The sequence below is a fragment of the Bombina bombina genome, chromosome 8 (genome assembly GCF_027579735.1).
Source record: "Bombina bombina isolate aBomBom1 chromosome 8, aBomBom1.pri, whole genome shotgun sequence".
NCBI classification, from domain to species: Eukaryota; Metazoa; Chordata; class Amphibia; order Anura; family Bombinatoridae; genus Bombina; species Bombina bombina.
Window position 1 is genome coordinate 186,611,658 of NC_069506.1, and position 72,089 is coordinate 186,683,746.

Consider the following 72,089-nt stretch of genomic DNA (forward strand, 5'->3'; position numbering starts at 1 on the left):
ATTTGAGGAATTTCTGTTTCAGAGAGAAAGTGGTCTGGGAGTTTCCAGGAGGGCCTACTGTCGGGGGGGCGCAACTCCAAGCATCCAACACTTACCAAATCATGGTCAGACCATGGGCACGGTCGTATACGTGGGGTGCAGAATTGGTCTAACGTCCAGGAGTCACAAAGCAAGTAATCAATCCTGGAGTAGGAGTTGTGTGGTTTAGAGTGATGGGTGTAGTCCCTGTCAGTTGGGGCGAGGCAGCGCCAGATGTCGTAGAGACCATGTTGGTACATAAGCTTGCGCAGTGCATTGGATTGAGTATTAAGGTTGCGGTCAGTAGGATAAGCTTTAGGAGTCTTTTTGTCTAAGATGGGGTCCCAAACCAAATTCAGGTCCCCTCCTATCAACAGGTGGCCTCTCCTAACTTCACTCAATCTCCTTAGAAACTTTCTCAGAAAGGGTATCTGCTTAACGTTTGGGGTATAGATTGAAGCCAGGGTATATAAGATACCATTTAGGGTACAAATCAAAATCAGATATCTACCTTCGGGGTCGCGTTCTATGTACTCCGTAGTACAGCAGACATCTCTGTGAAGTAGGATCGCTACTCCTCTTTTTTTTTCCGTGAAAGATGCAGTTTCACATATGGGATAGTGAGCTGGGTTTCGATAAGGTCTAAGTTCTTTATTCCAGTGTGTCTCTTGGAGAAAAACAATGTGTAATCTATGGGCATTCAAAAAATTGGACAGGAGACTTCGCTTAGTAGGGGAATTTAAGCCCTGGACATTCAGGGTGGCTATAGTGATAGGAGCCATAGGGTTCGCAGAGTAGAGATCTCTTTTGGGTAAAGGGGAAGGGAGGGGGGGTAAGGAGGGAAAAGCAGGTTGCAGGAGGGGGAGTAGTTGTGGGGAAGGAGATAGATAAGGTGTTGAAAGGAAGATAAGCTTCGCTCTCCTACTTAAGGGTAATGTATAGTGTCAAAAAGACTGTCAAGATTTAGTGTGATGTGTATATTACACTATCTCAATGAGTGCTCTTGCTAGTGATAGCAAGGAAACACAACTATCAAGGTGGGGGGGAGGCCAAGTGTGAGGCCTAACCCCAGTCAGCCATTTGTGGCTCGTGCTTCTGATCTAAACTAGCATTGGGGTTCTTCTACCGGTGTCTAATAAATCTTATTACTTGGAGTGTGTGATGGTTCAAGCATAGTAAATACATAACTCAAGATAGGTCGAGCATTGGTGAAATTCAATATACCTAAACATGGCAATCAAACTATAAACAAATAACAATCATTGGTAAAGGTAATATGATAAGAATGGAGCTCATGCAAGACCCTATAACGTGGTGAAGGGAGGGCGGGGAGGACGAAGTCAGATAGTAACAAACGGTGGATCGAAGTCCAATTTCGTCTGATCACCCCCCGCATTCCCCACCACCCATAGTGTGTGGCAGCCCTCAGATGACAAGAGCAAAATTCCTAGAGAAAGGAAACATAAAATGACAAAAAAAGAAAAACAAACAATAGTGACGTTACAAAGTTCTCAGGACCTCTGAATATGCATTTGGGAATGGCGAAAAAGCCATAAACAGTGGCGGTAAAGACATCCTGAATAATAGCAAATTACGTTACTGTTGAACCGGTTGGTAAAACTGTAAATACATAACAATCAACGCAGGGGTAGTATCCCAACAGATCAACACTTGGGTGACACTTCAGCGTGGCGAGGGGAGCATGGGGAGGACGAAGTTAGGTGGTGATACGACTAAATTATAGTCAAGCTTCGTCTAATTACACCCCAGGCCCCACATCGCCTACGATGCGTGGCAGTCAACTTGCGGATAGAGCAAAGCTTAGGGAAAGCAAACTCTCTAAAATGTCAGTATGTTTGAATATATTATCAGAATAGGGAACAATCCACAATCAATAGCAATGATATCATTTTGACACTCTAAGGTAGTAATTGAAATATGAAGGTAGAGAAACCTGATAAACAAAATTTTGCTGAAATTATCCATGAGCAGTCGTGAAGGTGGCTTTAGAGGGGGAAGATAGCCCCTAGAGGGGATATCTAAACTCTCAAAGGAAAGTGCAGTAACTCCCTACACAGGGTGCGGGAGGAAGAGCTTAGTAAAGGGGATCTTAAGTTATGTGAGGCTCATCAGTGGCACTACTGGTAAATGGGGTCTGGCCCGATCGCTGTTGATGTTTCTTCTGGGTGTTGTTTAGTCTCTGGGGAAGGGGCCGCCACTCAGGGGCCGAGGCTCTCAGTCCTCTGGTGGGATCTTTGTCGTGATGATCTCCAGGCGGATCTGGTGGTAACAATTCCCATCTCTGCATGAGTTCTCTAGCTTGTTGTGGAGTGGATACTGTATATTGGTGGCCATCCTTAGTGACGTGAAGCTTAACAGGAAATCCCCATCTATATTTTATGGCTTTGTCTCTCAACAATCTAGTGTAGGGCTGATAGTGGCGCCTTAGTTGGAGAGTGTGTGGGGAGAGGTCTTGATAGACTTGTAGGTCAGAGTACTGTTCTGGGAGGTTTCTGCCACCTACTAATGCTCGGAGTAGTTTATCTCTAAAGGTGTAATAGTGTAGCCGCGCTACAACGTCTCTCGGCTTATCTCCTTCTGCTGACCTGGGTCTCAGTGCCCTGTGTGCCCTATCAATCAGCATTTCCTGACCTTCCTCTGGGCCAACAATAGTGGTGAAAAACTCTCGTAGGTATTTGTCTAGGTCCTGAGGGAGGACAGACTCCGGAATACCCTTCACTCGGATGTTATTGCGTCGGGTGCGGTCTTCGAGGTCAGCTAGCTTGACCTCTAGATCGGAAATTTGTTCAGCTAGGCACTGAGAGTAGCCAAGCAGGTTGGTATGGTCAATCATTAAATCTTCTTGCTTACGTTCAATGGTGTCAGTGCGTTCTCCAATAGAAGCTATATCACGTTTCAGATCTGCATGGCTCTTCTCGAATTTCTTAGAGAGGGAGTCGTGGTGAGAGGCCAAGAGTGTGGTAATAGAATCCATAAGGTTGTTGTTAACCTCTTGACCAGTGCGTAGGGATCGCCCCACTGATTGGAGCAGGGCAGTCTCATTAGGGGTTTCAGCAGAATCACTGACATCTGTGAGTTCTTCATCTGTGCCAGCTAGGGATCTAGAGAGGGGTTTACTGAAATGATCCACCACTGTACGTTTAGGTGTATTAGAGGGCTTTTGTTTTCTTTTGAAAGTTTGGGGCATTTTTCGGCTCTGCATGGACATTCAGCAAAATTGAGGATAGTGATAGCACTATAGTGGTCTGCTTAAATCAGGCTGACTGGGGTCACGGCATCAAGGAGCTACCTACATAGTTAAAGGATATTTTACATCAAAACAGAATTGTTGTGGCCTGTGCTGCTATGAGGGGTAGTTAGCATACACTACTCCATCAGTAATGTTGTGGGGCTAACTGCACCAGAAATCAATATTCCCTCTCGACTCGGGGAAGAGGGATACGACCCAAGGGAAGGGGAAAAGGGAAGTGGAGGTGACCAGCCTGGACAAGCCAGGCCGGAAAGGGTGAGTCTTGAGGGATTTCTCTAGCTCAGCTATACGTATATATCTAAACACAATACAAATTAATTATGAAGAGAGCAACCTGTAAGGAAAAATAGCAGTTAGGCAAGCGGTAAGGCAGAGCAGCGATTAGTTGCAATTTTGTGTGCCCAGTATATCTACGATGTCTAAGGGCCTGAAAAGGATTAAGGTTGTTAGGCAGATTAAAATAACACTCCACCTTAAGCTGATGCTCAAGGACACCTGTGCTGACGCAGCAGCAATAAATGAACAACAACAATACACTGATAGTTGGAAGTTCTTCTGCATAAAGTGTGGCCTTAGGTGTATGTGAGAGTACAACTTTTCCCAGCAAGCAGTATTAAATGTGTGGCAGATGTAAGTTCCGTTTAGCGTGGGTAATGAGTAAGTCCCAGCAAAGTTACTTTCTTTGGGAAGGAATGGTTGAGAGAAAAGTCTCTATAACAGGGGTGCTTCTTATTGTATCTGCTGCCGTGTGACAAAGTTACATGTATGCTGGCTACTCACCGGGATCAGAGGAGATAGAGAAGGATGTCAGCTGAGCAAGCTAGTTCTTACCCGGTCTTGCAGTGGGGCACTTATGAAAAAGCTGATGGATAGTATATCTCAGGGGCCGTGAGCCGTGTAAACCGCCGGGCACTCTGCGGAGGAGCTGTAAAGGTGAGAGGGCCCCAAGATGGCGGGTCTTCGCGCCTTTTCTTAAGGCCTGCTGGAAAAGGATCGCGGTTGGTCCCCAGGGACCACAGAAATCTGGCAGATCTTCAGGGTCACCGGACCCACCGGGAGGTAGGGATGATCAGTATAGTGGTCAACCACAGGTCCGGTAATTTCAGGTATTTCAGAGGTAGTTCAGGAGAGCTCCCAAATGCCGGGCAGCCCCACTCGCGTGGGAGAGAGCAGCAGCGAAGCACTCCGGAGCGGATCCCCGACCCTCCGGAGTGATGCGGTAGGATGAGGCTCTATCAAAGGCTGGGCAGGCTAAGGCGGGTTGAGCTGTTACTCCGGAGCGGAGCCCCGACCCTCCGGAGTAGGTGGAGAGCTGCCGCACTAGCTGCGGGACCAGTTAGAAGTCTGTCCGTTGCTGGTGGTAAGTGGCGTTAGTGGCACGAGAGGCAGGCCAGTTGGTCTGGGTGGTAAGGGAGTCGGCAGTCTCACTCGGGGTACCTCTCTGGCAAGTTCGGCAATGAGCGGTGAAAGGCTGGTCTGTGTACCGCAGCGGTGCAGCAGAGAGTTTCTGCGTAGGGGAGCCCAAAAGGTCAATTTGGGTATAATATTTTGCCCCTATTCAGTGTCCACAGTGCTTCTGATAGCAAGTTGGGCAAAGGAACCCAAAAAATAAATCCTTATATAGCGTTTTATGGTTTTAGGGCTCAGGAGCTCAGCACATGCACGTCTGCACAGTTCAGTCGCTAACTCCGCCCCCCTCAAAATTATATTAATACCAATAGCTTAGTAAAACAAATATCAGAAATTGTGATGCCCCAATTTGAGAGTATTAAAAAAGAAATAACGATGCTATCAACTGAGGTTAAACAATTCTCAATTAGAATCTCTGTAGTAGAAAACAGAGTATCTAGAGGACAACAATAGTTCACAACAAGAGATTATAAATAATCAGGATGATAGGGTACAGCAAATGCAAAATTGTCTGGACGATGTGGAAGACAGATCACGTAGGAACAAATTTAAGATTATTGGCCTTCCAGAAACAGCAGAATATAACAATCTCTTGTTTTTTGCTTCATGTACATTTTCACAGGCGTTCGGCATGGCCCCAGATAAGATCCCTATCCCAATTAAAGGAACATGAAACCCATATTTTTTATTTCATGGTTCAGATAGAACATACAATTTTAGACAACTTTATAATTCACTTCTATTATCTCATATGCTTCATTCTCTTGATATCCTTTGCTGAAAAGCATATCTAGATAGGTTCAGTAGCTTCTGATTGGTGGCTGCACATCGATGCATCGTGTGATTGGCTCACCCATTGCTATTTCTTCAACAAAAGATATTAAAGTATGAAGCAAATTAGATAATATAAGTAAATTGGAAAGTTGTTTAAAATTGTAACCTCTATCTGAATTATGAAAGACATTTTTTGGGTTTAATGTCCCTTTAAAAGGGTGCATAGATTGGGCCCTATCAGATAACAGGGAGACACAGCTATGTATGAAAGACCCTTAATCTTCAAATGTTTACATTTTCAGGATAAAATCCAAATTCTAAATCTATATCGTAAAACTAATTCCCTCATGATAAATGGTAATCACTTATTATTATTTCAAGATTATTCAGCAGATACCTCAAACAAAAGGAAAGAAATGGCCCTATTTTGTTCACAACTTATAAATCGAGGGATAAAGGTTTCCTTGATCTACCCCGCAAAACTAAAAATATGGTTTAAGTCAAAAGTGTAATAATGGAAAAAGCTCAGGAAGCCAGAGAATTCTTGCTAAGATTAGATAATAAAGTCACTGTCTAAATAGAGGCTATAAACGCAGGATAAAACAAAAAGGGAAAAACAATGGAAAATAGAATTAGGGAACTTAGGCTCTACACCATTAGAAATGTGGCTAAGATTGTCAGGAGGGTTGGCCTGGTTTGGTCTTATTATGTATATATATTTGTGTGGGTTGGGGATTTTTTTCTTAAGAGATTTTATTAAATGAATCCCATGGAATGTGGTAGAAATCACCTCCCCAATCAAAAGGAAAATAATTGTTAAGTATATGAAAGTTTTTTTTGTCCATATATTGCCATGATACAGGAGACTCATTTAAGTTTGATAGAAGCAGAGAAACTCAATTTTGTGTGGATTGGGGAGGTGATTGCTTCTCCTGCATGTAAGAGAAAAAACACAATTTATGCTTATCTGATAAATTTATTTCTCTTGTGGTGTATCCAGTCCACGGATCATCCATTACTTGTGGGATATTCTCATTCCCAACAGGAAGTTGCAAGAGGACACCCACAGCAGAGCTGTAATATAGCTCCTCCCCTAACTGTCATAGCCAGTCATTCGACCGAAACAAGCCGAGAAAGGAGGAGCCATAGGGTGCAGTGGTTACTGTAGTTTAAATTTAAAAATTACCTGCCTTAAAATGACAGGGCGGGCCGTGGACTGGATACACCACAAGAGAAATAAATTTATCAGGTAAGCATAAATTGTGTTTTCTCTTGTAAGGTGTATCCAGTCCACGGATCATCCATTACTTGTGGGATACCAATACCAAAGCTAAAGTACACGGATGAAGGGAGGGACAAGGCAGGAACTTAAATGGAAGGAACCACTGCCCGTAAAACCTTTCTCCCAAATATAGCCTCCGAAGAAGCAAAAGTATCAAATTTGTAAAATTTTGAAAAAATATGAAGCGAAGACCAAGTCGTCGCCTTGCAAATCTGATCAAAAGAAGCCTCATTTTTAAAGGCCCAAGTGGAAGCCACAGCTCTAGTGGAATGAGCTGTAATCCTTTCAGGAGGCTGCTGTCCAGCAGTATCATAGGCTAAGCGGATTAAGCTTCTTAGTCAAAAAGAAAAAGAGGTTGCCGAAGCCTTTTGACCTCTCCTCTGTCCAGAGTAGACAACAAACAAAGCAGATGTTTGACGAAAATCTTTAGTAGCTTGTAAGTAAAACTTTAAAGCACGGACCACGTCCAGATTGTGTAACACAAGGATGGAACAACAATCTCTTGATTAATATTCTTGTTAGATACCACCTTAGGTAAGAACCCAGGTTTGGTACGCAGGACTACCTTATCCGTATGAAAAATCAGATAAGGAGAATCACAATGTAAGGCAGATAGCTCAGAGACTCTATGAGCCGAGGAAATAGCTACCAAAAAAGAACTTTCCAAGATAAAAGCTTGATATCTATGGAATGAAGAGGTTCAAACGGAACTCCTTGAAGAACCTTAAGAACCAAGTTTAAGCTCCATGGTGGAGCAAAAGGTTTAAACACAGGCTTGATTCTAACTAAAGCCTGACAAAATGCCTGAACGTCTGGAACATCTGCCAGACGCTTAACTAGCTGACAATCCTTTTTCCAAACCTTCTTGGAGAAAAGATAATATCCTAGCAATCCTGACCTTACTCCATGAGTAACCCTTGGATTCACACCAATAAAGATATCTACGCCATACCTTATGGTAAATTTTCCTGGTGACAGGCTTTCGTGCCTATCTTAAGGTATCAATAACTGACTCGGAGAAGCCACGCTTTGATAAAATCAAGCGTTCAATCTCCAGGCAGTCAGCCTCAGAGAAATTAGATTTGGATGGTTGAAAGGACCCTGAAGTAGAAGGTCCTGTTCAGAGGCAGAGACCATGGTGGAAAGGATGACATGTCCACTAGATCTGCATACCAGGTCCTGCGTGGCCACGCAGGTGCTATCAGAATCACCGATGCTCTCTCCTGCTTGATCTTGGCAATCAGTCGAGGGAGCAGAGGAAACGGTGGAAACACATAAGCCAGGTTGAAAGACCAGGGCGCTGCTAGAGCATCTATCAGTGTCGCCTTGGGATCCCTGGACCTGGATCCGTAACACGGAAGCTTGGCGTTCTGGCGAGACGCCATGAGATCCAGTTCTGGTTTGCCCCAACAATGAATCAGTTGTGCAAATACCTCCGGATGGAGTTCCCACTCCCCCGGATGAAAAGTCTGACGACTTAGAAAATCCGCTTCCCAGTGCTCTAGACCTGGGATATGGATAGCTGATAGGTGGCAAGAGTGAATCTCTGCCCAGCGAATTATTTTTGAAACTTCTAACATCTCTAGGGAACTTCTCGTTCCCCCTTGATGTTTGATGTAAGCTACAGTCGTGATGTTGTCCAACTGAAATCTGATGTACCTCAGAGTTGCTAACTGAGGCCAAGCCTGAAGAGCCTTGAATATCGCTCTTAGTTCCAGAATGTTTAATGGAAGGAGAGACTCCTCCTGAGTCCACGATCCCTGAACCTTCAGGGAGTTCCAGACTGCACCCCAACCTAGAAGGCTGGCATCTGTCGTAACAATTGTCCAATCTGGCCTGCGAAAGGTCATACCTTTGGACAGATGGACCCGAGATAGCCACCAGAGAAGAGAATCCCTGGTCTCTTGGTCCAGATTCAGTTGAGGGGACAAATCTGTGTAATCCCCGTTCCACTGACTGAGCATGCATAGTTGCAGCGGTCTGAGATGTAAGCATGCAAACGGCACTATGTCCATTGCCGCTACCATTAAGCCGATTACTTCCATACACTGAACCACCGAAGGGCGTGGAATGGAATGAAGAACCCGGCTGGAATTTAGAAGCTTTGATAACCTGGACTCCGTCAGGTGAATTTTCATTTCTACAGAATCTATCAGAGTCCCTAGATAGGAAACTCTTGTGAGTGGGGATAGAGAACTCTTTTCCTCGTTCACTTTCCACCAATGCGACCACAGAAATGCCAGTACTACGTCCGTATGAGACTTGGCAATTTGGAAGTTTGACGCCTGTATCAGGATGTTGTCTAAATAAGGGGCTACTGCTATGCCCTGCGGCCTTAGGACCGCCATAAGCGACCCTAGAACCTTTGTAAAGATTCTTGGGGCTGTAGCTAATCCCAAGGGAAGAGCTACAACTGGTAATGCCTGTCTTGAAAGGCAAACCTGAGAAACCGATGATGATCTTTGTGTATCGGAATGTGAAGATAAGCATCCTTTAGATCCACTGTAGTCATATATTGACCCTCCTGGATCAGTGGTAGGATGGTACGAATAGTTTCCATCTTGAACGACGGAACTTTGAGGAATTTGTTTAAGATCTTTAGATCCAAAATTGGTCTGAAGGTTCCCTCTTTTTTGGGAACCACAAACAGATTTGAGTAAAAACCCTGTCCCTGTTCCTCCTTTGGAACTGGATGGATCACTCCCATAACTAGGAGGTCTCGTACACAGTGTAAGAATGCCTCTCTCTTTATCTGGTGTGCAGATAATTGTGAAAGGTGAAATTTCCCTTTTGGGGGGGAAGCCTTGAAGTCCAGAAGATATCCCTGGGATATAATTTCCAACGCCCAGGGATCCTGAACATCTCTTGCCCACACCTGGGCAAAGAGTGAAAGTCTGCCCCCTACTAGATCCGTTCCCGGATAGGGGGCCGTTCCTTCATGCTGTCTTAGAGGCAGCAGCAGGCTTTTTTACCTGCTTACCTTTTTTCCAGGTCAGGTTTGGTCTCCAGACCGTCTTGGATTGAGCAAAAGTTCCCTCTTATTTATTATTAGAGGAAGTTGATGCCGCACCTGCCTTGAAGTTTTGAAAGGCACGAAAATTAGACTGTTTGGCCCTAGATTTGGACCTGTCCTGAGGAAGGGCATGACCTTTTCCTCCAGTGATATCAGCAATAATCTCCTTCAACCAGGCCCGAATAGGGTCTGCCCCTTGAAGGGAATGTTAAGTAGCTTAGATTTTGAAGTCACGTCAGCTGACCATGATCTAAGCCATAGCGCTCTGCGTGCCTGTATAGCAAAACCAGAATTCCTAGCCGTTAGTTTAGTCAGAATAAAAGAATTGGCTAGCTTAAGTGCTCTAAGTTTGCCAAGTATGTCATCCAATGGAGTCTCTACCTGTAAAGCCTCTTCCAGAGACTCAAACCAGTACGCCGCAGCAGCAGTAACAGGGGCAATGCATGCAAGGGGCTGTAGGATAAAACCTTGTTGAATAAATATTTTCTTAAAGTAACCTCTAATTTTTTATCCATTGGATCTAAAAAAAAAAAGCCCAACTGTCCTCGACAGGGATAGTAGTACGCTTTACTAGAGTAGAAACTGCTCCCTCCACCTTAGGGACTGTCTGCCATAAGTCCCGTGTGGTGGCGTCTATTGGAAACATTTTTCTAAAAATAGGAGGGGAAGAGAACGGCACACCTGGTCTATCCCATTCCTTATTAATAATTTCTGTAAACCTTTTAGGTATTTGGAAAAACATCAGTACACACCGGCACTGCAAAGTATTTATCCAGTCTACACAATTTCTCTGGCACTGCAATGGTATCACAGTCATTCAGAGCAGCTAAAACCTCCCTAAGCAACACGCGGAGGTGTTCAAGCTTAAATTTAAATGTAGAAATATTAGAATCAGGTATCTTTCCTGAGTCATTAACATCACCCACTGACTGAAGCTCTCTTTCCTCAGCTTCTGCATATTGTGAGGCAGTATCAGACATGGTTCTTAAAGCGTCAGTATGCTCTGCATTTTGTCTCACCCCAGAGCTATCTCGCTTACCTCTAAGTTCAGGTAGTCTGGCTAATACCGCTGACAGTGTATTATCCATGACTGCCGCCATGTCTTGTAAAGTAAACGCTATGGGCGCCCTAGATGTACTTGGCGCCATTTGAGCGTGAGTCCCTTAAGCGGGAGTCAAAGGGTCTGACACGTGGGGAAAGTTAGTCGGCATAACTTCCCCCTCGTCAGATTCCTCTGGTGATAAATTTTTTAAAGACAGAAAATGATCTTTATTGCATAAAATGAAATCAGTACATTTGGTACACATTCTAAGAGGGGGTTCCACCATGGCTTTTAAACATAATAAACAAGGAGTTTCTTCTATGTCAGACATGTTTATACAGAATAGCAATGAGACTAGCAAGCTTGGAAAACACTTTAAATCAAGTTAACAAGCAAATATAAAAAACGGTACTGTGCCTTTAAGAGAAACACATTTTGTCAGAATTTGAAAAACAGTGAAAAAAAGCAGTAAATCAAACGAAATTTTTACAGTGTGTATAATAGGCTAACAGAGCATTGCTCCCACTTGCAAATGGATGATTAACCCCTTAGTTCAAAAAACGGATCAAAAAAACGAAATAGACGTTTTTTAACAGTCACAACCAACTGCCACAGCAAGCTGTGGCCCTACCTTCCCCAATAAACAACTTTGGAAAGCCTTTGGGCCCTTTAGAGATGTTCTATAGCATTCAGAGGGCCTTTGAGGGAAGCTGGATGTCACAGTTTGTAATTTTAACTGCACCAACTGTAACTTTTATACTACAACAGTGGAAATTGTTTCTAGTCAAAATTTAAGCCAGCCATGTGGAAAAAACTAGGCCCCAATAAAGTTTTATCACCAAAGCTTATATAAAAACGATTAAACATGCCAGCAAATGTTTAATATTGTAAATATCATAAGGGTATTACCCCTGGGAGTAAGCATGATACCAGTCGTTATTAAATCACTGTATTCAGGCTTAACTTACATTAATCCGGTATCAGCAGCATTTTCTAGTGTTTTCCATCTATAGAAAAAATTATAACTGCACATACCTGATAGCAGAATAAACTGCACGCCATTCTCTCGCTGAAGTTACCTCATCTGTGTAATCCCCTCAGACATATGTGAGAATAGCAATGGATCTTAGTTACAACCTGCTAAGATCATAGAAACCTCAGGCAGATTCTTCTTCTATTTACTGCCTGAGATAAAATAGCACAACTCCGGTACTATTTAAAAATAACAAACTTTTGATTGAAGAAAATAAACTAGCTATATTTAACCACTCTCTCCTACAACGTCCTTGCTTGTTGAGAGTTGCAAGAGAATGACTGGCTATGACAGTTAGGGGAGGAGCTATATTACAGCTCTGCTGTGGGTGTCCTCTTGCAACTTCCTGTTGGGAATGAGAATATCCCACAAGTAATGGATGATCCGTGGACTGGATACACCTTACAAGAGAAAGAGGGGTTGCCTGTGTTTTTAATAAAAATTTAGAGTATCAGATACTCTCACAAGATATTGATAAAGATGGAAGATTTTTTAATTTTAGAGACTATAATTGAAGGATTTCCCCTTGTTCTCTGCAACAATTATGCCCCCAATACACTGCAGCCAGATTTTTTGGATAATTTATATATGAAATTGCTACAATTTGTGGATGCAAAATTAGTTCTCGTTGGGGATTTTAATCTTACAATTCAACCCTTACTAGACAGACTGCATAATAAAAAATTGAATAGATATAATAAAGAAGCAAAATTCATGCAGAATGTTTCTAAAAAATTAAATCTCAAATATATTTGGCGTATCCAACATCCAGACTCAAAAATATATACCTGTGAGTCTAAATCTCACTGCACACTTTCTAGGATATATATAAATACAAATATTAGACTCCGCACTTAATATGAATAAATAATGAATGCATAAATGTGCAAAGCAAGAAAATATCTTTTAATGTACAAGGGAAAACAGATAATTGCGTAATAGTACTGCATACACAAAATAAAATGCCACTAACATACATACAAACATACATACAAACTGGGCGTCCCCAGTTATCAAGCAAAAATGGAGTGGAGGAGGTCAGATGGAGAGCAAAAAAAGTAGCCCCAGGTTATATATGCAAAACCATGGGTATATCTGTGCAGGATACAAACACTATGAAATTGAAGCAGTTCATGCAATATAAGCAGTTCATGCAAATGGCAAAAAAGCAATAGTTAGGTAGCTGGCAATTGCAGAGGTAAAAGATGTAGCAATGAATCACAGATGTATAATGATTGGAGAAGTTCATGCACTTCAAAAAGTTCATTCATCAAACAGATGGTAAACATTGTCAGGATAACATGTAATCTCAAGTATCACCAAGATGTAACAAAGTGTTTCCATTTATGTATAAACCTTGTTTCCATATATGCTGCTTTGGGTCGCTGACACTTCTATATATGCGGAGCACAGCTAGAATCACCATTGGTACTTGGGACTTCACCACGGATGCTTTCTACTACATACCTGACACGGTTTGGGTGAGATCGCTCTGTGACACAGTTCTTTATCCTCACGGCGGACTTTTGTCCTTGAGTGCCGGAGTGGCATAAAATATACCATCAAAGTTGATACATATATGGAAACAAGGTTTATACATAAATGGAAACAATTTGTTACATCTTGGTGATACTTGAGATTACGTGTTATCCTGACAACGTTTACCATCTGTTTGATGAATGAACTTTTTGAAGTGCATGAACTGCTCCAATCATTATACATCTGTGATTCTTTGCTACATCTTTTACCTCTGCAATTGCCAGCTACCTAACTATTGCTTTTCTGCCATTTGCATGAACTGCTTATATTGCATGAACTGCTTCAATTTCATAGTGTTTGTATCCTGCACAGATATACCCATGGTTTTGCATATATAACCTGGGGCTACTTTTTTTGCTCTCCATCTGACCTCCTCCACTCCATTTTTGCTTGATAACTGGGGACGCCCAGTTTGTATGTATGTTTGTATGGATGTTTGCGGCATTTTGATTTTATGAAGTATTACGCAATTATCTGTTTTTCCTTGTACATTAAAAGATATTTTCTTGCTTTGCACATTTATGCATTCATTATTTATTCATATTAAGTGCGGAGTCTAATATTTGTATTTATACTATTTCTAGGTGTAATTGGTAGTAGTATACCTTAGTCTCGAGCACTCCTAATTTTTCATTTATATTTGTACATATATTTGCATGCTAGTGCTTATCCTCTTATTTGATATATGTTTTTGATAGGGGATCTCTTGCTCCGCTCTGAAATTAAAACTCATCATGCCATAATTTTTCTGTCAATTAAGAGGAAAGCCTCATATGAAAAAAAATATTTTTCCCCAACACATCTTCTACAAGATGTTAGCTTTAGGAATTGGCTATCAGAAAAATGGTTTGAATTCAAATGCTTTAACCATGAATATTTACCCAAAATAAAGATATTCTGGGAAACAGCTAAGGCGGTCCTTAGAGGAGAAATCATACCATACATGGTTAGGAGGAAAAATCTTTTGAAAATGAGAGCTTCCACTCTCTAACCAACTTAAATATATGTTATTCATAGAACATCAAAATAATGATAACTGGAGAGAATATCAGAAAGCAAAACTGGAAAGAGAAACATTTTTTTAATTAACAGATGATCAGAGCAGAGATCAAAAACAAAGCGATTTTTAATAAATATGGCCCTAAATCTGCCAAATATCTGGTTAACGTTGTGAAGATCAGAAAAAAAGTTTTATAGAAGCGATTAGAGTAGGAGATACCCGGTTTACTAATCCTAAAGACATACAAAATGTATTCTTTCAATTCCTTCAAAAGTTTTATACTAAAGAACATACATGTGAAATTAATAAGGAACATTTCTGGAGGAAAATTAAAGGGACAATCAACACCCGATACAACTTATTCCTATACCTTAGATCCACAAAAGACAATGCTCCTGCACCACATCCCATGTTCAATACCTCTGTTATATGTGTAATCGTCCAAAGCACATACGATTTTCTCCTGTAGATATGGCTGCCAAACTCCCCCCACCGTTACGTAGTAAGTTTCATTTTAAAGGCATCCGCCAATCCGAATCCAATCCTCGGTTGGATCCTTTACACGCGTTAACAGTGATTTGCAGCTGCACTTTCTATTTCTGCTTGCGAGCGGACATAAATTATAATGCGCATGCACATAAGGAACAGCGTCACCGTGAATGAGCACGGAATTCAATAGAGAAGGGGACGGAGGAGGAGTTTGGCGGCCATATCTACAGGATAAAATTGTATGTGCTTTGGACGATTACACATATAACGTTAGTGGTATTCAACATGGGGTGCGGTGCAGGCGCATCTTTTTTTTGTGGATCTAAGGTATGGGATAAAGTTGTGTCGGGTGTTATCTGTTTTAAACTCCCAAAAATATCAGCAGAGAAGTTACTTGACCAGAATAGAGAAATTCAAACAGAGGAAATCCTCCAGACGATAAAATGCTCAGCCAACTTAAAAGCTCCAGGTCCAGATCAGATTCCATCTGAATTCTATAAAATCTTAGCTGACCAAGTGACTCCTGTCCTTCGGGTGTTATTTAATGAATATTACGTGAAAAATAATATGTTATTGAATCTTTTTACTCAATCTAATATTGTTTTAATATTAAAAAAAGACAAGGATGCCAAGCTAATGGACTCATATCGCCCTATCTCCCTACTCAATTGCGATGATAAAATCCTTGCATCTATTATAACTAACCGTCTTAAAAAGGTCTTAGGCCCTCTTATTCACACAGATCAGTCTGAATTCATGCAAGGGAGAACAGCAATGAAAGATATTAGAAAAGCTTTAACCCTAATATAGTATCATTGGGCTAAATCCCATGCCAAACCATGTAAAAAACAGGAATTATCAGATTTCGCCATGATTACGTTAGATGCCAAAAAGGCTTTTGATTCAATATCGTGGGAGCATTTATTTACTTCTCTCGAAAAATTTGGGCTGACTTTTTTTTTTTTTAAACTTTATTAAACTAATTTATAAGAACCCTACCTCCTCACTTATTATTAATGGCGTCAATTCATCGAACACAACGCTTCAGAAAGGGACAAGGCAACATCTCTTTAGAGCCATTGGTATCACTATGTATAAGAGTTTACACACTATTCTGTTATTAACTGCATCTTGTTATTATGCCGCTGATGTACTATTTTTTTCTTTTATATCTAGTTATTAACGTACCCTCTGTTGAATATAAATAAATAATAAAATTAAAAAACTCAAAATTAAATACCTCATCATGGCCTCAATCACAATCTATCAGGAACTGCATTTTCTGCTGTTTTTTTCTGTCCAGATTTTGGACAAACACAATTGCATGATTTCAGCTGATTCTCACACTCACAAACAAGGTTTCCGGTTGCTAGAAAAAAACTATTTGCTCTATGGAGCGGAAAACTTCTCGGTAATCACAATACATTTTCAGCTCACTTTTTACTGACGATGACACTTGATAAGTCCTTGGAAAGGCTTTTCGGACACCTGTTGCACTATTTAATGGCTATTTCCAAACAGTCTTTCAGCTTGCACCTATCTTAAACACTCTTAACCCTTTCATGCCCAGGGCAAGTTCTTTACATTGAAACAAAGTTCTGATTTAAACACTTGCTTGAAAAATGAAATCATGCGATCAATGATGCGATAACGTGATTTCAAGGCTGGGATTGGATCATGGGGGATTGCCTACGATGCTAGGCATGCCCCCCCCCAGTCTGATTTCCCATTAAGCAAATGAAGGAGACTGCAGGACACCAAAAAAGGCAGGATGTTCCATGCTGTCCTAACGGCGTTAAAACCCAGCACTGTTAGGATGGCATGGAACAGCGTTAAGCGGTTAAAGGGCTACTAGACAGGTTTGTTAACATGTGGTATTGATTCATTAAACCTCTATTCATCCCTACTGGAGAGGTTGCATACAGTGAAGGGTACACATTTACATATGTAGATGTGATGATTACTACGTGATATCATGTACAGCTAAGGGCATCTGCAGGAAAATTCACTTTAGAACATTAACATAAGAAATGGCATAATTTTATATTTCATTTTTCATATTTGATTGTATTTCTCACTTGCAATGTTGTGATTGTCACAAACAGTACAGTAGTTATTAAAATCATGTTTTTACAAGAGATTGTTTAGTCGTGGCTTTCAGAGTTAACTACTGCAATTTGCTGCCTTTCTGATTAGTATCTTTCTAAGAGACCCATAAAGTGCCATAAAACAGGTTGAGATCTGTGCATATCCTAAAAGGGATAATTAAGTAAAAATAGTTTGCATAAAAAAATTGTTTAAAAACTGCTGGCAAGTATTTTAATATAATTTTCAAAAACAAGCAAAATGAATTACATAGCTAAGCTGTCTGGAGCAGTCAGCTCCACCCACCCTTATCAGTGTTTAGACACAGGCATTGTATTTCAACTGAGTTCACAGCTTCTAGGCATGCTCCAGCAGATAATCCCTGTGCACTTTTGCATTCTACCAAACAACAATAGATATAGATACATTCATAGAAGGAAATGTATGGGGGGAGTAAGAGCTTTACAATTTAGAAACTAAAAAGAAAGGGTTAATGGTGAGGCACTGCAGCATAAATTTGCAGGTAAAGTAATTAAATAATATATTCTTATATTTTGTCTCTATCCCAACTTGTTTTATGTCCTTTTAGGCGAGATTGTGCATTTGTGAACATTTTTGTGTGTTTTTACGAGCGTACATACAATATTAAACTTGTACTCTGGAACAAACATTTGTGACGGTGAGTTTAATAGTGTATGCACTGTTGTAAATGAGTTTGGATTTGGTATGCATAAAGGCTCGTCCCCTATAAAAAACGTTACCGAATGCGCAATGACATTCAAGGGTTTCTTAGAAAGATAGAAAGGCAGCTAGATCATGATTTATGGATTAAAAGAAGTGAAAATCTTGTAAAATAAAAGATATTTTAAGTGTTTTACATAGAAACTTGCAGTTGTCATTTTGTGTATAGTTCATGTCAAAATGGAAACGGTCCTTTAACAAACACTGTTTAAAACTATCCTTGTGAAATTTGTAAATAACCATATAGCAATAGATAAACTGTGAACAGTCTGTCCATTCTAGCAACCTAAAGGATGTATTTAGCTGGCTTAGCAGTGATGCATATGGATTACAATAGGTAACTATAAAAGCCGAGACTATACAATCTCCTGTAAAAAACTCCTGTACTGTTAGTGACAATCACAGTAGTGGGAGTAAGAAATACAATTAAATATGAAAAATGAAATATAAAATCACCCAATCTGCAGATGTAGTTGTCCTGAAGTGCCTATAGAAGTATGTCCATCCTGCCAAGATACATGTACACTTGTTTTGAGTTTTGAGAATGACTTGTGATCACAATAGGTTAATGTCACAAATGTAAATTAGTATATATATATATACTGTATATATAAATGTTGTCTTAAATATCCTTTTCAATACTTTCACTATACCTGATTTAGGAACCGGTGGTAGGTGTTTTGTGCGGACTGGAACAGGAGGAGGTGTATCTTTGTATCCAGACTCTGTGGGAATTGCTGGCATCACGTCGATGTAATCATGGTTTTTACTTGATCTTTTCTCACTGGGTATCTCTTAAAATAATAAATACATTAAAAGCAAGTTACAATAGTTATAGAGTACTTCTGAAAGAGACAGTAAAATCTTACTATGTATTGGATTTCTTACCCTCAGGGCGAGCCTCCTCTAAATCCTCTGTGTGGGGTGGTCCTTCAGGTTGTACAGAATCATATGTTGGAGTAGAAACTTCTGTAAATAAAATAAAACTTATCAAGTCAACATATATCGGTGGAGAGCAAGGCTCGACAAATCTGTTAAAAATTAAGGAGCCAATAAGAATATTTAGGAGCCAGATATACATTTTAGGAGCCAGACAGTGTTATTTGTATACAATATGGAGAATAACCCGGAAAGTTAGGAGCCAGGGATAAAAACATAAATTATGCTTACCAGATAATTTAATTTTCTTCTGTATAAGGAGAGTCCACGGCTTCATTCCTTACTGTTGGGAAATACTGAACCTGGCCACCAGGAGGAGGCAAAGACACCCCAGCCAAAGGCTTAAATACCTCTCCCACTTCCCCTATCCTCCAGTCATTCTGCTGAGGGAACAAGGAACAGTAGGAGAAATATCAGGGTATAAAAGGTGCCAGAAGAAAAAATATAAAATTTAGTGGGCCGCCCATCGGGGAACACGGCGGAGGCCGTGGACTCTCCTTATACAGAAGGATCCGACAGACCTTGATAAATATAGGCCATAATCTCCAATAGTAGGCCAAAAATCATATCACAGGAGTTTCAATAATTCCTAAGACCCCTAAAGATTAACCCCTTAATGACAACTGACGTACCAGGTACGTCATGCAAAAACTGTTAATGACAATAGACGTACCTGGTACGTCAGTTGTCTAACAGAGTGCTGGAAGTGATCACAATCGCTTCCAGCAGCTCTGAGGGTATTGCAGTGATGCCTCGATATGGAGGCATCCTGCAATACCCCTTTACAAGCCTCCGATGCAGAGAGAGCCACTCTGTGGCCCTCTCTGCACCGGTAGCGATGGTGCCGTTGTCCGGGTGGGAGGAGGGAGCGTTTGCGCGCGTGTGCACGATGCGCGCGCGTGTGCACGATGCGCACGCACGTGCACAGGGGCGCGCACGCATTAGCCACACTGACACCAATGAAGGAAGGGGGGGAAAAAAGTTAATTTTTTTTTTTTTTACATATAAAAGGATCTGGGAGGGGGGTGGGGGTATTGTGGGGGGGCTGCTACACTACAGAAATAATTAAAAATAAAAATAAAAGTTATAAATAAAATTAAAATACTTTGGTTTGTGGGGCCAAACTGGGCACTGGCAGACAGCTGCCAGTACCCAAGATGGCGGTAATTAGGTAGGGGAGAGGGTTAGAGAGCTGCAGGGGGGGATCAGGGAGGTTGGTGCTAAGGCAGGGGTCCATCACAACTAAAATATTTTATTATTTTTATTTAAAAAAAACAAAAAACTCTTATTTAGTACTGGCAGACTTTCTGCCAGTACTAAAGATGGCGGGAACAATTGTGGGGTGGGGGAGGGAAGAGAGCTGTTTGGGAGGGATCAGGGGGTGGGATGTGTCAGGTGGGAGGCTGATCTCTAAAATTAACCCTGCAATCTCCCTACAAGCTACCTAATTTAACCCCTTCACTGCTGGGCACAATTCACGTGTGGTGCGCAGCAGCATTTAGCGGCCTTCTAATTACCAAAAAGCAACGCCAAAGCCATATAAGTCTGCTATTTCTGAACAAAGGGGATCCCAGAGAAGCTTTTACAACAATTTCTGTCATAATAGCACAAGCTGTTTGTAAATAATTTCAGTGAGAAACCTAAAATTGTGAAAAATGTAAAGTTTTTTTTTTATTTGCTCACATTTGGCGGTGAAATGGTGGCATGAAATATACCAAAATGGGCCTAGATATACTTGGGGTTGTCTACTACACTACACTAAAGCTAAAATTAACCCTACAAGCTCCCTAATTAACCCCTTCACTCCTGGGCATAAAACACGTGTGGTGCGCAGCTGCATTTAGCGGCCTTCTAATTACGAAAAAGCAACCACAAAGCCATATAAGTCTGTTATTTCTGAAAAAGGGGATCCCAGAGAAGCATTTACAACCATTTGTGCCATAATTGCAGAAGCTGTTTGTAAATAATTTCAGTGGGAAACCTAAAGTTTGTGACAAAATTTGTGAAAAAGTGAACTTTTTTTTATCGCATTTGGCGGTGAAATGGTGGCATGAAATATACCAAAATGGGCCTAGATCAATACTTTGGGATGTCTTCTAAAAAAAATTTATATACATGTCAAGGGATATTCAGGTATTCCTGACAGATATCAGGGTTCCAAAGTAACTAGCGCTAATTTTGAAAAAAAGTGGTTTGGAAATAGCAAAGTGCTACTTGTATTTATTGCCCCATAAATTGCAAAAAAAGCAAAGAATGTGTAAACATTGGGTATTTCTAAACTCAGGACAAAATTTATAAACTATTTAGCATGGGTGTTTTTTGGTGATTGTAGATGTGTAACAGATTTTGGGGGTCAAAGTTAGAAAAACAGAATTTATGCTTACCTGATAAATTACTTTCTCCAACGGTGTGTCCGGTCCACGGCGTCATCCTTACTTGTGGGAATATCTCTTCCCCAACAGGAAATGGCAAAGAGTCCCAGCAAAGCTGGCCATATAGTCCCTCCTAGGCTCCGCCCACCCCAGTCATTCGACCGACGGACAGGAGGAAAATATAGGAGAAACCATATGGTGTCGTGGTGACTGTAGTTAGAGAAAATAATTCATCAGACCTGATTAAAAAAACAGGGCGGGCCGTGGACCGGACACACCGTTGGAGAAAGTAATTTATCAGGTAAGCATAAATTCTGTTTTCTCCAACATTGGTGTGTCCGGTCCACGGCGTCATCCTTACTTGTGGGAGCCAATACCAAAGCTTTAGGACACGGATGAAGGGAGGGAGCAAATCAGGTCACCTAAACGGAAGGCACCACGGCTTGCAAAACCTTTCTCCCAAAAATAGCCTCCGAAGAAGCAAAAGTATCAAATTTGTAAAATTTGGCAAAAGTGTGCAGTGAAGACCAAGTCGCTGCCTTACCTATCTGATCAACAGAAGCCTCGTTCTTGAAGGCCCATGTGGAAGCTACAGCCCTAGTGGAGTGAGCTGTGATTCTTTCAGGAGGCTGCCGTCCGGCAGTCTCATAAGCCAATCGGATGATGCTTTTAAGCCAAAAAGAAAGAGAGGTAGAAGTTGCTTTTTGACCTCTCCTTTTACCAGAATAGACGACAAACAGAGAAGAAGTTTGTCTGAAGTCTTTCGTAGCTTCTAAGTAGAATTTTAGAGCACGGACTACATCTAAATTGTGTAGCAAACGTTTCTTCTTTGAAACTGGATTCGGACACAAAGAAGGTACAACTATCTCCTGATTAATATTTTTGTTGGAAACAACCTTTGGTAGGAAACCAGGCTTAGTACGCAAAACAACCTTATCTGAATGGGACACCAGATAGGGTGGAGTACATTGTAGAGCAGATAACTCAGAAACTCTTCTAGCAGAAGAAATAGCAACCAAAAACAAAACTTTCCAAGATAACAACTTAATATCTACGGAATGTAAAGGTTCAAACGGAACCCCCTGAAGAACTGAAAGAACTAGATTTAAACTCCAGGGAGGAGTCAAAGGTCTGTAAACAGGCTTGATCCGAACCAAAGCCTGAACAAATGCTTGAACATCTGGCACAACTGCCAGTCGTTTGTGCAGTAGGACAGATAAAGCAGAAATCTGTCCCTTTAGAGAACTTGCAGATAATCCTTTATCCAAACCTTCTTGTAGAAAGGAAAGAATCCTAGGAATCTTTATCTTATTCCATGGGAATCCCTTGGATTCACACCAGCAGATATATCTTTTCCATATTTTATGGTAAATCTTTCTAGTTACCGGTTTTCTGGCTTGAACCAGAGTATCTATCACAGAATCTGAAAACCCACGCCTTGATAGAATCAAGCGTTCAATCTCCAAGCCGTCAGCTGGAGGGAGACCAGGTTTGGATGTTCGAATGGACCCTGAACAAGAAGGTCCTGTCTCAAAGGTAGCTTCCATGGTGGAACCGATGACATATTCACCAGGTCTGCATACCAAGTCCTGCGTAGCCACGCAGGAGCTATCAAGATCACCGAGGCCCTCTCCTGTTTGATCCTGGCTACCAGCCTGGGAATGAGAGGAAACGGTGGAAACACATAAGCTAGGTTGAAGGTCCAAGGCACTACTAGTGCATCCACTATCCACTCGCCTTGGGATCCCTGGATCTGGACCCGTAGCAAGGAACCTTGAAGTTCTGACGGGACGCCATCAGATCCATATCTGGAATGCCCCATAGTTGCGTCAACTGGGCAAAGATCTCCGGGTGGAGTTCCCACTCCCCCGGATGGAATGTCTGACGACTCAAATAATCCGCTTCCCAGTTTTCCACACCTGGAATGTGGATCGCAGATAGGTGGCAGGAGTGATTCTCCGCCCATTGTATGATTTTGGTCACTTCTTTCATCGCCAGGGAACTCCTTGTTCCCCCCTGATGATTGAGATACGCAACAGTCGTCATGTTGTCTGATTGGAATCTTATGAATCTGGCCTTTGCTAGCTGAGGCCAAGCCCTGAGAGCATTGAATATCGCTCTTAGTTCCAGAATGTTTATCGGGAGAAGAGACTCTTCCCGAGACCACAGTCCCTGAGCTTTAAGGGATTCCCAGACCGCGCCCCAGCCCACTAGGCTGGCGTCGGTCGTGACGATGACCCACTCTGGACTGTGGAAGCTCATTCCCTGGGATAGGTGATCCTGGGTTAGCCACCAACGGAGTGAGTCTCTGGTCTTCTGATCTACTTGAATCACTGGAGACAAGTCTGTATAGTCCCCATTCCACTGTTTCAGCATGCACAGTTGTAATGGTCTTAGATGAATTCGCGCAAAAGGAACTATGTCCATTGCTGCAACCATCAATCCTACTACTTCCATGCACTGAGCTACGGAAGGACGAGGAATAGAATGAAGAACTTGACAAGCGTTTAGAAGTTTTGACTTTCTGACTTCTGTCAAGAAAATCCTCATTTCTAAGGAATCTATTATTGTTCCCAAGAAGGGAACTCTTGTCGACGGAGACAGTGAACTTTTTTCTATGTTCACCTTCCATCCGTGAGATCTGAGAAAGGCCAGAACGATGTCTGAGTGAGCCTTTGCCTTTGAAAGAGACGACGCTTGTACTAGAATGTCGTCCAAGTACGGTACTACTGCAATGCCCCTTGGTCTTAGAACCGCTAGAAGGGATCCGAGTACCTTTGTGAAAATCCTTGGAGCAGTGGCTAACCCGAATGGGAGGGCCACAAACTGGTAATGTTTGTCCAGAAAGGCGAACCTTAGGAACTGATGATGTTCTTTGTGGATAGGGATATGTAGATACGCATCCTTTAGATCCACGGAAGTCATAAATTGACTTTCCTGAATTGTGGGTAGAATCGTTCGAATGGTTTCCATCTTGAAAGTTGGCAATCTGAGAAATTTGTTTAGGATCTTTAAATCCAGGATTGGTCTGAAAGTTCCCTCTTTTTTGGGAACTACAAACAGATTTGAGTAAAAACCCATTCCTTGTTCCGCCGTTGGAACTGGGTGTATCACTCAGATCTTTAACAGGTCTTCTACACAATGTAAGAATGCCTGTCTCTTTATTTGGTTTGAGGATAAGTGAGACATGTGGAACCTTCCCCTTGGGGGTAGTTCCTTGAATTCCAGAAGATAACCCTGAGAAACTATTTCTAGTGTCCAGGGATCCTGAACATCTCTTGCCCAAGCCTGAGCAAAGAGAGAGAGTCTGCCCCCCACTAGATCCGGTCCCGGATCGGGGGCTACTCCTTCATGCTGTTTTGTTAGCAGCGGCAGGCTTCTTGGCCTGCTTACCCTTGTTCCAGCCTTGCATCGGTTTCCAGGCTGGTTTGGTCTGTGAGGTATTACCCTCTTGCTTAGAGGATGCAGAATTAGAGCCCGGTCCGTTCCTGAAATTACGAAAGGAACGAAAATTAGACTTATTCTTGGCTTTGAAAGGCCTATCTTGTGGGAGGGCGTGGCCCTTTCCCCCAGTGATGTCTGAGATAATCTCTTTCAATTCTGGCCCAAAGAGAGTTTTACCCTTGAAGGGGATATTAAGCAATTTTGTCTTGGATGATACATCCGCTGACCAAGACTTTAGCCAAAGCGCTCTGCGCGCCACAATTGCAAACCCTGAATTTTTCGCAGCTAATCTAGCTATTTGCAAAGCTGCATCTAAAATAAAAGAGTTAGCCAACTTAAGTGCGTGAACTCTGTCCATAACCTCCTCATATGGAGTCTCTCTACTGAGCGACTTTTCTAGTTCCTCGAACCAGAACCACGCTGCTGTAGTGACAGGAACAATGCACGAAATGGGTTGAAGAAGGTAACCTTGCTGTACAAAAATCTTTTTAAGCAAACCCTCCAATTTTTTATCCATAGGATCTTTGAAAGCACAATTATCCTCGATAGGAATAGTAGTGCGCTTGTTTAGAGTAGAAACTGCCCCCTCGACCTTAGGGACTGTCTGCCATAAGTCCTTTCTGGGGTCGACCATAGGAAATAATTTCTTAAATATAGGAGGGGGAACAAAAGGTATGCCGGGCTTCTCCCATTCCTTATTCACTATGTCCGCCACCCGCTTGGGTATAGGAAAAGCGTCGGGGTGCACCGGAACCTCTAGGAACTTGTCCATCTTGCATAATTTTTCTGGAATCACCAGGTTGTCACAATCATCCAGAGTAGATAACACCTCCTTAAGCAGTGTGCGGAGATGTTCTAATTTAAATTTAAATGTCACAACATCAGGTTCAGCCTGTTGGGAAATTTTTCCTGAATCTGAAATTTCCCCATCTGACAAAACCTCCCTCATGGCCCCTTCAGATTGGTGTGAGGGTATGACAGAACAATTATCATCAGCGCCCTCCTGCTCTTCAGTGTTTAAAACAGAGCAATCGCGCTCTCTCTGATATGCAGGCATTTTGGATAAAATATTTGCTATGGAATTATCCATTACAGCCGTCAATTGTTGCATGGTAATAAGCATTGGCGCGCTAGAAGTACTAGGGGCCTCCTGCGTGGGCAAAACTGGTGTAGACACAGAAGGAGATGATGTAGAACCATGTCTACTCCCTTCATCTGAAGAATCATCTTGGGCAACTTCATTATCTGTGACAGTACTGTCCTTACTTTGTTTGGACGCTTTGGCACAATTATCACATAATTTAGAAGGGGGAGACACATTGACTTTCATACATATAGAACATAGCTTATCTGAAGGCACAGACATGTTAAACAGGCTTAAACTTGTCAGTAAAACACAAAAAACGTTTTAAAACAAAACCGTTACTGTCTCTTTAAATTTTAAACAGAGCACACTTTATTACTGAATATGTGAAAAACTATCAAGGAATTGTTCAAAATTTACCAAAATTTCACCACAGTGTCTTAAAGCATTAAAAGTATTGCACACCAATTTTCAGAGCTTTAACCCTTAAAATAACGAAACCGGAGCCGGTTACAGTTTTAAGCCCTCTACAGTCCCAGCTACAGCCTTTGCTGCGACTCTACCAAGCCCAGAGGGGAATACGATACCAAATGACGCCTTCTAGGAACTTTTCCAACTATTTTCAGGTCCTCACACATGCATCTGCATGTCTTGCTCTCAAAAACAACTGCGCAGTAATGGCGCGAAAATGAGGCTCAGCCTACAACTGGGAAGGCCCTTCCTGACTGGAAAAGGTGTCTAACATAGTGCCTGACGTTAAAAAACGTTCCCCAAGTTTATAAGTGTGAAATACCAGCATAAACATGTATAAAATGCCCAAATAAAGCAATCGATTTTGCCCATAAAAGTGTCTACTAGTTTTATAGCCCATATTAAGCCCTTTATTCTGCTTGAGACTAAGAAAATGGCTTACCGGTCCCCTTGAGGGGAAATGACAGCCTTCCAGCATTACACAGTCTTGTTAGGAATATGGCTAGTCATACCTTAAGCAGAAAAGTCTGCTAACTGTTTCCCCCAACTGAAGTTACTTCATCTCAACAGTCCTATGTGGAAACAGCAAAGGATTTTAGTTACTGTCTGCTAAAATCATCTTCCTCTCACAAACAGAATTCTTCATCTCTTTCTGTTTCAGAGTAAATAGTACATACCAGCACTATTTTAAAATAACAAACTCTTGATAGTAGAATAAAAAAACTACAACTAAACACCACATACTCTTAACTATCTCCGTGGAGATGTTGCCTGTGCAACGGCAAAGAGAATGACTGGGGTGGGCGGAGCCTAGGAGGGACTATATGGCCAGCTTTGCTGGGACTCTTTGCCATTTCCTGTTGGGGAAGAGATATTCCCACAATTAAGGATGACGCCGTGGACCGGACACACCAATGTTGGAGAAAAGTGTGTTTTTTTTTCCATTTTTTTCCTCATATTTTATCATTTTTTTTTAGTAAATTTTAAGATATGATGAAAATAATGCGTCCGAAAATAATTCATCAGACCTGATTAAAAAAACAGGGCGGGCCGTGGACCGGACACACCGTTGGAGAAAGTAATTTATCAGGTAAGCATAAATTCTGTTTTCTCCAACATTGGTGTGTCCGGTCCACGGCGTCATCCTTACTTGTGGGAGCCAATACCAAAGCTTTAGGACACGGATGAAGGGAGGGAGCAAATCAGGTCACCTAAACGGAAGGCACCACGGCTTGCAAAACCTTTCTCCCAAAAATAGCCTCCGAAGAAGCAAAAGTATCAAATTTGTAAAATTTGGCAAAAGTGTGCAGTGAAGACCAAGTCGCTGCCTTACCTATCTGATCAACAGAAGCCTCGTTCTTGAAGGCCCATGTGGAAGCTACAGCCCTAGTGGAGTGAGCTGTGATTCTTTCAGGAGGCTGCCGTCCGGCAGTCTCATAAGCCAATCGGATGATGCTTTTAAGCCAAAAAGAAAGAGAGGTAGAAGTTGCTTTTTGACCTCTCCTTTTACCAGAATAGACGACAAACAGAGAAGAAGTTTGTCTGAAGTCTTTCGTAGCTTCTAAGTAGAATTTTAGAGCACGGACTACATCTAAATTGTGTAGCAAACGTTTCTTCTTTGAAACTGGATTCGGACACAAAGAAGGTACAACTATCTCCTGATTAATATTTTTGTTGGAAACAACCTTTGGTAGGAAACCAGGCTTAGTACGCAAAACAACCTTATCTGAATGGGACACCAGATAGGGTGGAGTACATTGTAGAGCAGATAACTCAGAAACTCTTCTAGCAGAAGAAATAGCAACCAAAAACAAAACTTTCCAAGATAACAACTTAATATCTACGGAATGTAAAGGTTCAAACGGAACCCCTTGAAGAACTGAAAGAACTAGATTTAAACTCCAGGGAGGAGTCAAAGGTCTGTAAACAGGCTTGATCCGAACCAAAGCCTGAACAAATGCTTGAACATCTGGCACAACTGCCAGTCGTTTGTGCAGTAGGACAGATAAAGCAGAAATCTGTCCCTTTAGAGAACTTGCAGATAATCCTTTATCCAAACCTTCTTGTAGAAAGGAAAGAATCCTAGGAATCTTTATCTTATTCCATGGGAATCCCTTGGATTCACACCAGCAGATATATCTTTTCCATATTTTATGGTAAATCTTTCTAGTTACCGGTTTTCTGGCTTGAACCAGAGTATCTATCACAGAATCTGAAAACCCACGCCTTGATAGAATCAAGCGTTCAATCTCCAAGCCGTCAGCTGGAGGGAGACCAGGTTTGGATGTTCGAATGGACCCTGAACAAGAAGGTCCTGTCTCAAAGGTAGCTTCCATGGTGGAACCGATGACATATTCACCAGGTCTGCATACCAAGTCCTGCGTAGCCACGCAGGAGCTATCAAGATCACCGAGGCCCTCTCCTGTTTGATCCTGGCTACCAGCCTGGGAATGAGAGGAAACGGTGGAAACACATAAGCTAGGTTGGTTTGGTCTGTGAGGTATTACCCTCTTGCTTAGAGGATGCAGAATTAGAGCCCGGTCCGTTCCTGAAATTACGAAAGGAACGAAAATTAGACTTATTCTTGGCTTTGAAAGGCCTATCTTGTGGGAGGGCGTGGCCCTTTCCCCCAGTGATGTCTGAGATAATCTCTTTCAATTCTGGCCCAAAGAGAGTTTTACCCTTGAAGGGGATATTAAGCAATTTTGTCTTGGATGATACATCCGCTGACCAAGACTTTAGCCAAAGCGCTCTGCGCGCCACAATTGCAAACCCTGAATTTTTCGCAGCTAATCTAGCTATTTGCAAAGCTGCATCTAAAATAAAAGAGTTAGCCAACTTAAGTGCGTGAACTCTGTCCATAACCTCCTCATATGGAGTCTCTCTACTGAGCGACTTTTCTAGTTCCTCGAACCAGAACCACGCTGCTGTAGTGACAGGAACAATGCACGAAATGGGTTGAAGAAGGTAACCTTGCTGTACAAAAATCTTTTTAAGCAAACCCTCCAATTTTTTATCCATAGGATCTTTGAAAGCACAATTATCCTCGATAGGAATAGTAGTGCGCTTGTTTAGAGTAGAAACTGCCCCCTCGACCTTAGGGACTGTCTGCCATAAGTCCTTTCTGGGGTCGACCATAGGAAATAATTTCTTAAATATAGGAGGGGGAACAAAAGGTATGCCGGGCTTCTCCCATTCCTTATTCACTATGTCCGCCACCCGCTTGGGTATAGGAAAAGCGTCGGGGTGCACCGGAACCTCTAGGAACTTGTCCATCTTGCATAATTTTTCTGGAATCACCAGGTTGTCACAATCATCCAGAGTAGATAACACCTCCTTAAGCAGTGTGCGGAGATGTTCTAATTTAAATTTAAATGTCACAACATCAGGTTCAGCCTGTTGGGAAATTTTTCCTGAATCTGAAATTTCCCCATCTGACAAAACCTCCCTCATGGCCCCTTCAGATTGGTGTGAGGGTATGACAGAACAATTATCATCAGCGCCCTCCTGCTCTTCAGTGTTTAAAACAGAGCAATCGCGCTTTCTCTGATATGCAGGCATTTTGGATAAAATATTTGCTATGGAATTATCCATTACAGCCGTCAATTGTTGCATGGTAATAAGCATTGGCGCGCTAGAAGTACTAGGGGCCTCCTGCGTGGGCAAAACTGGTGTAGACACAGAAGGAGATGATGTAGAACCATGTCTACTCCCTTCATCTGAAGAATCATCTTGGGCAACTTCATTATCTGTGACAGTACTGTCCTTACTTTGTTTGGACGCTTTGGCACAATTATCACATAATTTAGAAGGGGGAGACACATTGACTTTCATACATATAGAACATAGCTTATCTGAAGGCACAGACATGTTAAACAGGCTTAAACTTGTCAGTAAAACACAAAAAACGTTTTAAAACAAAACCGTTACTGTCTCTTTAAATTTTAAACAGAGCACACTTTATTACTGAATATGTGAAAAACTATGAAGGAATTGTTCAAAATTTATCAAAATTTCACCACAGTGTCTTAAAGCATTAAAAGTATTGCACACCAATTTTCAGAGCTATAACCCTTAAAATAACGAAACCGGAGCCGGTTACAGTTTTAAGCCCTCTACAGTCCCAGCTACAGCCTTTGCTGCGACTCTACCAAGCCCAGAGGGGAATACGATACCAAATGACGCCTTCTAGGAACTTTTCCAACTATTTTCAGGTCCTCACACATGCATCTGCATGTCTTGCTCTCAAAAACAACTGCGCAGTAATGGCGCGAAAATGAGGCTCAGCCTACAACTGGGAAGGCCCTTCCTGACTGGAAAAGGTGTCTAACATAGTGCCTGACGTTAAAAAACGTTCCCCAAGTTTATAAGTGTGAAATACCAGCATAAACATGTATAAAATGCCCAAATAAAGCAATCGATTTTGCCCATAAAAGTGTCTACTAGTTTTATAGCCCATATTAAGCCCTTTATTCTGCTTGAGACTAAGAAAATGGCTTACCGGTCCCCTTGAGGGGAAATGACAGCCTTCCAGCATTACACAGTCTTGTTAGGAATATGGCTAGTCATACCTTAAGCAGAAAAGTCTGCTAACTGTTTCCCCCAACTGAAGTTACTTCATCTCAACAGTCCTATGTGGAAACAGCAAAGGATTTTAGTTACTGTCTGCTAAAATCATCTTCCTCTCACAAACAGAATTCTTCATCTCTTTCTGTTTCAGAGTAAATAGTACATACCAGCACTATTTTAAAATAACAAACTCTTGATAGTAGAATAAAAAAACTACAACTAAACACCACATACTCTTAACTATCTCCGTGGAGATGTTGCCTGTGCAACGGCAAAGAGAATGACTGGGGTGGGCGGAGCCTAGGAGGGACTATATGGCCAGCTTTGCTGGGACTCTTTGCCATTTCCTGTTGGGGAAGAGATATTCCCACAATTAAGGATGACGCCGTGGACCGGACACACCAATGTTGGAGAAAAGTGTGGTTTTTTTTCCATTTTTTTCCTCATATTTTATCATTTTTTTTTAGTAAATTTTAAGATATGATGAAAATAATGGTATCTTTAGAAAGTCCATTTAATGGCGAGAAAAACGGTATATAATATGTGTGGGTACAGTAAACGAGTAAGAGGAAAATTACAGCTAAACGCAAACACTGCAGAAATGTAAAAATAGCCATTGTCATTAAGGGTAAGAAAATTGAAAAATGGTCCGGTCATTAAGGGGTTAAACAATACGCAAAAGCTCCATACCACCCAGCCTCAAATGGACTGGCAGAATGGTTAGTTCAGACTTGCAAGCACCACCTAATACCTACTAGGCACCAGCTTATGAGCTGTGAGGAGCTGAGAGCAGTTAGACGGCTTGCCATGAAACTGCCACTGGAAACATTAAAAACATGAGCTTGTTTCTTCAGAGGGTTTTCCAGAGAAGTCTGCCTATGGGAATATAAGTGCATCTTGCGTGATCTAATAAGGATGTTCTGAGTAAGTATAAACTCTACCTTGATCAATATAACACCGTATCTGTGTGTAAAACCCTGAAAGAACATTTTCAAAAACCCACCCTGTACCACAAGATCCTATTAGATAATATGAAATGTGTGTCTCACGCTAATAGGGCTACACCTGAGTTTGCTGGGATGTTAAGCATTATTTGGCACCAACACTATAAATATCATCTCTAATTTGTTCCCATGGAGCTATTTTTCTTAGTTGTGTGAACTCTTAATAATGGAACAACAAGGTACATTTTGGAATGTTTAATAACACCTTGTATTTATTAATTTGTATTGTGGTTAAAATGTGGTCTCCTATGCCTATTAGGTACCTTGTTTGGATTTCTCTCCATATTATATTACATTAAATTGTATTTTATTTTATTAGACTTAAAGGGATATTAAACATACTTTTTTATTTCATGATTCAGGTAGAGCATGCAATTTTAAGCAACTTTCTAATTTAATCCTATTATCAATTTTTCTTTGTTCTCTTGCTATCTTTATTTGAAAAAAAAGCAGGAATGTAAGCTTAAGAGCCGGCTCATTTTTGGTTCAGAACCTGGGTAGCGTTTGCTGATTGGTGGCTAAATGTAGCCACCAATCAGCAAGCGCTATCCAGGTGTTGAACCAAAAATGGGCCGGCTCCTTACCTTACATTTCTGTTTTTTTAAATAATGATAGCAAAAGAACGAAGAAAAATTGATAATAGGAGTAGATTAGAAAGTTGCTTAAAATTGCATGCTCTATCTGAATCATGAAATAAAAAAAATGGGTTTAGTATTCCTTTAATCAAGGTGCACTTCTATATCCCTGCTCAACCTAGCAAGTATCTGTTGATGTCATTGGATGGGGGGCAAATTTGCTTCTTGAGAGAAGAGCTGACGAGCCAGGTTGAGAAGATACATGGGAGCAAGCCCTGCTGTTAGTCTAAGGTGCAGGCAATACAGCGTCTGACAAACCATACAGCCTCATAACAGGACTGAGACAAAATGCATTGGGTGGACAAGTGGACTGTACCTCTTGACGGTTTGCTATTTTTGGGTCTAAAATAAACAAGAAAACAGATAAGTTAATGATGCAATGTTTTCAACACTACAAAACACAGAAAATAAAACAAAATATTGAAGAGACATTTATAATCTATAGGGCTAGTGTGGGCAAATTAACAGCTCACACATAATTGCAAATTGATTAAAATTCCTGCGTATATTGTCTTTTATGTTTCCTAAAGAATATAAAAGGTAAGAATAATTTCTTGCAAGCTGTTAATATAGGGGTTTGAGATTTATATTTTTGTGCCAGTATTTTGATGACTTGTGAGTAGTTTATTATGATTTTAATTATCATTATACGTAAGTGCATAACATAAATTACTAATACTACTACTTGCCAGTCAGGTGGTATTATAAAGAAGCTGGTGTGCAGACGTTTTTTCGATTTGGATTCTATGGGGGCAATGTAATGCTTTCTAATATTATAATATTTTCTGCAATACAAAGCACAAAATAATTGCATCATTTAACATATTAATTCATGATAATTTGTTCAATAAACATTGAAAAGTTTAACGTTAGTTAATTTAGTTTAACATTGGCTAACATTTTATCCAGGTGGTCAATAAAATCAGCCGGGTTATGTACTCATTAAAAAGGTGATTACACGGGGGGGCGGAGCCGGGCGCATCCAAGATGGACGTGTAATTCCGAGCTCCGCTGATGCTAGAGCACAGATAACTATAATTGGGGGGTTTGTGCCCAAAATATCCCTGCAAACTAGTGCAGCCTTTAGCCTGAGCTCATCACACCTGCACCGGAGCTCTTTTGACATCGTCGAAGACGCCTCTGACCGCGATCACAGCAGCTGGGAACTCCCTGTGCGACCCGCCAACCCACGCTACCTTTCAGTGCACTGTGCAGGAAACTAACCGCAGCATCGAGTGGAAAGTACCGGGGTCAGTAGATCCCTGGATAGATCGGCTGGTCCTGCATGGTGGTGAGTGTGGCAGAGGGGCCTTTTTTACCTCCTATATACACGGCGCAGGCCTAAGCAAGTACTGGGAGGGTCACAATAAGGAGAAAGGTGAAGACGGCCACAGGCCACTTACCCCCCCATTTGCTGTAAGATAAGAGACAATCCAAGAAAACATAATTTATGCTTACCTGATAAATTCCTTTCTTCTGTAGTGTGATCAGTCCACGGGTCATCATTACTTCTGGGATATTACTCCTCCCCAACAGGAAGTGCAAGAGGATTCACCCAGCAGAGCTGCATATAGCTCCTCCCCTCTACGTCACTCCCAGTCATTCGACCAAGGACCAACGAGAAAGGAAAAGCCAAGGGTGAAGTGGTGACTGGAGTATAAATTAAAAAATATTTACCTGCCTTAAAAACAGGGCGGGCCGTGGACTGATCACACTACAGAAGAAAGGAATTTATCAGGTAAGCATAAATTATGTTTTCTTCTGTTAAGTGTGATCAGTCCACGGGTCATCATTACTTCTGGGATACCAATACCAAAGCAAAAGTACACGGATGACGGGAGGGATAGGCAGGCTCTTTATACAGAAGGAACCACTGCCTGAAGAACCTTTCTCCCAAAAATAGCCTCCGATGAAGCAAAAGTGTCAAATTTGTAAAATTTGGAAAAAGTATGAAGCGAAGACCAAGTTGCAGCCTTGCAAATCTGTTCAACAGAGGCCTCATTCTTGAAGGCCCAAGAGGAAGCCACAGCTCTAGTAGAATGAGCTGTAATTCTTTCAGGAGGCTGCTGTCCAGCAGTCTCATAAGCTAAACGAATTATGCTACGAAGCCAAAAAGAAAGAGAGGTAGCGGAAGCTTTTTGACCTCTCCTCTGCCCAGAGTAAATGACAAACAGAGAAGACGTTTGTCGAAATTCCTTAGTTGCCTGTAAGTAAAATTTTAGAGCACGGACTACATCCAGGTTGTGCAGTAGACGTTCCTTCTTTGAAGAAGGATTTGGGCATAAAGAAGGAACAACAATCTCTTGATTGATATTCCTGTTAGTAACTACCTTAGGTAAGAACCCAGGTTTAGTACGCAGGACTACCTTATCCGAATGAAAAATCAAATAAGGAGAATCACAATGTAAGGCTGATAATTCAGAGACTCTTCGAGCCGAGGAAATAGCCATTAAAAATAGAACTTTCCAAGATAACAACTTTATATCAATGGAATGAAGGGGTTCAAACGGAACGCCCTGTAAAACATTAAGAACAAGGTTTAAACTCCATGGTGGAGCAACAGTTTTAAACACAGGCTTAATTCTGGCCAAAGCCTGACAAAAAGCCTGGACGTCAGGAACTTCTGACAGACGTTTGTGTAACAGAATGGACAGAGCTGAGATCTGTCCCTTTAATGAACTAGCAGATAAACCCTTTTCTAAACCTTCTTGTAGAAAAGATAATATCCTAGGAATCCTAACCTTACTCCAAGAGTAACCTTTGGATTCACACCAATATAGGTATTTACGCCATATCTTATGGTAAATCTTTCTGGTAACAGGTTTCCTAGCCTGTATTAAGGTATCAATAACTGACTCAGAAAATCCACGTCTTGATAAAATCAAGCGTTCAATTTCCAAGCAGTCAGCTTCAGAGAAGTTAGATTTTGATGTTTGAAGGGACCCTGTATCAGAAGGTCCTGTTTCAAAGGTAGAGACCAAGGTGGACAGGATGACATGTCCACCAGGTCTGCATACCAAGTCCTGCGTGGCCACGCAGGTGCTATTAGAATCACTGATGCTCTCTCTTGTTTGATTCTGGCAATCAATCGAGGAAGCAACGGGAAGGGTGGAAACACGTAAGCCATCCTGAAGTCCCAAGGTGCTGTCAGAGCATCTATCAGGACTGCTCCTGGATCCCTGGATCTGGACCCGTAACGAGGAAGCTTGGCGTTCTGTCGAGACGCCATGAGATCTATCTCTGGTTTGCCCCAACGTCGAAGTATTTGGGCAAAGACCTCCGGATGAAGTTCCCACTCCCCCGGATGAAAAGTCTGACGACTTAAGAAATCCGCCTCCCAGTTCTCCACTCCCGGGATGTGGATTGCTGACAGGTGGCAAGAGTGAGACTCTGCCCAGCAAATTATCTTTGATACTTCCATCATAGCTAGGGAGCTTCTTGTCCCTCCCTGATGGTTGATGTAAGCTACAGTCGTGATGTTGTCCGACTGAAACCTGATGAACCCCCGAGTTGTCAACTGGGGCCAAGCCAGGAGGGCATTGAGAACTGCTCTCAATTCCAGAATGTTTATTGGCAGGAGACTCTCCTCCTGACTCCATTGTCCCTGAGCCTTCAGAGAATTCCAGACGGCACCCCAACCTAGAAGGCTGGCGTCTGTTGTTACAATTGTCCAGTCTGGTCTGCTGAATGGCATCCCCCTGGACAGATGTGGCCGAGAAAGCCACCATAGAAGAGAATTTCTGGTCTCTTGATCCAGATTCAGAGAAGGGGATAAGTATGAGTAATCCCCATTCCACTGACTTAGCATGCACAGTTGCAGTGGTCTGAGGTGTAAGCGTGCAAAGGGTACTATGTCCATTGCCGCTACCATTAAGCCGATTACCTCCATGCATTGAGCCACTGACGGGTGTTGAATGGAATGAAGGGTGCGGCAAGCACTTTGAAGTCTTGTTAGCCTGTCCTCTGTCAGGTAAATCTTCATTTCTACAGAATCTATAAGAGTCCCCAGGAAGGGAACTCTTGTGAGTGGAACGAGTGAACTTTTCTTTTCGTTCACCTTCCATCCATGTGACCTTAGAAATGCCAGCACTAACTCTGTATGAGACTTGGCAGTTTGAAAGCTTGAAGCTTGTATCAGAATGTCGTCTAGGTATGGAGCTACCGAGATTCCCCGCGGTCTTAGTACCGCCAGAAGAGCACCCAGAACCTTTGTGAAGATTCTTGGAGCTGTAGCCAATCCGAATGGAAGAGCCACAAACTGGTAATGCCTGTCTAGGAAGGCAAACCTTAGGTACCGATAATGATCTTTGTGAATCGGTATGTGAAGGTAAGCATCTTTTAAATCTACAGTGGTCATGTATTGACCCTCTTGGATCATAGGTAAAATTGTCCGAATAGTCTCCATCTTGAACGATGGAACTCTTAGGAATTTGTTTAGGATCTTTAAGTCCAGGATTGGTCTGAAAGTTCCCTCTTTTTTGGGAACCACAAACAGATTTGAGTAAAACCCCTGTCCCTGTTCCGATCGTGGAACTGGATGGATTACTCCCATTAACAAGAGCTCTTGTACGCAGCGTAGAAACGCCTCTTTCTTTGTCTGGATTGTTGACAATCTTGACAGATGAAATCTCTCTCTTGGAGGAGAGTATTTGAAGTCCAGAAGGTATCCCTGAGATATTATCTCTAGCGCCCAGGGATCCTGAACATCTCTTGCCCAAGCCTGGGCGAAGAGAGAAAGTCTGCCCCCCACTAGATCCGATCCCGGATCGGGGGCCCTCAATTCATGCTGTTTTAGGGGCAGCAGCAGGTTTCCTAGTCTACTTGCCCTTGTTCCAGGACTGGTTAGGTTTCCAGCCTTGTCTGTAGCGAGCAACAGCTCCTTCCTGTTTTGGTGCAGAGGAAGTTGATGCTGCTCCTGCTTTGAAATTACGAAAGGAACGAAAATTAGACTGTCTAGTCTTGGCTTTGGCTTTGTCCTGAGGCAGGGCATGGCCTTTACCTCCTGTAATGTCAGCGATAATCTCTTTCAACCCGGGCCCGAATAAGGTCTGCCCTTTGAAAGGTATATTAAGCAATTTAGACTTAGAAGTAACATCAGCTGACCAGGATTTTAGCCACAGCGCCCTGCGTGCCTGAATGGCGAATCCTGAATTCTTCGCCGTAAGTTTAGTAAGATGTACTACGGCCTCCGAAATGAATGAATTAGCTAGTTTAAGGACTCTAAGCCTGTCCGTAATGTCGTCCAGAGTAGCTGAACCAATGTTCTCTTCCAGAGACTCAATCCAGAATGCCGCTGCAGCCGTGATCGGCGCAATGCATGCAAGGGGTTGCAATATAAAACCTTGTTGAACAAACATTTTCTTAAGGTAACCCTCTAACTTTTTATCCATTGGATCTGAAAAAGCACAGCTATCCTCCACCGGGATAGTGGTACGCTTAGCTAAGGTAGAAACTGCTCCCTCCACCTTAGGGACCGTTTGCCATAAGTCCCTTGTGGTGGCGTCTACTGGAAACATTTTTCTAAATATCGGAGGGGGTGAGAACGGCACACCGGGTCTATCCCACTCCTTAGTAACAATTTCAGTAAGTCTCTTAGGTATAGGAAAAACCTCAGTACTCGTCGGTACCGCAAAATATTTATCCAACCTACACATTTTCTCTGGTATTGCAACTGTGTTACAATCATTCAGAGCCGCTAACACCTCCCCTAGTAATACACGGAGGTTTTCCAGTTTAAATTTAAAATTTGAAATATCTGAATCCAGTCTGTTTGGATCAGAACCGTCACCCACAGAATGAAGTTCTCCGTCCTCATGTTCTGCCACCTGTGACGCAGTGTCTGACATGGCCCTAATATTATCAGCGCACTCTGTTCTCACCCCAGAGTGATCACGCTTACCTCTTAGTTCTGGTAATTTAGCCAAAACCTCAGTCATAACAGTAGCCATATCCTGTAATGTGATTTGTAATGGCCGCCCAGATGTACTCGGCGCTACAATATCACGCACCTCCCTCTGAGCGGGAGATGTAGGTACTGACACGTGAGGCGAGTTAGTCGGCATAACTCTCCCCTCGTTGTTTGGTGAAATTTGTTCAATTTGTACAGATTGACTTTTATTTAAAGTAGCATCAATACAGTTAGTACATAAATTTCTATTGGGCTCCACTTTGGCATTGCAACAAATGACACAGGTATCATCCTCTGAATCAGACATGTTTAACACACTAGCAAATAAACTTGCAACTTGGAAATACAATTCAATTAGAATAATATTAAAATGTACTGTGCCTTTAAGAAGCACAGAAGATCTATGACAGTTGAAAATTAATAAATTGAAACAGTTATAGCCTCAATCCTTGTAAACAACACAACTTTAGCAAAGGTTTAATCCCATTAGCAAAGATAACAAATTCTGAAAGCAGGAAACAAATTACAGAATAAACGTTTTTTATCTCAGTCAAACTATAATTCTCACAGCTCTGCTGAGAGAAATTACCTCCCTCAAAATAAGTTTTGAAGACCCCTGAGCTCTGTAGAGATGAACCGGATCATGCAGGGAATACAATGAGTTGCTGACTGAAATATTTGATGCATAGAAAAAGCGCCAAAAAACGGCCCCTCCCCCTCACACACAGCAGTGAGGGAGAACAGAAACTGTCAGAAAAACAGATTAAGCAACTGCCAAGTGGAAAAATAGTGCCCAAACATTTATTCACACAGTACCTCAGCAAATGAAAACGATTTTACATTCCAGCAAAAACGTTAAACATAATCTCTAGTTATTAAACAGCTTTATGTATTTCTTACAGTGTAATTCTAGTGAAGTACCATTCCCCAGAATACTGAAGTGTAAAGTATACATACATGACATTATATCGGTATGGCAGGATTTTCTCATCAATTCCATTGTCAGAAAATAAAAACTGCTACATACCTCTATGCAGATTCATCTGCCCGCTGTCCCCTGATCTGAAGTTTACCTCACTCCTCAGATGGCCGAGAACAGCAATATGATCTTAACTACTCCGGCTAAAATCATAGCAAAACTCTGGTAGATTCTTCTTCAAACTCTGCCAGAGAGGTAATAACACACTCCGGTGCTATTTTAAAATAACAAACTTTTGATTGAAGATATAAAACTAAGTATAATCACCATAGTCCTCTCACACATCCTATCTAGTCGTTGGGTGCAAGAGAATGACTGGGAGTGACGTAGAGGGGAGGAGCTATATGCAGCTCTGCTGGGTGAATCCTCTTGCACTTCCTGTTGGGGAGGAGTAATATCCCAGAAGTAATGATGACCCGTGGACTGATCACACTTAACAGAAGAAAAGGGTAATAACAAAAGGCATTGAGGGCTATTCGCAATAGCTCACTGCATAGAAGTTTACATAGCCACGTGGGTCTGGTTTGTTGGGGCCTCACTGACACAGCACGCATAATCTAAAGAAAGGGAACTTGTTACAGTAATATTGCCATAGGAAACTTATCTGGTCTCAGACATTATATACTAAGCTCTGGAAGGGCAGAACTTTTAGCGAAAACACTAAAGTGTATAATCTGCATATATCATGGCTTCCAAACAGAAGTCCAAGCAAGATAAAACAAGCAAATCCCTACCAAGTAAAAACAACTCGGTTACATCCTACTTTGGGACTGTGGAGCAGGGTAGCTTTACCGATAACGTGGCAGGAGGGGTCGTCCTTATGCTATCCGAGACACCCCTAGAACTAACACAGACTTCCCTACCATCTAAACAGGATATTGCGGACATAGTCCGGGGGTGCGTGAGAGAAGAGCTGGCAGATTTAAAACAAGATGTTCACGCTCTAGGCTTCAGGGTAGAAGCATTGGAAGATGGCAATGACACTATGAGAGAGGAATTTGACCAACTACAGTTAAAATATGACAGTCAATAACATTCTATAGATCTGCTGTATGACAAAGTGGATGATTTAGAGAATAGGAGTCGCAGGAAAAACCTGCGTATTCGCGGCATCCCTGAGTCTGTGTTGCCAAAAGATTTGCCCACCTATCTGCCTGCCCTGTTTAACCATTTGAGAGGGACTAACTCTGACGAAGCTATACTTTGGGACAGGGCTCACAGAGCATTGCGTCCGAAACCACCAGATTCTGCTCCTCCAAGGGACATTATCGTTAAATTCAAGAATTTTCGTAAAAAAGAAGAAATACTGGGCCTCTCGAGGAAGAATCAGCCGATTAGATTCAGGGGCAATGTGTTGCAGTTTTTTGGGGATCTGTCCCAGAGAACACTTCAACAAAGGAGAGAATTTAGTCCTCTAACACAGCTCCTCATGCTAAAAATGATCCCCTATAGATGGGGTTTCTCAACTCAACTTCTGGTCATCCATGAAGATAGGAGGCACATATGTAGAGACATCTCGGAAATAGGGGCCTTCTGTAAGATCCTCAATATAGAGCCTCCTCAAGTTCCACAGGATGAAAGGGTCCCGTCACCCTCACAGGATAAAGCTCCATCTGCTAACACGCTACAGAAATGGCATCAAGTGGGTAATCCACAGAAAAGACCCCCTTCACCCCAGCAATCCCAGACCCCTAAGACCCAAAGGACAATACAACCTAGGTCACCGAGGTTGAAAGCTGGACGCTGATTCCTAGAACTGCCTTTGACTTCCCCTAAGTATGCCTTGGAATATGTATGGTAATAGTTCATTAATAGGTTTAAAGAATAAGTGCTTGTGAACTGTATTGCTATTTTCGTTGGCATGTTTAGGTTTATCATTTATTTATTTGGTTTCACCATGTTGCACTGTTGTTAATATAAGTTACAATTTGCGCATAGGCCCCCTTTATCATCATCATCACCATTATCATCTATATTTAATTGTGTATAATTGTGCTGTCGTCATATACCCTCCAATTTCTCTTTTCAGGATGGTGGAAATGTGGGCAGGGGCAGCCTTTAGGGTTGTACCTGCTCTCGGCCCCACTACAAACCCCGTCGGTCTGGTCCTGAGGTGTTTGACTGTTTTTCTTGTATTACTGTTTATTGTTATGTTATGCTGCACTCATGACTATGTACTCATTCCTCATAAACAAACCCTACATATACCATGTTATTTGCACATCAATTATGGATTCGAAGGCCCGTAGATTAACATTGATCACGCAAAATGTTAAGGGGTTCAACTCTCCCAACAAACGTTATAAACCACTGTCAGATATGGCCAAGAGGGGGGCGGACATCCTTTTCTTACACGAAACCCATTTTAAAAAACACAAGGAGCCAGCATACCTTGGGTCACAATATACTCAACACTATCACAGCTCAGCTGATGTCAAAAAAAGGGGAGTTAGCATTCTTTTACACAAAAACATACCATTTACGCTCCAAAAACTTGACAGAGACACAGATGGTAGATATGTAGGAATTTTGGGGCTACTGTATGGAATTCAAGTAACTTTTTTAAATGTATACGCTCCTAACTCCAAACATATCCCTTTCTTTAAATCACTCTTCCGCAAATATCTGGACCTAGCGCAGGGAATAGTCTTCTTGGGAGGTGACTTTAACTTTCCGTTAGAACCGTACCTAGACAATTCTAATGCAAAACCAATGTCCTCTAAAAAAACTGCCAACTTCCTTTGGAAGGCCTTCAAAGACAATAATCTGTACAATGTATGGAGATTTGTGTACCCTGACAAAAAGGACTACACTTTTTTTCCCCTCCAAACCTTTCCTATAGCAGAATAGACTATATTGTGACCAACCAGGAAGGTCTTTCACTAGTTCACACCTCTAAAATAACGCCATGCTCTTCGTCAGACCACTCTACAGTGGAAGTGAAAATTAAATGGCCTGACACTCGACAAACCCCTTATATCTGGAGATTGGATGATTCCCTCCTTAATAACCCCCTAAATTTAGAAAAGATAACTAAATCCTTGACTGAGTACTTTGAGAAAAACGTGCATTCTGTAGACAGCCCATTTACCCTGTGGGAAGCTCACAAATGTACAATCCGGGGAGAATTTATTGAATTGAAGTCCCGCATTAGAAAAATAGCCAAACAACTATACAATTCACTTACTGCTAAATTGACTCAAGCTGAATATGCCCACAAAAAAGACCCCACCAATAACCATATTTTAACAGACATAAAAAGTATCCGCAATCAGCTCAATGACTTCCTATCAATTGAACAACAAAAAATCAATTTGCGAATTAAACAATTATTTTTCTATGAAGGGAATCGGGCAGGCAAATTTTTAGCTAGAACACTCAAGCGGAAAAGACTAAAGGCATATATACATCACCTTAAGCTATCAGACAATACAAAGGTTCAGACAACCCCTAAGATTTTGCAACAATTCCATAATTATTACCATGCTTTATATAATATCGATAGACACACAGAGATAGATAGGGAGGAAAGCGACATACGGAAATACTTAGATTCCTGTAATCTCCTGCAGCTTACTGACGACCAAATTGAGAATTTGAAGTCACAAATAACGCCTTCGGAGATAGCCTCAGCTATTAAAAATCTGAATGCAGGTAAATGCCCTGGTCCCGATGGGCTGACGACCAGATATTATCAAACCTTCCAATCAATCCTACTCCCCCATTTGTTAAAAACCTTTAATCATGCAGAACACATTGGATCCTTCCCTAAGTCCATGTTGGAGGCCCACATAACAGTTCTTCCTAAACCGGGGAAATCCCCTGATTGTGCATCTAACTTTAGACCCATCTCACTACTGAATGTGGATGCAAAAATTTACGCCAAAATCTTAGCTCACCGTTTGAATAAAGTCCTCCCATCATTGATAGATATTAACCAGGCCGGGTTCACCCCAGGCCAAGAGGCCCGAGATAACACCACTAAAATAATTACCCTGATGGACTATGCATCCACACATCACCTCCCCTCTATATTTGCATCTATGGATGCGGAAAAAGCCTTCGATAGGCTACATTGGGCTTTCCTTCGGCTAACACTAGTCAAGTTTGGATTTCCAGACACATACATTACTAAGATATTCGCCCTCTATAGTCACCCCAGCGCCAAAGTGGTACTAAATAATGCTCTCTCCTCTCCATTCCTGATAAGTAACGGTACAAGACAGGGGTGCCCACTTTCGCCGCTACTATTTGTACTGGCTATGGAGATTTTGGCTACTAGAATCAGACAAAATTTGAATATTAAAGATATCTGCATAGGTCCACAGGAATATAAGGTCACCCTCTATGCTGATGATGTGTTCCTTACATTGTCATCACCATGCAGCTCTATCCAAGCTGTAATGGAAGAACTCACTAATTATGGAACATATTCAAATTTCAAAGTAAACGTTAACAAATCAGAATTTCTAAGTATTGGCCTCTCCCAAATTGATACTCATACCATAGTGCTAGCCCATAAATTTAAATATCAAAAAATATCTACAAAATATTTAGGGATTAATCTAACTAGTAAACCACACCTTCTGGCCTCACTCAACTATCAGCCCCTTATCAAAAATATACAGCAAGAGCTGAACTCCTGGCAAAATAAAACCCTCTCCTGGATAGGGAGGATACATGCAGTCAAAATGTCTATATTGCCAAAAAACAGAATTTATGCTTACCTGATAAATTACTTTCTCCAACGGTGTGTCCGGTCCACAGCGTCATCCTTACTTGTGGGATATTCTCTTCCCCAACAGGAAATGGCAAAGAGTCCCAGCAAAGCTGGTCACATGATCCCTCCTAGGCTCCGCCCACCCCAGTCATTCGACCGACGGACAGGAGGAAATATATATAGGAGAAATCATATGATACCGTGGTGACTGTAGTTAGAGAAAATAATTCATCAGACCTGATTAAAAAAAAAACAGGGCGGGCCGTGGACCGGACACACCGTTGGAGAAAGTAATTTATCAGGTAAGCATAAATTCTGTTTTCTCCAACATTGGTGTGTCCGGTCCACGGCGTCATCCTTACTTGTGGGAACCAATACCAAAGCTTTAGGACACGGATGAAGGGAGGGAGCAAATCAGGTCACCTTTACGGAAGGCACCACAGCTTGCAAAACCTTTCTCCCAAAAATAGCCTCCGAAGAAGCAAAAGTATCAAATTTGTAAAATTTGGCAAAAGTGTGCAGTGAAGACCAAGTCGCTGCCTTACATATCTGGTCAACAGAAGCCTCGTTCTTGAAGGCCCATGTGGAAGCCACAGCCCTAGTGGAGTGAGCTGTGATTCTTTCAGGAGGCTGCCGTCCGGCAGTCTCATAAGCCAAACGGATAATGCTTTTAAGCCAAAAGGAAAGAGAGGTGGAAGTCGCTTTTTGACCTCTCCTTTTACCAGAATAAACAACAAACAAAGATGATGTTTGTCTGAAATCTTTAGTAGCCTCTAAATAGAATTTTAGAGCACGGACAACGTCCAAATTGTGTAACAAACGCTCCTTCTTTGAAACTGGATTCGGACACAAAGAAGGTACAACTATCTCCTGGTTAATATTTTTGTTAGAAACAACTTTAGGAAGAAAACCAGGCTTAGTACGCAAAACCACCTTATCTGCATGGAACACCAGATAAGGAGGAGAACACTGCAGAGCAGATAACTCTGAAACTCTTCTAGCAGAAGAGATTGCAACCAAAAACAAAACTTTCCAAGATAGTAACTTAATATCTACGGAATGTAAAGGTTCAAACGGAACCCCTTGAAGAACTGAAAGAACTAGATTTAGACTCCAGGGAGGAGTCAAAGGTCTGTAAACAGGCTTGATCCTAACCAGAGCCTGAACAAATGCTTGAACATCTGGCACAGCTGCCAGTCTTTTGTGAAGTAAAACAGATAAAGCAGAGATCTGTCCCTTCAGAGAACTTGCAGATAATCCTTTCTCCAAACCTTCTTGTAGAAAGGATAGAATCTTAGGAATTTTTATCTTGTTCCATGGGAATCCTTTAGATTCACACCAACAGATATATTTTTTCCATATTTTATGGTAAATTTTTCTAGTTACAGGCTTTCAAGCCTGAATCAGAGTATCTATTACAGAATCTGAAAACCCACGCTTTGATAGAATCAAGCGTTCAATCTCCAAGCCGTCAGTTGGAGGGAAACCAGATTCGGATGTTCGAATGGACCCTGAACAAGAAGGTCCTGTCTCAAAGGTAGCTTCCATGGTGGAGCCGATGACATATTCACCAGGTCTGCATACCAAGTCCTGCGTGGCCACGCAGGAGCTATCAAGATCACTGAGGCCCTCTCCTGATTGATCCTGGCTACCAGCCTGGGGATGAGAGGAAACGGTGGGAATACATAAGCTAGGTTGAAGGTCCAAGGTGCTACTAGTGCATCTACTAGAGTCGCCTTGGGATCCCTGGATCTGGACCCGTAGCAAGGAACCTTGAAGTTCTGACGAGACGCCATCAGATCCATGTCTGGAATGCCCCATAATTGAGTTATTTGGGCAAAGATTTCCGGATGGAGTTCCCACTCCCCCGGATGGAATGTCTGACGACTCAGAAAATCCGCTTCCCAATTTTCCACTCCTGGGATGTGGATCGCAGACAAGTGGCAGGAGTGATCCTCCGCCCATTGAATTATCTTGGTCACTTATTTCATCGCCAGGGAACTCCTTGTTCCCCCCTGATGATTGATATATGCAACGGTCGTCATGTTGTCTGACTGAAACCTTATGAATTTGGCCTTTGCTAGTAGAGGCCAAGCTCTGAGAGCATTAAATATCGCTCTCAGTTCCAGAATGTTTATCGGGAGAAGAGACTCTACCCGAGACCATAGACCCTGAGCTTTCAGGGATTCCCAGACCGCGCCCCAGCCCACTAGGCTGGCGTCGGTCGTGACAATGACCCACTCTGGTCTGCGGAAGCTCATTCCCTGTGACAGATTGTCCAGGGTCAGCCACCAACGGAGTGAATCTCTGGTCTTTTGATCTACTTGAATCGTCGGAGACAAGTCTGTATAATCCCCATTCCACTGTCTGAGCATGCACAGCTGTAATGGTCTTAGATGAATTCGTGCAAAAGGAACTATGTCCATTGTTGCAACCATCAATCCTATTACTTCCATGCACTGCGCTATGGAAGGACGATGAACAGAATGAAGTACTTGACAAGAGCTTAGAAGTTTTGATTTTCTGACCTCTGTCAGAAAAATCCTCATTTCTAAGGAATCTATTATTGTTCCCAAGAAGGGAACTCTTGTTGACGGGGACAGAGAACTTTTTTCTCTGTTCACCTTCCATCCGTGAGATCTGAGAAAGGCTAGGACGATGTCTGTATGAGCCTTTGCTTTTGACAGGGACGACGCTTGAATTAGGATGTCGTCCAAGTAAGGTACTACTGCAATGCCCCTTGGTCTTAGAACCGCTAGAAGGGACCCTAGTACCTTTGTGAAAATCCTTGGAGCAGTGGCTAATCCGAATGGAAGTGCCACAAACTGGTAATGCTTGTCCAGAAAAGCGAACCTTAGGAACTGATGATGTTCCTTGTGGATAGGAATATGTAGGTACGCATCCTTTAAATCCACGGTAGTCATAAATTGATTTTCCTGGATAGTAGGTAGGATCGTTCGAATAGTTTCCATTTTGAACGATGGTACCCTGAGAAATTTGTTTAGGATCTTTAAATCCAAAATTGGTCTGAATGTTCCCTCTTTTTTGGGAACTATGAACAGATTGGAATAAAATCCCATTCCTTGTTCTCTTATTGGAACTGGATGTATCACTCCCATCTTCAACAGGTCTTCTACACAATGTAAGAATGCCTATCTCTTTATTTGGTTTGAAGATAATTGAGACCTGTGGAACCTTCCCCTTGGGGGTAGTTCCTTGAATTCCAGAAGATAACCTTGAGAAACTATTTCTAGCGCCCAAGGATCCTGAACATCTCTTGCCCAAGCCTGAGCAAAGAGAGAAAGTCTGCCCCCCACAAGATCCGGTCCCGGATCGGGGGCTATCCCTTCATGCTGTTTTGGTAGCAGTGGTAGGCTTCTTGGCCTGCTTACCCTTGTTCCAGCCTTGCATTGGTTTCCAGGCTGGTTTGGGTTGTGAAGTAATACCCTCTTGCTTAGAGGATACAGAATTAGAGACTGGTCCGTTTCTGCGAAAGGGACGAAAATTAGGCTTATTTTTAGCCTTAAAAGGCCTATCTTGTGGGAGGGCATGGCCCTTTCCCCCAGTGATGTCTGAAATAATCTCTTTCAAATCAGGTCCAAATAATGTTTTACCTTTGAAAGGAATGTTAAGCAATTTTGTCTTGGAAGACACATCCGCTGACCAAGACTTTAGCCAAAGCGCTCTGCGCGCCACGATAGCAAACCCTGAATTTTTCGCCGCTAATCTAGCTAATTGCAAAGCGGCATCTAAAACAAAAGAGTTAGCCAATTTAAGTGCTTGAACTCTGTCCATAACCTCCTCATACGAAGATTCTTTACTGAGCGATTTTTCTAGTTCCTCGAACCAGAAACACGCTGCCGTAGTAACAGGAACAATGCATGAAATTGGTTGTAGAAGGTAACCTTGCTGTACAAAAATCTTTTTAAGCAAACCCTCTAATTTCTTATCCATAGGATCTTTGAAAGCACAACTATCTTCGATAGGAATAGTAGTGCGTTTGTTTAGAGTAGAAACCGCCCCCTCGACCTTGGGGACTGTCTGCCATAAGTCCTTTCTGGGGTCGACTATAGGAAATAATTTCTTAAATATAGGGGGGGGGAACAAAAGGTATACCGGGCCTTTCCCACTCTTTATTTACTATGTCCGCCACCCGCTTGGGTATAGGAAAAGCGTCGGGGGGCACCGGAACCTCTAGGAACTTGTCCATCTTACATAATTTCTCTGGAATGACCAAATTGTCACAATCATCCAGAGTAGATAACACCTCCTTAAGCAGTGCGCGGAGATGTTCTAATTTAAATTTAAATGTCACAACATCAGGTTCAGCTTGATGAGAAATTTTTCCTGAATCTGAAATTTCTCCATCAGACAAAACCTCCCTCATGGCCCCTTGAGATTGGTGTGAGGGTATGTCAGAACAGTTATCATCAGCGTCCTCTTGCTCTTCAGTGTTTAAAACAGAGCAATCGCGCTTTCTCTGATAAGTAGGCATTTTGGATAAAAGATTCGCTATGGAGTTATCCATTACAGCCGTTAATTGTTGCATGGTAATAAGTATTGGCGCACTAGATGTACTAGGGGCCTCCTGTGTGGGCATAACTGATGTAGACACAGTAGGGGATGATGTAGTATCATGTTTATTCCCCTCATTTGAGGAATCATCTTGGGCAATATCATTATCTGTGGCATTACTGTCCTTACTTTGTTTGGACACTATGGCACAATTATCACATAAATTTAAATGGGGAGACACATTGGCTTTCATACATATAGAACATAGCTTAACTGATGGTACAGACATGTTAAACAGGCTTAAACTTGTCAACAAAGCACAAAAAACGTTTTTAAAATAAAACCGTTACTGTCACTTTAAATTTCAAACTGAAAAAAAAATTCACCAAAATTTCACCACAGTGTCTTAAAGCATTAAAAGTATTGCACACCAAATTTCAGAGCTTTAACCCTTAAATTAACGGAACCGGAGCCGTTTTTACATTTAACCCCTATACAGTCCCAGCTATATGCTTTGCTGAGACCCAACCAAGCCCAGAGGGGAATACGATACCAAATGACGCCTTCTATAAGCTTTTTCAGTGATTCTTAGCTCCTGACACATGCATCTGCATGCCTTGCTCTCCAAAAACAACTGTGCATTAGTGGCGCGAAAATGAGGCTCTGTCTACAACTAGAAAAGCCCCCATCTGAAAAAGGTGTCCAACACAGTGCCTGCCGTTTTTTTTAAACGTTCCCCAAGATTATAATACCAATTATTAGTTAGAATCTGCATAATATGCCTAGTAAAGCAATCGTTTTAGCCCAGAAAAATGTCTACCAGTTTAAAAGCCCTTTTTGAAGCCCTTTATTCTTTTATGTTTAACTAAGAAAATGGCTTACCGGTCCCCATGAGGGGAAATGACAGCCTTCCAGCATTACTTGGTCTTGTTAGAAATATGGCTAGTCATACCTTAAGCAGAAAAGTCTGCTAACTGTTTCCCCCAACTGAAGTTACTTCATCTCAACAGTCCTGTGTGGAAACAGCAATCGATTTTAGTTACTGTCTGCTAAAATCATCTTCCTCTTACAAACAGAAATCTTCATCCTTTTCTGTTTCAGAGTAAATAGTACATACCAGCACTATTTTAAAATAACAAACACTTGATAGAAGAATAAAACTACATTTAAACACCAAAAAACTCTTAACCATCTCCGTGGAGATGTTGCCTGTACAACGGCAAAGAGAATGACTGGGGTGGGCGGAGCCTAGGAGGGATCATGTGACCAGCTTTGCTGGGACTCTTTGCCATTTCCTGTTGGGGAAGAGAATATCCCACAAGTAAGGATGACGCCGTGGACCGGACACACCAATGTTGGAGAAATACTTTATACTTTCCAAACACTCCCTATATACATTCCAGACTCAGAAATAAATACTGTATATTACAAAAGATTATCAACTCATTTATCTGGAACAATAAACGACAGAGGATAGATAAAACTACGATGTATCGCTCAAAAGAAAACGGTGGACTGGGGGTACCCTGCCTGCAATTTTACAGATGGGCGGTGTTTCTTAACCGTATAGCCGACTGGAGCAAAAACTTACAAAGTAAAGAATGGGTTTCTTTGGAACACGCTATAGCAGGGGCGACACAGCTGGGAAGCTATTGTTGGCTCACCCCTCAGAATAGACGACTCGCGCAGGGCACATCCAAGTTAACACTAGAGACATATAAACTATGGGACAAACACTTTACGAAAATACCACTTATATCTTCCCCTACATCACACTCACTCCCTTACTGCACAATCCAAGTCTACCTTTTCAGGCCCTTGGCTCCCCGGCTGTAGTCACAACATTATGCAAATCTACACTGTGTTATCATGTATTACACAATAGGACAGTGAAACCTAGATCAGACCTTCAAGAATATCAAAATGGTATATTTGGCCAGTGGTTTCGTTATCATCAACTCACTAATTTTATCGCTAGTCATAAAGAGAAGGAAAATATCTTAAGGCCCCTTACTGCTTTTGAAAATATGTGTTATATGGAATTTCCTAAAAAAGGCTTGCTATCTCTGACATATAAATTACTATTGACACACCACTCTAGAAAACTTCCCACATACACAGCTAGATGGGAGGAGGACCTGCAGCTCCACTTATCACAGGAGGAATGGTTACAGATATTTCAAAACATGAACAGATGCATCTCCTCAGTATTAATACGTGAAATGAATGCTAAGCTTCAATGTCGATGGTACTTTACACCTTCTAGGTTGGCTACAATATTTAAGGGCACTTCACCTGTCTGCTGGAGGCAGTGTGAGCAACCGGGCACTTTTGTGCACATATGGTGGCAATGTCCCAAGATACACTCCTTTTGGGTAGTAATTGTGGAAGAAACCAATAAGATTCTTGGGACTACAATGCCTTTAGACCCGGTGACAATATTATTTAATAAATTCCCCAAAGTTAGATGCAAACTTAGACTTCAACTATTATATATACTAATCAATAGCGCCAAAAGATTGACCCCACAGCACTGGAAACAAACAGACCCCCCTACAGTGGAGAAATGGAGATCCTTAGTCTCCACTACTATATTACTAGAAAAGTACCATTTTGTGATATTTAAAAGGTTGGATGATTATTTGTCCATTTCCTTTTTGTGGGAAGAATATAGGTCATTACACGACCCGTAGTATTACATTTACCCCGATTAAAGCTATGCCTTCTTAGCGTAGTCCGGTTTTCACCCCAGAGAGGAGTGCAATTTGATGTAATAACATTGTGTGTATAACTGTTTTAAGTGATTTTTGATATTATGGACTTGAGGAATGACACTGTGAACTTAATGTTTAGGAAAATGCTTATGAGTGCACAAGTTTTGCTCTATGTTATTTTATGTTTCCCTTTATCTTGTTTCCCTGTTTCCCCTTGTTTTTCTCCTGGACTGTGTACCAGAACCATACCTGCTATGTGAAGCAATTGAAGGATTGACTATCAATGTTGTACCTACTTATCACTCAATAAAAAATTTATAAAAAATAAAAAATAAAAAAAGGTGATTACACTGCTTATACATAAATTTATTACATAAATAATGTAATAATTACAGGTTATCCTTATATTATGCGTTGGCATACAGCCAGTAATGTATCTGCAATCTAATGTAAACGGAGAACTTACTCCTGTCTATTATTGTGGCAGAGCAACAGAAATACTGTATGTTCCAGGGTGGACCACAACAGTTCTTTATACATACCGTATATATGTTTTTCTGGCACGCATTGTGGAATTCTGGGTGAAGAATGGAAATGTTGTGGCTCCACACCAACGTTAGGTTCCTGTTCATGAATGTAAATGTATCTACAGCCAAACTCCATGACAGCCTTCAGCTGCCTCAAAGGGAAATGATTACCTATAGCAAAGATGAGAGATTACATCAAGGAATATGTTTAAAACTTACAAAAAAAAAATAATAATAATCAAAGGACTAAACAATATATTGCATGGAATCAAATTTCATAATAAGAAAAGTGTTAGAACAAGGGGTTGTGTTGTGATCTTGAAATGTGGAAGAGTCAAAGTAAATTTGAAACACTATTTAAAGGGACATGGAAGTGAAAATTAAACTATGAAGATGAATGTTGTTCAAAACATAAACAAATGCTGGCCAAAATATTCCACGTTCATTTTTTTGTCTAATAAATAACACATTTTTTCATGTCTACTAATTGTTAGATAAAACAAAAAAATTATTTACATCATGAATGGTTTTATGAGTTTCTTTAGTGGAAAAATCTGTGCAACAATGTGTTATGTTTGTCCTGAGAAAGGCCCCAATAAAAAGGCATAAAAAGCCAGTATGGACATAAGAAAACCTGACATTATGGTCATATCATTAATATTATTATTCTTTATTTATAAAGAGACATTTTACGCAGAACTGTACAAAGGTACATTACAGTCTACAATAAAACAACTTTCAAAGAGACATTATGTAGGACTATACAATGTACATTACTACACTTGGATTGACAAACATAAACAAACGGAGAGGAGTACTCTGCCCTTGAGCGAAATCAGTTGTAGATGCACTTTTATACAAAGTGAGCTACAGTTAGAGAGGCTCTCATGCTTATACTCTAAAGGAAATACATAGTGAAGTTGAGGGAGAGGGAAACATAATTGTAGAGACATGATAAAGTAAGTTGTATGCGTCCTTGAACAGATATGCTTTTAAGGAACACTTGTAAGGAAGTAATGAGAGATGAGGAGAGAAGTAGATCTTGGGCAGAGTTGAGGGCGTGGGTTGGCGAGTATTTGCAGACGAGGGCAGAGATATAGGAGAGTGCAGTGTTGGTGACGGCTTTGTATGTTAGGGTCAAAATTTTGAATTTTATTTTTGAGGCTTAGGGAAAACAAGTGGAGGTTTGAAAAAGAGATGCAGCAGATGTGGAGCAATGCTTATGGAAAATTAGCCTGGCAGAGGCATTCATGATCGATTGCAGTGGGGACAGGCAGTAGATAGGGAGACCATAGAAGACATAATTGCAGTAGTCAAGGTGGGAAATGATAATGGAGTGGATAAGAATCGTATGTTGTGTTTTGAGTGAGGAAGTGACAAATTTTAGAGATATTTTTAAAGTGGAATCTGCAGGAGTTAGCTAAAGACTTGATATTCAAAACCTTGCTACTCATGCAAGATATTCTAAGAAGTCTCATTGGTATGGCGAGGCCTTTAAAAAAAAAATAGAAACACAATATCTTGAGAAATGTTTATGTTGCTATGTTGTGTTCTTTATGGGAAACAGAGACACCTAAATTACAATACAAGGTCTAAAAAAAAATTCCAAAGATTACATGTGATTTCTCCCCATGCTGGCGAGGTTTTGAATATCAGGCCCATAAAGGGACACTGAACCCAAATTTCTTCTTTCATGATTCAGATAGAGCATGAAATTTTAAGCAACTTTCTAATTTACTCCTAGTATCAATTTTTATTCGTTCTCTTGCTCTTTATTTTAAAAGCAGGAATGTAAATCTTAGCAGCCAGCCCATTTTAGGTTCAGCACCATGGATAGCGCTTGCTTATTGGAGGCTTACATTTACCCCCCAATAAGCAAGCATAACCCAGTTTTCAACCAAAAATTCCTGCTTTCTAAATAAAGATAGCAATAGAACAAAGAAAAATTGATAATAGGAGTAAATTAGAAAGTTGCTTAAAATTGCATGCTCTATCTGAATCATAAAAGAAAAGAAAAAAAAAGGGTTTAGTGTCCCTTTAACCCCTTAAGGACCAGAGCACTTTTCCATTTTCTGTCCGTTTGGGACCAAGGCTATTTTTACATTTCTGCTGTGTTTGTGTTTAGCTGTAATTTTCCTCTTACTCATTTACTGTACCCACACATATTATATACCGTTTTTCTCATCATTAAATAGACTTTCGAAAGATACCATTATCTTCATCATATCTTATAATTTACTATAATTTTTTTTTTATAAAATATGAGGAAAAAACTTTGATCACCAAAATCTGTTACACATCTTCTACAACCACCAAAAAACACCCATGCTAAATACCGTAGTTTCTAAATTTTGTCCTGAGTTTAGAAATACCCAATGTCTGCATGTTCTATGCTTTTTTTGCAAGTTATAGGGCAATAAATACAAGTAGCACTTTGCTACTTTACAAACCAGTTTTTTCAAAATTAGCGATAGTTACATTGAAACACTGATATCTTTCAGGAATCACTTCACTGAATATCCCTTTGCATATATATATATATATATATATATATATATATATATATATATATACAGGGAGTGCAGAATTATTAGGCAAATGGGTATTTTGACCACATCATCCTCTTTATGCATGTTGTCTTACTCCAAGCTGTATAGGCTCGAAAGCCTACTACCAATTAAGCATATTAGGTGATGTGCATCTCTGTAATGAGAAGGGGTGTGGTCTAATGACATCAACACCCTATATCAGGTGTGCATAATTATTAGGCAACTTCCTTTCCTTTGGCAAAATGGGTCAAAAGAAGGACTTGACAGGCTCAGAAAAGTCAAAAATAGTGAGATATCTTGCAGAGGGATGCAGCATTCTTAAAATTGCAAAGCTTCTGAAGCGTGATCATCGAACAATCAAGCGTTTCATTCAAAATAGTCAACAGGGTCGCAAGAAGCGTGTGGAAAAACCAAGGCGCAAAATAACTGCCCATGAACTGAGAAAAGTCAAGCGTGCAGCTGCCAAGATGCCACTTGCCACCAGTTTGGCCATATTTCAGAGCTGCAACATCACTGGAGTGCCCAAAAGCACAAGGTGTGCAATACTCAGAGACATGGCCAAGGTAAGAAAGGCTGAAAGACGACCACCACTGAACAAGACACACAAGCTGAAACGTCAAGACTGGGCCAAGAAATATCTCAAGACTGATTTTTCTAAGGTTTTATGGACTGATGAAATGAGAGTGAGTCTTGATGGGCCAGATGGATGGGCCCGTGGCTGGATTGGTAAAGAACAGAGAGCTCCAGTCCGACTCAGACGCCAGCAAGGTGGAGGTTGAGTACTGGTTTGGGCTGGTATCATTAAAGATGAGCTTGTGGGGCCTTTTTGGGTTGAGGATGGAGTCAAGCTCAACTCCCAGTCCTACTGCCAGTTTCTGGAAGACACCTTCTTCAAGCAGTGGTACAGGAAGAAGTCTGCATCCTTCAAGAAAAACATGATTTTCATGCAGGACAATGCTCCATCACAGGCGTCCAAGTACTCCACAGCGTGGCTGGCAAGAAAGGGTATAAAAGAATAAAATCTAATGGCATGGCCTCCTTGTTCACCTGATCTGAACCCCATTGAGAACCTGTGGTCCATCATCAAATGTGAGATTTACAAGGAGGGAAAACAGTACACCTCTCTGAACAGTGTCTGGGAGGCTGTGGTTGCTGCTGCACGCAATGTTGATGGTGAACAGATCAAAACACTGACAGAATCCATGGATGGCAGGCTTTTGAGTGTCCTTGCAAAGAAAGGTGGCTATATTGGTCACTGATTTGTTTTTGTTTTGTTTTTGAATGTCAGAAATGTATATTTGTGAATGTTGAGATGTTATATTGGTTTCACTGGTAAAAATAAATAATTGAAATGGGTATATATTTGTTTTTTGTTAAGTTGCCTAATAATTATGCACAGTAATAGTCACCTGCACACACAGATATCCCCCTAAAATAGCTATAACTAAATACAAACTAAAAACTACTTCCAAAACTATTCAGCTTTGATTAATGAGTTTTTTGGGTTCATTGAGAACATGGTTGTTGTTCAATAATAAAATTAATCCTCAAAAATACAACTTGCCAAATAATTCTGCACTCCCTGTATATATATTTATTTTAGAAGACATCACAAAGTATTGATCTAGGCCCATTTTGGTATATTTTATGCCACCATTTCACCGCCAAATGTGATCAAATATGCTTCTCTGTGATCCCCTTTGTTCAGAAATAGCAGACATATATGGCTTTGGCGTTGCTTTTTGTTAATTAAAGCCACTGCGCAGCACACGTGTATTATGCCCAGCAGTGAAGGGGTTAATTAGGGAGCATGTAGGGAGCTTGTAGGGTTAATTTTAGCTTTAGTGTAGTGTAGTAGACAACCCCAAGTATTGATCTAGGCCCATTTTAGTATATTTCATGCCACCATTTCACCTCCAAATGCGATCAAATAAAAAAAAATGTTACATTTTTCACAATTTTAGGTTTCTCACTGAAATTATTTACAAACAGCTTGTGCAATTATGGCACAAATGGTTTTAAATGCTTCTCTGGGATCCCCTTTGTTCAAAAATAGCAGAAATATATGCTTTGGCGGTTCTTTTTGGTAATTAGAAGGCTGCTAAATGCCGCTGCGCACCACGTGTATTATGCCCAGCAGTGAAGGTGTTAATTAGGGAGCTTGTAGGGAGCTTGCAAGGTTAATTTTAGCTTTAGTGTAGTAGAGAACCCAAAGTATTGATCTAGGCCCATTTTGGTATATTTCATGCCACCATTTCACCGCCAAATGCAATCAAAAAAAAAAAAATTGTTCACTTTTTCACAAACTTTTTTACAAACTTTAGGTTTCTCACTGAAATTATTTACATACAGCTTGTGCAATTATGGCACAAATGGTTGTAAATGCTTCTCTGGGATCCCCTTTGTTCAGAAATAGCAGACATATATGGCTTTGACGTTGCTTTTTGGCAATTAGAAGGCCACTAAATGCCGCTGCGCACCACACTTGTATTATGCCCAGCAGTGAAGGGGTTAATTGGGTAGCTTGTAGGGAGCTTGCAGGGTTAAAGGGACATGAAACCCAACATTTTTCTTTCATAATTCAGATAGAGAATACAATTTGAAACAACTTTCCAATTTACTTCTATTATTTCATTTGCTTCCTTCTCTTGTTATCATTTGCTGAAAGGTTTATCTAGGCAAGTTTATGAGCAGCAGAGAAATTAGGTTCTAGCTGTTGATTGGTGGCTGAATATATATATTGAATGTGATTGGTTCACCCATGTGTTCAGTTAGAAACTAATAGTGCATTGCTGCTCCTTCAACAAATGATACCAAGAGAATGAAACAGATTAGATAATATAAGTAAATTTGAAAGTTGTTTAAAATTGTATTCTCTATCTGAATCATGAAAGAAAAATTTTGGGTTTCATGTACCTTTAATTTTAGCTTTAGTGTAGAGATCAGCCTCCCACCTGACACATCATACTCCCTGATCCCTCCCAAACAGCTCTCTTTCCTCCCCCACTCCACAATTGTCCCCGCCATCTTAAGTACTGGCAAAAAGTCTGCCAGTACTAAAATAAGTTTTTTTTTTAATTATTATGTTTTTTTTAAAGCCATATTCTGCTGTGTAGGATCCCCCCTTAGCCCCCAACCTCCCTGACCCCCCCCCCCCAAACAGCTCTCTAGCCCTCCCCCTCTATCTTATTTGCGCCATCTTGGGTACTGGCAGCTGTCTGCCAGTTTACAATAAAATGTTTTATTTTTTTCCCTATTTTTCCATAGTGTAGCTTCCCCCCTCAAAAACCAACCCCCCACCCCCTCCCAGATCCCTTAGATCCCAATTCCCTCCCTCCTCTCTCCCACTTTATTTGGGTAAATGTTCCATAGTGTGCGCTCCCGGTGACTTCGCCTGCAATCCTGTCCCCCCTCTCTGACTAATTCGTCACACCGATGGCCGCCCACCCGCCTCCCACATCGGCTCCCCCCCACCAACGATTGTGGCCATCGATGTCCAATGCAGAGAGGGCCACAGAATGGCTCTCTCTGCATCGGATGGCTAAAAACAGTTTATTGCAGGATGCCTCAATATCGAGGCATCACTGCAATAACAGAAAAGCGGCTGGAAGCGATCAGGAACAGGGTACAGGGTACGTCCTTGGTTGTTAACTAAATTTTTTTGTAGGACGTACCCTGTACGCCGTTGGTCCTTAAGAGGTTAATGTGGGGAGGAAAAGAAAGTTCTGAGTCAAGTGTGGGGTGATGACAGTGTTGTCGACATTAAGAGAGATTTGGGGAATGGGGAGATTGGTGGAGGGTGGAAATAGAAGGAGTTCAGTTTTAGAGAGGTTCAGCTCTAAAAACTGTAGTGAGAAGCCATACAGGATGAGATATTAGCTAGGCAGCTGGTGACCTGAGTCAGCAGGAAGGCGGAAATGTCTGGTGCTGAAAGATAGATTTGGATGTTGTCAGCATAAAGTTGATACTGAAACCCACAGGACTTGATTAATGAGCCTAAAAGTAATGTGTAGACTGAGAAAAGAAGGGGACCATGAATTAAGCCTTGAGGTACCCCAACAGAGAGGCCTAGAGGGGAGGAGTAGAAGCCGGAGAAGGATACACTGAAGGTACATTAAGAAAGATAGGAAGAGAGCCACAGTAGAGCTGTGTCACAAATACCCAAAGATTGAAGGGTCTGGAGCAGCAATGAATGGCTGACAGGGTCAAAGGCTGCAGGGAGGTCTAAAAGGATTAGCATGGAGTAATGACCTTTAGACTTTGCAGTAAGCAGGTCATTTGTCACCTTGGTGAGGGCAATTTCGGTAGAGTGTTGGGGCGAAAGCCAGATCATAAAGGGTTGAGAAGATGGTTAGATGAGAGCAAGTGTGGTAAGTGTTTATAAACAATCTGCTCAAGTAATTTAGAGGCGAGAGGAAGAAGAGAGATTGGGTGATAGTTGCAAGGGGATCCTGGATAAAGTAAAGTTTTTTATTAATAAGTGTGACTGGAGCATGTTTGAGGGATGATGGAAATGTACCAAATTTAAGGGAGAGGTTAAATATATGTATGAGGATGGGTATAAGAGTAGAGAACGGGAAAGTAGCAGTTGTGAGGGAATAGGATCAAGGGGACAGGTTGTAAGATGGGAAGATGAAAGGAGAGCAGAAACCTCCTCTGTAATAGGAGTGAATGTGCTGAGTTTTGGCGTAGGATGAGTAGAAAGTTTGCAGTGATTTGTGAGGTGTTTATATTGTTATGGTAGGAGATTATTTAATGTCGTTATATGCTGTGAGGGAAGTGGGAGAAGGAGGGCATAGGAGGGTATCAATTATTGAGAAAAAACACTTAGGATTGTGGGACATAGATTAAATCATATTTGCAAAGAAGTTTTGTTTGGAGAGGTTAATAACGTATAAGTAGGAGTGCAGTATAAATGTGTCTTCCTCCAGTGACATTCTGCAGTGTGACTGCATTTTGCAGGTAGCGTGTCAAATGTGTGTGCCAAGGTTTGGGGTGTTTACTTCAGGTGCGAGTTATGGAAGGACGAGGAGTACTTTGTCAAGGGCGGAGGTCAAATTGGAATTATACAAAGAGATAGATTCTTCAAGACAGGAAAGGGAGGATATTGCAAGGAGAAGGGTGTTTAGGGTGTGAGAGAGTAGTTCTGTGTTTAAGGTGTGTAAATTTCTATGGAGTCTATTTGAAGGGTTAGGTGGTGGGTGTGTAGTTGGTGTAGTGAAGTTGCATTTTAAGAGATAGTGGTCAGAGAGTGGGAATGGGTAGTTAGTAAACTGAGAAACAGAACAATGGTGGCTGAAGATTAAGTCAATTGAATAACCATCTTTGTGAGTGGGAGAATTAGTACACTGTGAGAGGTGAAGTGATAAAGTGAGCTCCAGGGGCTTTAAACTCCAAGACAGCAAGGGTTATCAATGGGGGTATTGAAGTCCCCTAGAATGAGAGCAGGTTAGTCACATGAGAGGGAATAAGGTAGCCATGAGGCCAAGGAAAATGGTGGGTGACCCTAGGGGGCCGGGGCCCATAAATGACGAAACACAAACAGATAGGGGTGAGAATTAACTTGTATTAAATTGTATGGACTTCAAAGGAAGACAATGTGAACATTTCATGGATAGAGGTAAGTTCATTGCATATAGAGCAAGAATTCCATAGTGCACAAGTGAATGGAGTGTGTGCCTTTGGGAGGCATAGGATAGAAATAAGGTTATGTGTATTACATTTTATTATAGTTTCTGTAAGGTGTGCATGATAGGGTAAGGGTGGGAATGAAGGATGGTCCAGGATTAGGAGAGATATCTCCTGATGATAAAAGTAGCAGGGTGGAGAGATAGAGTAGGTGAGAATGATATTTGTAGCAAATTCTGCAGGTAATTAAATAAACTACGAACATAGTATTATAAGTAAGTTGTCTATTAATTGTATACTGAGTCACTGTCGCTGAGAACTGAAATGTATTTCCCTACGATACATATTCACAGCTATTACATGGCAAAGTACCACATATAAAAAACACTGATTCAAGAGTGAGCCAATTTCTATTTGAATAAGGGCCTCTAGAGCAGAGCTTTCCAAACTTTTTATGTTGGCGACACACTTTTTAGACCTACATCATTTCGCGACACAGTAATTCAGTTGTACTGGCAAACAGGAGGTTAAACTAACTTGTTTTAAGAGATACGGACACATACATAAATGATATAATAACGAAATGTATTTACAAGTAACAGTATGTAAGTGTGCAAGAATTAAAAAAAAGTTTAACAACACCAACGGCTACTTACTATTTTAATGGGATGTATGAGGTTGATGGGATGAACACAATTTCAGAATATTTGGTGGAATATTAGATAAAGACACTCGCATTTCATCATCAAGCATTTTTAAGCTTCCCCTTCCTATCCATATATCAAGAGCAGGAGCAGCAATGCAGTACTGGGAGCTAGTTGCAAAAAAAACCCCTCTGACTTCAGCTCAACGTTTAAGCTGCCACCCTCAGAGCTCGGTGAGTCCGATTGACTACTGCCCGCGCTGTAAACACACTGCTGTCCCACTCACTGACTACACATGCAGTCACGAGCCGATTTAGGAAACTACACGTGCAGTCAGGAGCCAATGTGCCGCCAATGGGAAAAGTTTCAGTTCCCACTGAGCTGCGCCAATAGTTTAAGATGATCTGTGTCCCCCTAGGTATCAATCACATGTCAACCATGTGATATGGGTAGCAGCCAGGCGGAAAGTCAGAAACAAAAAAAAAAATGTAAAGAAATTTGTGCTGAAGCAGGGACACACCTACACACTGCTGCCGACACACTAGTGTGTCCCGACACACAGTTTGGAAAGCACTGCTCTAGAGAAATCTCTTTTCAACATATCACCCAATGTTCTTGCTTTCCTAGTTACACAATTAATTCCTTTGCTTGATTTTAATCTATGAATAAGAGGCCCTTTCTCTAAAATTGGTAAAGCCCTCATAATAATACCACAAATTTGATTGCATTGTCTACTATATGTTGTAATAAACTTAAAAGCTTGTTTTTCATAGGTTCCATCTTTAGTACAAATACACCTTATTCTTATAAATTGGCCCTTAGGTATTGCTTTCTTTAAATGGGGTGGATGATGTGAGATTGCTCTTAAATTACCCACTATTTTTTTCTTAAATGATTCGTTAATTAAATTACTGCTGTTTTTATCCATTCTAATCAATACATCCAAAAAAGACAATTGGACATCAGATAAATCAAATATAAACAGTAAATTCAGATAATTCTAATTTAACCCCTTAAAGAGACAGTCAAGTAAAAAAAAAAAATTTCATGATTCAAATAGGGCATGTAATTTTAAACAACTTTCCAATTTACTCTTATAACTAATTTTGCTTTGTTCTCTTGGTATTCTTAGTTGAAAGCTAAACCTAGGAGGTTCATATGCTAATTTCTTAGACCTTGAAGGCCGCCTCTAATCTAAATGCATTTTGACAGTTGTTCACCACTAGATGGCATTAGTTCATGTGTTTCATATAGATAACATTGAGCTCATGCATGTGAATTTACAGAGGAGTGAGCACTGATTGGCTAAAATGCAAGTCTGCCAAAAGAACTGAAATAAGGGGGCAGTCTGCAGAGGCTTAGATACAAGGTAATTACAGAGGTAAAACATGTACTATTATAACTCTGTTGGTTATGCAAAACTGGGGAATGGGTAATTAAAAGATTATCTATCTATTAAAACAACAAAAATTTCATTTTTCAGACAAAAACAGAATTTATGTTTACCTGATAAATTTCTTTCTCCAACGGTGTGTCCGGTCCACGGCGTCATCCTTACTTGTGGGATATTCTCTTCCCCAACAGGAAATGGCAAAGAGCCCAGCAAAGCTGGTCACATGATCCCTCCTAGGCTCCGCCTACCCCAGTCATTCGACCGACGTTAAGGAGGAATATTTGCATAGGAGAAACCATATGGTACCGTGGTGACTGTAGTTAAAGAAAATAAAATATCAGACCTGATTAAAAAAACCAGGGCGGGCCGTGGACCGGACACACCGTTGGAGAAAGAAATTTATCAGGTAAACATAAATTCTGTTTTCTCCAACATAGGTGTGTCCGGTCCACGGCGTCATCCTTACTTGTGGGAACCAATACCAAAGCTTTAGGACACGGATGAAGGGAGGGAGCAAATCAGGTCACCTAAATGGAAGGCACCACGGCTTGCAAAACCTTTCTCCCAAAAATAGCCTCAGAAGAAGCAAAAGTATCAAACTTGTAAAATTTGGTAAAAGTGTGCAGTGAAGACCAAGTCGCTGCCCTACATATCTGATCAACAGAAGCCTCGTTCTTGAAGGCCCATGTGGAAGCCACAGCCCTAGTGGAATGAGCTGTGATTCTTTCGGGAGGCTGCCGTCCGGCAGTCTCGTAAGCCAATCTGATGATGCTTTTAATCCAAAAAGAGAGAGAGGTAGAAGTTGCTTTTTGACCTCTCCTTTTACCTGAATAAACAACAAACAAGGAAGATGTTTGTCTAAAATCCTTTGTAGCATCTAAATAGAATTTTAGAGCGCGAACAACATCCAAATTGTGCAACAAACGTTCCTTCTTTGAAACTGGTTTTGGACACAGAGAAGGTACGATAATCTCCTGGTTAATGTTTTTGTTAGAAACAACTTTTGGAAGAAAACCAGGTTTAGTACGTAAAACCACCTTATCTGCATGGAACACCAGATAAGGAGGAGAACACTGCAGAGCAGATAATTCTGAGACTCTTCTAGCAGAAGAAATCGCAACTAAAAACAAAACTTTCCAAGATAATAACTTAATATCAACGGAATGTAAGGGTTCAAACGGAACCCCCTGAAGAACTGAAAGAACTAAATTGAGACTCCAAGGAGGAGTCAAAGGTTTGTAAACAGGCTTGATTCTAACCAGAGCCTGAACAAAGGCTTGAACATCTGGCACAGCTGCCAGCTTTTTGTGAAGTAATACCGACAAGGCAGAAATCTGTCCCTTCAGGGAACTTGCAGATAATCCTTTTTCCAATCCTTCTTGAAGGAAGGATAGAATCCTAGGAATCTTAACCTTGTCCCAAGGGAATCCTTTAGATTCACACCAACAGATATATTTTTTCCAAATTTTGTGGTAAATCTTTCTAGTCACAGGCTTTCTGGCCTGAACAAGAGTATCGATCACAGAATCTGAGAATCCTCGCTTTGATAAAATCAAGCGTTCAATCTCCAAGCAGTCAGCTGGAGTGAAACCAGATTCGGATGTTCGAACGGACCCTGAACAAGAAGGTCTCGTCTCAAAGGTAGCTTCCAAGGTGGAGCCGATGACATATTCACCAGATCTGCATACCAAGTCCTGCGTGGCCACGCAGGAGCTATCAAGATCACCGACGCCCTCTCCTGCTTGATCCTGGCTATCAGCCTGGGGATGAGAGGAAATGGCGGGAACACATAAGCTAGTTTGAAGGTCCAAGGTGCTACTAGTGCATCCACTAGAGCCGCCTTGGGATCCCTGGATCTGGCCCCGTAGCAAGGAACTTTGAAGTTCTGACGAGAGGCCATCAGATCCATGTCTGGAATGCCCCACAGGTGAGTGACTTGGGCAAAGATTTCCGGATGGAGTTCCCACTCCCCCGGATGCAATGTCTGCCGACTCAGAAAATCCGCTTCCCAATTTTCCACTCCTGGGATGTGGATAGCAGACAGGTGGCAGGAGTGAGACTCCGCCCAAAGAATAATTTTGGTTACTTCTTCCATCGCTAGGGAACTCCTTGTTCCCCCCTGATGGTTGATGTACGCAACAGTCGTCATGTTGTCTGATTGAAACCGTATGAACCTGGTCCTCGCAAGCTGGGGCCAGGCCTGGAGCGCATTGAATATCGCTCTCAGTTCCAGAATATTTATCGGTAGAAGAGATTCTTCCCGAGACCAAAGACCCTGAGCTTTCAGGGATCCCCAGACCGCGCCCCAGCCTATCAGACTGGCGTCGGTCGTGACAATGACCCACTCTGGTCTGTGGAACATCATCCCTTGAGACAGATTGTCCAGGGACAGCCACCAACGGAGTGAGTCTCTGGTCCTCTGATTTACTTGTATCTTCGGAGACAAGTCTGTATAGTCCCCATTCCACTGACTGAGCATGCACAGTTGTAATGGTCTTAGATGAATGCGCGCAAAAGGAACTATGTCCATCGCCGCCACCATCAACCCGATCACTTCCATGCACTGAGCTATGGAAGGAAGAGGAACGGAATGAAGTATCCGACAAGAGTCCAGAAGCTTTGTTTTTCTGGCCTCTGTTAGAAAGATCCTCATTTCTAAGGAGTCTATAATTGTTCCCAAGAAGGGAACCCTTGTTGACGGGGATAGAGAACTCTTTTCCACGTTCACTTTCCAGCCGTGAGATCTGAGAAAGGCCAGGACAATGTCCGTGTGAGCCTTTGCTTGAGGAAGGGACGACGCTTGAATCAGAATGTCGTCCAGGTAAGGTACTACTGCAATGCCCCTTGGTCTTAGCACCGCTAGAAGGGACCCTAGTACCTTTGTGAAAATCCTTGGAGCAGTGGCTAATCCGAAAGGAAGCGCCACGAACTGGTAATGTTTGTCCAGGAATGCAAACCTTAGGAACCGATGATGTTCCTTGTGGATAGGAATATGTAGATACGCATCCTTTAAATCCACCGTGGTCATAAATTGACCTTCCTGGATGGAAGGAAGGATAGTTCGAATGGTTTCCATCTTGAACGATGGGACCTTGAGAAATTTGTTTAAGATCTTGAGATCTAGGATTGGTCTGAACGTTCCCTCTTTTTTGGGAACTATGAACAGATTGGAGTAGAACCCCATCCCTTGTTCTCTTAATGGAACAGGATGAATCACTCCCATTTTTAACAGGTCTTCTACACAATGTAAGAACGCCTGTCTTTTTATGTGGTCTGAAGACAACTGCGACTTGTGGAACCTCCCCCTTGGGGGAAGTCCCTTGAATTCCAGAAGATAACCCTGGGAGACTATTTCTAGCGCCCAAGGATCCAGAACATCTCTTGCCCAAGCCTGAGCGAAGAGAGAGAGTCTGCCCCCCACCAGATCCGGTCCCGGATCGGGGGCCAATATTTCATGCTGTCTTGGTAGCAGTGGCAGGTTTCTTGGCCTGCTTTCCCTTGTTCCAGCCTTGCATTGGTCTCCAAGCTGGCTTGGCCTGAGAAGTATTACCCTCTTGCTTAGAGGACGTAGCACCTTGGGCTGGTCCGTTTTTACGAAAGGGACGAAAATTAGGTCTATTTTTTGCCTTGAAGGGCCGATCCTGAGGAAGGGCGTGGCCCTTACCCCCAGTGATATCAGAGATAATCTCTTTCAAGTCAGGACCAAACAGCGTTTTCCCCTTGAAAGGAATGTTTAGTAGCTTGTTCTTGGAAGACGCATCAGCCGACCAAGATTTCAACCAAAGCGCTCTGCGCGCCACAATAGCAAACCCAGAGTTCTTAGCCGCTAACTTAGCCAATTGCAAAGAGGCGTCTAGAGTGAAAGAATTAGCCAATTTGAGAGCATTGATTCTGTCCATAATCTCCTCATAAGGAGGAGAGTCACTATCGAGCACCTTAAGCAGTTCATCAAACCAGAAATATGCGGCTGTAGTGACAGGGACAATGCATGAAATGGGTTGTAGAAGGTAACCCTGCTGAACAAACATCTTTTTAAGCAAACCTTCTAATTTTTTATCCATAGGATCTTTGAAAGCACAACTATCCTCTATGGGAATAGTGGTGCGTTTGTTTAAAGTAGAAACCGCTCCCTCGACCTTGGGGACTGACTGCCATAAGTCCTTTCTGGGGTCGACCATAGGAAACAATTTTTTAAATATGGGGGGAGGGACGAAAGGAATACCGGGCCTTTCCCATTCTTTATTAACAATGTCCGCCACCCGCTTGGGTATAGGAAAAGCTTCTGGGAGCCCCGGCACCTCTAGGAACTTGTCCATTTTACATAGTTTCTCTGGGATGACTAAATTTTCACAATCATCCAGAGTGGATAATACCTCCTTAAGCAAAATGCGGAGATGTTCCAATTTAAATTTAAATGTAATCACATCAGATTCAGCCTGCTGAGAAATGTTCCCTAAATCAGTAATTTCTCCCTCAGACAAAACCTCCCTGGCCCCCTCAGATTGGGTTAGGGGCCCTTCAGAGATATTAATATCAGCGTCGTCATGCTCTTCAGTAACTAAAAACAGAGCAGCCACGCTTACGCTGACAAGGGTTCATTTTGGCTAAAATGTTTTTGACATAATTATCCATTACAGCCGTTAATTGTTGCATAGTAAGGAGTATTGGCGCGCTAGATGTACTAGGGGCCTCCTGAGTGGGCAAGACTCGTGTAGACGAAGGAGGGAATGATGCAGTACCATGCTTACTCCCCTCACTTGAGGAATCATCTTGGGCATCATTGTCATTATCACATAAATCACATTTATTTAAATGAATAGGAATTCTGGCTTCCCCACATTCAGAACACAGTCTATCTGGTAGTTCAGACATGTTAAACAGGCATAAACTTGATCAGAAAGTACAAAAAACGTTTTAAAATAAAACCGTTACTGTCACTTTAAATTTTAAACTGAACACACTTTATTACTGCAATTGCGAAAAAACATGAAGGAATTGTTCAAAATTCACCAAATTTTCACCACAGCGTCTTAAAGCCTTGAAAATATTGCACACCAATTTTGGAAGCTTTAACCCTTAAAATAACGGAACCGGAGCCGTTTTAAGCTTTAAACCCCTTTACAGTCCCTGGTATCTGCTTTGCTGAGACCCAACCAAACCCAAAGGGGAATACGATACCAAATGACGCCTTCAGAAGTCTTTTATAAGTATCAGAGCTCCTCTCACATGCGACTGCATGCCATGCCTCTCAAAAACAAGTGCGCAACACCGGCGCGAAAATGAGACTCTGCCTATGCTTTGGGAAAGCCCCTAAAGAATAAGGTGTCTAAAACAGTGCCTGCCGATATTATTAAATCAAAATACCCAGAATAAATGATTCCTCAAGGCTAAATAAGTGTTAATATCAATCGATTTAGCCCAAAAAAAAGTCTACAGTTTAAATAAGCCCTTGTGAAGCCCTTATATACAATCGTAATAAACATGGCTTACCGGATCCCATAGGGAAAATGACAGCTTCCAGCATTACATCGTCTTGTTAGAATGTGTCATACCTCAAGCAGCAAGAGACTGCAAACTGTTCCCCCAACTGAAGTTAATTGCTCTCAACAGTCCTGTGTGGAACAGCCATGGATTTTAGTTACGGTTGCTAAAATCATTTTCCTCATACAAACAGAATTCTTCATCTCTTTTCTGTTTCTGAGTAAATAGTACGTACCAGCACTATTTGAAAATAACAAACTCTTGATTGAATAATGAAAAACTACAGTTAAACACTAAAAAACTCTAAGCCATCTCCGTGGAGATGTTGCCTGTACAACGGCAAAGAGAATGACTGGGGTAGGCGGAGCCTAGGAGGGATCATGTGACCAGCTTTGCTGGGCTCTTTGCCATTTCCTGTTGGGGAAGAGAATATCCCACAAGTAAGGATGACGCCGTGGACCGGACACACCTATGTTGGAGAAATCTTCCCTTTTTGTTTTATATTTACCTATCAAAACTATATATATATTTTTTTAGTAGACAACCCAAAGTATGGTAAATTTCATGCCACCATTTCACCGCCAAATGCGATCAATTAACAAAAATCATTAACTTTTTCACAAACTTTAGGTTTCTCACTGAACTTATTTACAAACAGCTTGTGCAATCATGGCACAAATGGTTGTAAATGTTTCTCTGGGATCCCCTTTGTTCAGAAATAGCAGACATATATAGCTTTGGCATAGCTTTTTGGTAATTAGAAGGCCTCTAAATGCAGCTGCGCACCACACTTGTATTATGCCCAGCAGTGAAGGGGTTAATTTTTCATTTTTTGAGAATGTTTGTTTGTTTAATGTCTCTCGCCCTCTTCTCTCCTATTCCCCCCCCCCCCCATTTCTTTTTCTTCCTCCCCCCTACCTCCTTTGTGTAGACTTGATGGAACAGATTGTTTTGCCAATTGTTTTAATTTAAGTTATAAAAAGTTGTACCATATATGTAATTCAGCTGTCATTACTTCTCTGCTAAGTTTATGTTTCGGAATGTTTACAGTTATATATTCTTTGAAAAATGAAAAACAAGAACATAATAATTAGAGACTTTGATGTTTGTCCATGGACCCTGCAAGACAATACAGAAACAGACATTGCCACTATGTAGGCAAATTGCTTTTTTTCCCTTTCCTCTATATGCAGGACTATTTTTATCAGAGGCCAATTTATGACTATACAGATATGTATGAACCCTTCATATAGGGCATGATATTCAAAACCTCAACAGAGTGGAGAGAAATCACACAAAATCTTTGGGGGGGGGGGGTTTACACCTTGTATTATAATGTAGGAGTCTCTGCTTCTCATAAAGAACACTACGAGGGGTACTTATCAAGCCGTCTACTTTACCTGCCTTCGCCGGCCCAATACGCCCGCCTAAGCTCGCCTACCATCGCCGCCGCGGACCTGAATACGTTCGCCTGAGTTATCAAAAAAGCTGTCAAAAAGCCGCGCACCAAGTACGGGGCGATGAGCAGCGGATTGTGATAGTTATCACTCATCCGATCTCGCTGCTCTTCGGCTTTTTGACAGCTTTATTGACAAGCTGTCACTAAGCACCCACACTAAACTACACTGTTCTACCCCCTATACCGGCGTCCCCGGAGCCGCCCGCAACTAAATAAAGTTACTAACCCCTAAACCGCCGCTCCTAGACCCCGCCGCAACTCTTATAAATGTATTAACCCCTAAACCACTGCTCCCGGACACCGTCGCCACCTACATTATACCTAGTAACCCCTATCCTGCCCCCCCTATACCGCCGCCACCTAAAATAAATTTATTAACCCCTATCCTGCCGATCCCGTACCTCGACGCAACTAAATAAATAGTTTAATCCCTAAACTGCCGCTCCCGGACCCCGTCGCAACCTATATTAAACTTATTAACCCCTAATCTGCCCCCCTACACTGTTGCCACCTCTAATAAATGTATTAACCCCTATCCTGCCCCCCCCTACACCGCCGTCACTGTAATAAAATGATTAACCCCTAAACCTAAGTCTAACACTAACCCTAACACCCCCCTAACTTAAATATTAACTAAATAAATAAAAATAAATGTAACTCTTATTAACTAAATGAATCCTATTTAAAACTAAATACTTACCTTTAAAATAAACCCTAACATAGCTACAATATAAATAATAATTATATTGTAGCTATCTTAGGATTTATTTTTATTTTACAGGCAACTTTCAATTTATTTTAACTAGGTACAATAGCTATTAAATAGTTATTAACTATTTAATAGCTACCTAGTTAAAATAAAGAGAAATTTACCTGTAAAATAAATCCTAAGTTAAAATTACACCTAACACTACACTATACTTAAATAAATTATTCCTATTTAAAACTAAATACTTACCTGTAAAATAAACCCTAAGATAGCTACAATGTAATTAATAATTACATTGTAGCTATTTTAGGATTTATATTTATTTTACAGGTAACTTTGTTTTTATTTTAGCTAGTTAGAATAGTTATTAAATAGTTATTAACTATTTAATAACTACCTAGCTAAAAGAAATACAAAATTACCTGTAAAATAAATCCTAACCTAAGTTACAATTAAACCTAACACTACACTATCATTAAATTAATTAAATTAATTAGCTGCAAATAACTACAATTAAATAAAATTAAATAAACTAACTAAAGTACAAAAAATAAAAAAAGCTAAGTTACAAAAAATAAAAAAATAAGTTACAAACATTTAAAAAATATTACAACAATTTTAAGCTACTTACACCTAATCTAAGCCCTCTAATAAAATAACAAAGCCCCCCAAAATAAAAAAATTCCCTACCCTAATCTACATTAAAAAGTAAACAGCTCTTTTGCCTTACCAGCCCTTAAAAGGGCCTTTTGCGGGGCATGCCCCAAATAAAACAGCTCTTTTGCCTGTAAAATAAAAATACAACCCCCCCCAACATTAAAACCCACCACCCACATACCCCTAATCTAACCCAAACCCCCCTTAAATAAACCTAACACTACCCCCCTGAAGATCATCCTACCTTGAGCCATGTTCAGCCAGCCGACCACCGATGGAACCGAAGAGGAGATCCGGAGCGGCAGAAGTCATCATCCAGGCGGCGCAGAAGAAATCTTCCATCCGATGACGTCATCATCCAGGCGGCGCTGAAGAAATCTTCCATCCGATGAAGTCATCATCCAGGCGGCGTCTTCAATCTTCATCCATCCGGAGCGGAGCCATCTTCAGAGGAGCCTACGCAGATCCATCCTCTTCTTCTCGACGACTAATGACGAATGACGGTACCTTTAAGTGACGTCATCCAATATGGCGTCATTCAAATTCAAATTCAAGTTCAATCCAATTGGCTGAACCAATCAGCCAATCGGATTGAACTTGAATCTGATTGGCTGATTCAATCAGCCAATCAGATTTTTCTACCTTAATTCCGATTGGCTGAATCCTATCAGCCAATCGGAATTCAAGTGACGCCATCTTGGATGACGTCACTTAAAGGTACCGTCATTCGTCGTTGGGAAGAAGAGGATGGATCCGCGTAGGCTCCTCTGAAGATGGCTCCGCTCCGCTCCGGATGGATGAAGATTGAAGACGCCGCCTGGATGATGACTTCATCAGATGGAAGATTTCTTCAGCGCCGCCTGGATGATGACTTCATCGGATGGAAGATTTCTTCTGCGCCGCCTGGATGATGACTTCTGCCGCTCCGGATCTCCTCTTCGGTTCCATCGGTGGTCGGCTGGCTGAACACGGCTCAAGGTAGGATGATCTTCAGGGGGTAGTGTTAGGTTTATTTAAGGGGGTTTGGGTTAGATTAGGGGTATGTGGGTGGTGGGTTTTAATGTTGGGGGGGGGTTGTATTTTTATTTTACAGGCAAAAGAGCTCTTTTATTTGGGGCATGCCCCGCAAAAGGCCCTTTTAAGGGCTGGTAAGGCAAAAGAGCTGTTTATTTTTTAATGTAGAATAGGGTAGGGATTTTTTTTATTTTGGGGGGCTTTGTTATTTTATTAGGGGGCTTAGATTAGGTGTAAGTAGCTTAAAATTGTTGTAATATTTTTTAAATGTTTGTAACTTATTTTTTTTATTTTTTGTACTTTAGTTAGTTTATTTAATTGTATTCAATTGTAGTTATTTGTAGCTAATTAATTTAATTAATTTAATGATAGTGTAGTGTTAGGTTTAATTGTAACTTAGGTTAGGATTTATTTTACAGGTAATTTTGTATTTCTTTTAGCTAGGTAGTTATTAAATAGTTAATAACTATTTAATAACTATTCTAACTAGCTAAAATAAATACAAAGTTACCTGTAAAATAAATATAAATCCTAAAATAGCTACAATGTAATTATTAATTACATTGTAGCTATCTTAGGGTTTATTTTACAGGTAAGTATTTAGTTTTAAATAGGAATAATTTATTTAAGTATAGGTTAGGATTTATTTTACAGGTAAATTTCTCTTTATTTTAACTAGGTAGCTATTAAATAGTTAATAACTATTTAATAGCTATTGTACCTAGTTAAAATAAATTGAAAGTTGCCTGTAAAATAAAAATAAATCCTAAGATAGCTACAATATAATTATTATTTATATTGTAGCTATATTAGGGTTTATTTTAAAGGTAAGTATGTAGTTTTAAATAGGATTCATTTAGCTAATAAGAGTTAAATTTATTTTTATTTATTTAATTAATATTTAAGTTATGGGGTGTTAGAGTTAGTGTTAGACTTAGGTTTAGGGGTTAATCATTTTATTACAGTGGCGGCGGTGT